The sequence below is a fragment of the Lepisma saccharinum genome, chromosome 8 (assembly GCF_977018435.1).
Source record: "Lepisma saccharinum chromosome 8, izLepSacc3.1, whole genome shotgun sequence".
NCBI lineage: Eukaryota > Metazoa > Arthropoda > Insecta > Zygentoma > Lepismatidae > Lepisma > Lepisma saccharinum.
Window position 1 is genome coordinate 77,719,853 of NC_139236.1, and position 72,089 is coordinate 77,791,941.

Below are 72,089 nucleotides of genomic sequence, written 5' to 3' on the forward strand. Positions count from 1 at the left end.
TACTTATACGCACGAACATGAAATTAGGCGGGTGGCAGAAGTTCGCGCTGTTGCCACGTCGGAGCACAACCACGTGTGTTCGGAGGTTTAAGACAATGAAAGATCTCGTTGTCGATCTTTGTAATGTGGTGCCTGTAATGAACTTTAAATTCACACGATCACCAGCTCTGTATCGAATGGGACTCGAAAGTGCCCCGGCGAGAGGTCTGTCTGACGCTCGAACTAGGCAACGCAGCCCGGTTGACGTTGCCACGCTGTGCGCGGGAACAAGCGACATTTGTCCCGCTCTCACTTTGCTTTTCCATATGTGGCAACAGCGCAATTCTGCCCAGCCGCCTATTTTCATGGCCGTGCGTTTCGAGATTTAATGCTAACAAACCTAACCTAACCACGAAAGCATTTCGTGCTTGCGTCAGAAGATGTATTACGGCACTTGTCCGAGGTGTTTGACTTACGTGCGATGAGTCATACCCGTAAAAATGCTCGGCGTTTTGACGAGACTTCAATTCTCAATTCCAAACGTTCTGAAGGCACATTAAACAAGGATATGGAAGGTGCGTAAGCTTAGCAGTATTGGAACCGTTCTTTGGGCAACACCTCGCAGAGCCAATCAGCTCACTCTGCCGTCAAGATGGTTAACTCGTCGAGAGAAAATTACCGCTGGGTGGGCCACTCCAAGACAGGTCTTCTGGGTGGTGGCATGGATGTTTTATCTCACGCACATTGACAGCTACGGAGCCAGGCACCTACGCACCAACTCCACCCATGCAGGTACCACAGAAACGCATTTTGCTACTTTTGAACGACCCTGAACACACTCACGCACTGATAGGAAGTAGAGTGGGCATGATTTAACGCACATGTCCGAATGGAAGCGTACGTTTTAGAAGGCATAACATGTGATCACGGCTTCCCCAAAATTCAACTTGTTATTTAGCGTCGCTTTTCTCCCACTTTTGGCTAATCCAGAAGGTGAGGGTGAGTGATGATGAAATTGATGAAGGAACACTCACAAAGAACCGTAGCATTCCGACCACTTCGCCACAGAGGTAGGCTAATGGGGGTATAATCGAAGAACTCTTAAAGTGGGAAGGAGAAATAAATTGTCCCATTCTGAATTTGGCAAAGGAAAAGCAACGTAACAGTTACCTACGTCTCCTTGCTCCAAAACATTGCCCAACAGCCCCAGTGCACTGCATTGTCTATTTTTCACCTTTCTTCTATCTCTCTTTCTTATCGTATTTATCTTACTTTCCCTTCTGTCCTGTATCTCTTTATCTCTAATTTCTCCTTTTTTCATTTTCTTCCTCTCTTTCTCTAATGTCCCTCGTTTCTTTTTCTCTTCCCTTTCCCTCTAATTTCCCTCTATCTTTCTCTCTAATTTCTCCTTTTTATATTTCTCCCTCTCTTTTTTTCTAATTTCCCCTTTTCTTTTCCGCCCTATCTCTTTCTAATTTCACCTTTTTCTTTATCTTCCTCTTTAATTTCTCATTTTTTCCTTCTCTCCCTCTCATCCATTCGTCGCCCTCCCTTTTTCTATTTTTCTTTCTCTCTTTTCTATGTTTCTTTTTCCTTTTTCGCTATCCTTCTTTCTTTCTTCCGGTTTCTTTCTTCACTCTTTCATACCTCTTCATCTCTGTGTACACTCTTTCGCTTTGTGTACAGTCGTACGAAGGAAAGAAAGACTGCAACCAACTTGCTAACTAAAGAGAACAGTTAACGTAACTTCCACGTGGTTTTCCCCAGTAAACTGCATTTCTAAAGGTCAACTAAAATGTTATGTCTAGGCCTACATCCACTATAAGCCTCTGTAGGGCTGTGTGCTGCCCTGTGTTTTGTCCTTATGTGTCCCTTTACAGCCTCAGCCTCTGCGTACCCCCCTCCCCCCCGCGTGACAATACAAACATCGAATAAAGGTTGTGACGATGTGTTGAAAACACCGCACATTTTAGGCAACGCAGGGGCGAGATTACAAGGCAAACAGCTGATTGCATCGCCCACTCTCTCTTCACTTGCTTACGGTGAACGACATCGCCAGAGGGTTTTCTTTTCTTGGTAGTGCAGTATGTAACTCTTGCTCTACTATAAATGATAATTGTCTCGTGTAGTTATACACTATCTTGGGAATCTTTGGAGCAAGGCCGCTCTTACGGTAGAGAAGGGGAGAGAACGAGTGAGCGGAGAGAAGCAGTACACGCTGCTGCAAAGGCTGATAGCTGTCCGTTCCCTTGCACGTGTTCATTGGTCGAGAGACTTGCATTCCATCGCTCCAGAGATTCCCGGGACAAATTATAGTTGGATAGGAGGGTGGAGTAAGAGCATTTTGCGGTGGGCTAGAGCCCCCAGGCCCTACAGTGGTATCGCCCCTGGTCTACGGCGTATCGCAGTGAGGAATCTCGACTATCCCCTTTGGGACAGGGGTCTCCCTTATCGCACAACTCTAGGACAACCCTGAGTTATGACGTCAGACGAGGAATGCCCATGTTGTTAGGTTCGGTCTGTTAGGTTTGGTTCTCTTAGCATAAATATACTGTAAATGCTTTATTTATGCTAAGAGAACTAAACATAACTAGCCTAACCTAACAATTTAGGCATTTAGCCTAACAGTAAAAGCATAGCCGTAATTTGGGACCTTACTTTGAGGGGGCAGAATCAAAGTAGGCCTAATTTTGAGGGGGCAGAATGAAACGGCCTAATTTTGAGGGTACAAAATAAAACTGGGCCTCATTTTGAAGGGGCAGAATGCAACTGGGCCTCATTTTGAAGGGGCAGAATGCAACTGGGCCTCATTTTGAAGGGGCAGAATGCAACTGGGACTCATTTTGAGGGGCGGAATTAAACTGGATCTCATTTTGAGGGGGCAGAATCCAGCTGGGCCTAATTTTGAGGGGGCAGAATCAAACTGAGCCTCATTTTGAGGGGGCAGAATCAAACTGGACCTCATTTTGAGGGGGCAGAATCAAACTGGACCTCATTTTGAGGGGGCAGAATCAAACTGGACCTCATTTTGAGAGGGCAGAATCAAACTGGACCTCATTTTGAGAGGGCAGAATCAAACTGGACCTAATTTTGAGCGGGCAGAATCAAACTGGACCTAATTTTGAGCGGGCAGAATCAAACTGGACCTAATTTTGAGTGAGCAGAATCAAACTGGACCTAATTTTGAGTGAGCAGAATCAAACTGGGCCTAATTTTGAGTGAGCAGAATCAAACTGGGCCTAATTTTGAGGGGGGCAAAATCAAACTGGACCTAATTTTGATGGAGCAGAATCAAACTGGACCTAATTTTGATGGGGCAGAATCGAACTGGACCTAATTTTGAGGGAGCAGAATCAAACTGGGCCTAATTTTGAGGGGGCAGAATTAACTAGGGCCCAATTTTGAGGGAGCAGAATTAACTTGGGCTCAATTTTAAGGGGGTAGAATCAAACTTGAGTCTAACTTGGAGGAGGTAGAATCAAACCTGGTGCTTAACTTTGGGGGAAGGAACTCGAAAAGTTTTCCATTCCAGGATTGGAACGCAATTACAAAATTACAAATATTACTCGTTATTACTGTACTCCTCAGGTTCCCTAACTTGTAAATTTTAATAAACCCCAAAATTTGGGGGTCAACTGCCCCCCCTTGCCCCCGCCAAGTTGCGCCTATGAGTAAAAAGCATTTCCTGGTGACGTGAGAACACTTTTTGCGATAAGGGAGACCCTTTGGACAGAAGCTCTCGCTGCCAGATGTCGACAGGCGCAATCGCTGCTTGCTTGTCGACAATCCCATCAGCTCAGTTGCCCCGAATTGCATTGGATTTTCGTTTGCCCCGTGCAACTGGAGCCTTCCGAAAGAGCACGAAGCGTCTTCGCTCATCTCCAATTCAAATAAGAGGCGTCTGGGCGACGGAGGGATTAGCAGCGCTTGCAGCAACACTCCATTGTCGCCTCTGGCCTCTCCATAAACAGCTGTCTCGCCAAGCTACGCGGGGCGTAAACATCGGAAGGAGTGGGTTCCTCTGCTATTACCATTTGACATGCCCGGTTGCTGCCTTGCTGGTTGTCTTCTTGCATCTCTCTCCCTCTCTCTCTTTTTCTCTATCTCCCTCTCAATGTCTCTTCGCCCTTCCCTTTCTCACTATCAGTCTCTGGTGTGCAAGCGGTGATCTTTTCTCAAGAGACCCAAATCAGGCACGTATCTAAAGTCGTTTTCACGTTCAGAAGACACAATGACCTCTTATGGACAATGCTTTTCTTATGGGAAATACGAGCGCGTTGTTGTGAAATTTCTCGATTTACAAATTTAGCTTACGTAAAATCGGTACCTGCAGTTTTGCAGGAAATTTTGTAGAGAATACGATGGTGAGTACAAAAAAGTGGTAACTTGTTTACATATTTTTAGATAAATTAAAAACGCAAATTTTCTGTGAAAACACAATTTTTACATTGTTTTCATTCCTAACGTTGAAACATGCCGTAAAATTGAAGCATTCATTATGAAAAAAATTGACACGGTTTTCTAATTATCATAGGCGATGGTGGTGCTCAGAATTTATCAATACTTTAAAGCATATTCGCATTAAAAAAATATTCAAATAAAGTATGTGGAGATTTTTTATATTCGTGCAGTAGAAAATGTCGTCGCTGGTAATTTTTTGTTCTGTAATCCCACGTAAAAACTTCCAGCGACAAAGTTGTGAAGAAAATAATGAAATTATTTTTTATAACCACTCAAAGGTTCCCAGAAATATTACTTCCATGCATTTGGAGTTTCTTTTTAACCCGAACCGCGCGCGAAGTAAGGAGACGTTGTCTGGCCATCTTGAGCCGACTCACCGCAGCATTCCGGCTAATCACCACCACGTTTTCGAGTTGTTATTTTATTTCCATTCAGTAAAAATATTAACTTCATTCAGTTTGTTATAATAGAATTGCAATTACTTTAATTTAATAATTGACAATTATTTCCAATGCTGCTGTTGTGAGCAACATTAGTGCTGTCGCAAATACACGTTGTTTTTGTTTACATTACTGTCGACATTAATACTGAAATGAAGATCACCTTTCAGTTTCCAACGTACACATAAATTCATAGACAATAATGAATTTTTATATATATATATATATATATATTTATGTAACACATTATCATATCTCAATGTTATTCTATGAAATAATTACAGAGAGAGGCGAATGAATATTAAATGTGCCTGCGTATTAAATTAAATCTAATGGGAAAATGACATGCTAATGAACTGTAATGTTCACAGTATAATATTCACTACATTGTGAAGGAAGGTCATCATTTCCCGGCGACATGAGCTAGCGCTGTATTGGCAACACTGTGCGGTTTCTCCATAAGCGCCGTTGTGTCTTCTGAACGTGAAAACGACTCTAGACATATCTTTGGGGGGGGGGGGACGGGTTCGAACCAAGTGTCTCAAAATAATAATGTTTAATTAGTATATTCAATTAATTAAAATAGTATTAATTAAAATATTCAAATTAATTAATATCATTTTTTTATTACATGAATATGTAAAAGGACTGTATAAGAATGGTCTTAGAACAGCACATATTTATTATCTAGCTTTCGTGTACTTAAGGTCGGCAAAATTTGTACCAAAAAAATTGCCCTGACAAGGAAATTAATGTCAAATAGATAAAGAATTGAATATTTATTAAATATAAAAAAGGTTGTTAGATCCTTTGACGAAATGTAAAGTTCCTGGTGATATTTTATAAATGTTACGTTATTAGCAATAATAAATCTTGCATAAATCTAATTTAACACTGTCATTCAAAGTAGTATGATTACAATATAATCCTTGCCTTCCAATAAGTTTGGCGGAAATAAATAAAAATTGATTAAAGAACAAGTATATTTTCATTATTTAATTTTGGTTATTTTATTATTTTCATTACTTAATTTTTGTAATTAGTAAGTCTTTCGGGGGGAGGGGTCCGGACCCCCTGACTCCCCCTAAATATGTCGCTGACCGTACACTGCACTTTGCTGACTAACGAGGCTCTGTTTGGGATTGTGTATGTGTATCATTTGTGTTATGAATTTTTGTATATTTTAAGTTTTGACTTAAGTTGTCGCCACAAGGTGGTAGCACCATGCAGACTCTCTTCTTCGAAGACTGTTCAGGGCGCGTTACGTATCGAGAAATACTCGCACAGTACGAGAGACATTGCTACACGGTGGTCGACTCCACTCCAATGTAGTCCAGTGTTAGTGTACATTAGGGCCTCCCCGATGGCGCAGTGGTAGCGTCGTTGCAAGAACAAAGCAAATTGGAAAGATGAAAAACAATAGAATCTACTTTAAGAAGATAAAGAATAAATATAAAAGAAATACATTAATGTATATACGCGATAAATTAAATCAGTGATCATATGTAAGTTAATATGAAAATTAAAGAAGTCAAAGCACTGATACAAGTTTGTGGCTTTGAACAGATATTGCATCTGTCTGATTGATTTACCATTCCCATAGCGGCGCGTTCCAGTCGACGCCCCACAGCACGTTTGGTTGCGCGTTTCAACCGTAGCACCTACTTGGATGTGCGTGTCAGTCGTTTGGCACCAAGTATACACTCTGTTGTACCCAGTTAGTGTTGGCGCGTTCCAATCGCAGCCGCAAGGGAGGAGATTAGTATAATCCCCAAAGCTTAAGAGAAAAGCTGGAAAAAGGATAAAGGAATTCCTAAATTGTAGAAAAGCTGAAATAGAAGGAAATCTAGAAGGAAGTCCAGATCCAGATCTGTCCATTAAGAAGGAAGTCCAGATAGAAGAATATACAAATTGAAGAAAAGAGATAAAAAAAAACATATTGAGATAAAACTTGACTGTAGATGAGAATTATAGAGAAAAGTAGCTCATCATGTAAATATTCTATTTCCATGTATCCTTGTTTATATGATATATTCGTTTAAACATCTCAATTGGAAGGCATCCTGTCTGGTTTCGTTGTCTGCAAAGAACCCTACCTTGTAGATAAGCTAGCTGAGGTTTATGATTAAGATTTATGCTCCTTGCACCAAATGGAGGTAGCAAGGATTGTTATCCAAAATTTTCTGCAAGGGGAGTGCGTTTTAGGGGTGTACCATCCCTGAACTAGGCTTGCTGAAACCATGAAGTGACTGTTGAAGTAAGAAATTCCTTGCCTCCAAGAAGAATCTCGCGACAAAGACTTAGTTGACAGGTTCGAAGTGAGAATGGAGGAGAGGCCAGAACGTTTTGTCATGAAGTCCTCTTTCCCCCATGCATTTTTTCATCCTACCACTACCCCCTCCCCGCACAAGGCGATTTGTAACTCCTTTCGCGTTGAAAAGAAGCGGGAGGTTGAAAAATGGCGGCATTTTACCCCCACTCTGAGCCTCCTCTATCTCATCTGCTTCGTAACAAAATGAAGGCAGACTAATGCGGGTTTAGGGAAGAAGCGGTGAGGGTCTGGCTACAATGATAGATGGCAGTGACGTCGGCTGAATGCATGCTGTGATTATCTGGTAACACTTTTTGCATTTTAGTGAAATTTTTCTCAAGTATAAATAATAATACTTCTTTGTACATATCCTAAGCTACTAATCAGTCTTAATTTATGTAGTAATTTATAGAATAGTTCACTTAATTCTCAATGTCTTATTGGTACTAATTTATTTTTATACATTTTGTTGTCTCAATTGAGTTATGACGGTCATACCTCTAAATTGATCATTCACATTTCCACACTTCGCAGGCAATGAACATCGAATATCGAGAATAATTCCGTAAAGGCTGAATTTTGTCAGTTGTTAGAATACTATTGGTAGTGCAAAATTACAAAATTCCCCCTCCCCATGTGCTCCCCCAGGCCCCCTCCCAACATCAATTTCACTGATGCAGTTAATGGCCTATATCTGCGTAACCAGTGGTCATAGGAAGGTAATTTTTTTTCAGTTTAAATCCTCATTAAATCGGCTACAAAAAAGGTTCGGTTTAATTGTTGGATAATGCCAGTGGCTTTGCCGTAATTTAATAATAATCTTTAAAAAGTTAATATTTTCTAATACTTTTTAAAGCTTTTGCCTTGTAATTTTTAAACGAATGACAGGAAAATGTTGGAATAAAAGTTGTAGCCTAATTTATAAGGTTTAAAACGATGTAAGTTTTAATGTATTTTAATGAATAATACACCATAAAATGTGTCTCCAAATGGAGGATAGTGCCAAAAAAATGTCTTTATCACAGTCCGGCGGTTATTGACTTTTTGATAAAAGCATACCATAGCCGAATAATCAATCGCCATCTTGAAAAGAGTCGGCCATATTGGACATATTTTTATTTGATATATATATATCTGGAGTGGTGGCACCTATCAACTTCCGTCTTTTTTCAGAGCTGCTCCAAATAGGGCAAACTTTCATAATATATCAATAAATCTATTTCTAAAAAATAAAAAAATAGTAGTTTTGTAGAATAGCTCATTATTTATAACATATATATATCTGTGAATAACTGCAAGTTGAAAGTCTTAATAATTCTCAAAGCAAACAATTTATATTTTGTTTAAGTTATGAAATGTTTGTTTGAAGACTGAACTGAAGCCTTAAAATACTATTTTCTTATATTTATAATGTTAACTAAGCATATTTAAGAGAAATACAATTTATGTACAAACCAAATTGATTTCTGAAAATAAGAGTCATTGAAATTTATACAATATTAAATTGTGTGTATCGTTGGCTATGAGTCTCGTACATGACGTCATGGAACTAGTTTGTCCTACCATTAATTCTTATGTTCACCGTTCATCCTCAACGTTGCGGTTAATTCAAGATGTAAAAAAGCGACGTAAAATAACAAAATGAAGGTTCTGATTACCACGATTTTTGTTTAGTTTCTTCGTCCATCTCTTACCCTCTTGTTCTAATCTTATCTACCCCACCCCCAGAAATACCAGTGTCCATCCGAAATGCAGGGCATAAAAAGCCCACCACTCCTCACGAAGTAGGGTAATGGTGATTGATAGAGCGTCTTAGAGGAGTTAATTCACAACCTTATCGCCAGAGGGTGCGCCCGACTCGGAGGGAAGAAAAGTTGACGATTCTGTGATGGACCATCATCTCACCACCCCTCCAGGTTATCCCTCCTAGAAGGCCATTAAGAAGGGCGATCCCGGGGATGAATAAACTTGACCAGAATGCATTGCGCATTCTTTGTGGGTCTGAAGCAAACGCATTTGGAGTTTATTGTGTGTAACTCCGGATTTATAACAACTCCAATGGGTTCAGATGTTGAGTTTATTGGCCAATCTTCTTTGCTGTTAATATAATAGTGGCACTATGAAAGAACGCCCAATCTGAATACTGTTTTTCTAGTGATAATTATACTAAATTTACACTTTTATTTAGGAACGGTGCGGAAATATAAAATGTTATGTTTAAGACAAACTTAACACTGTTTTCATGATATTTCACAATGAGTTGCCATCCCTGTCTGGAAATGAACGTTGCAGCAAGGCTATTCGCTCAGGTAGCACAAGCACCTGTATACCACATGTATATTATAGATATGCCTGCCCCTGAAATTAGACTCCACCACGTGAACCAAATAGAATGCTATTGGACCACATAAGTGCCTCACTACATAAGATAGAGTAGACTACTTGTCAAAAAATACAATTTTCCTATAATTATCATAAGACCTACAATTTGAGTATTCTTGTATTAAACATTTAATAAAAGTATATATCATATAATCCGTAAATACTCAAATATGTTAAGGTAGCCTCGTCCTCTGTATCTCCCAGGGCGCCTTGTTACTGTAAATTATTAATTGCTAATATTAAAAGATGATTTCTGAATAGAATAGAATGTTGTGTCTTTGGTCAAGGTACCTGAAAATATGTTGGAGATTTTATTCGTCTAGAGTGCCATCTTTTGAAGATATTTTAAACTATTGCAATACAGGATTTCAGTTAGAAAAAGACCTAATGCGTGCAAAGAGTACATAGTCCAAATGATAGCTATATCCAAATGCATAGTATAATCATAGTTTCAAATTTCTGTTTTGGTATAATACTGTTATTTGTAATCCCTTCATACCTTTAACTTGCAAATAGTAAAGTAAATGATATTTACATGCATTAAAGTTTTCGCCAGAACCTTGCAGGTAGGTTATTGGATATTAAGTTTGAACTTTGCAGTATAAATATGGTCAAGTTTTCAGTGTTGCTAGTGCGATAGCTCTTTTTGTTTTGAGTATGTGCCTTCTTAGAATGTAAATGTACTTAGTGTTTCCAACTTACGTGTAAATGTTATCGTAAGAGTTTGGTTAGAACCAAGGTTCTAAGGTACCTTGAACTGCAAGGCAAATAAATACTTTTATTTTGCTGACTGGTAAGGTATGTGTGATGTGACAAACTTATTCTTGATCTCAGCCATAGTTGGGATGACGTGATCAGCATCACGCCCGGCCGCCTTCACCCCCCAGAATTGCCTCTCGGTACCCATTGACACAAGGCTGGGTGGTCTTCAGAGCCGCGCAGAAGCAGGGAAATGACTGGAAAAATTCCTTGTCCAGATCAACTGCTCCGGGATTCGAACCCTGGTGTGGTGGTAGCTCTACCAACTGAGCTACTGCTGACTGACTGGTAACATATACAAATTTGCATACCCCCAAAAAACCTACCTCTCGGAATGAAAATACAAATACGCCACCGAGTGGTAATCCCTCCAAAACAAAAAGCTTCGTGCAGTGCTTAAAGCGTTCGCGGGCGCGGGCACACACACACACACACACACACACACATATGCATGTATGTATGTATATGTAAACAAACTTAGACAGGTGGACATATAAAGTAGCGCGAGCACATACACACACACACACACAGAGAGAGAGAGAGAGAGAGAGAGAGAGAGAGGGTGGAAGGAAAGGACAGATTCAGACGCAGGCTGAGAATCCTCGAGACAATTTTCCATTCTCAGTCTCTCCACTTTTCACATTCTCCGTTAAACTAAACGATCCAAAACTCTTGTACCACTTGCCTCCAAACCAGGCTCCACACGTTCACGAAAAACCAGAACAAACATGCGAATTCCTTCTCGAACAACCCCCATCAGTCGATAGCCATAAACATGCTATTGAAACATTTTAGAAGAGCAGCGGCGATTTATGGAACCCGCTGGACATGATTTGTATCTTTCTTCCACGAACATATCCCAATATTCCTTAACGTCTGAATACGGCAGAGCGTGGTTATGCGGGGAAGCCACCCCCCATGACGTTCCTAATTTCTTGCAACGTTTTATTTATCGCACCCTCAGGTTTCGCCGAGGAGGATCTATCTTCTTTACATCGCACACAAGCCCTAACTCATTTCTTTATGTGCTACGACTCCCCCTGAGCGATTTTCTATAGCTTTTTTGACTGATGGTCGTCCGCCGGGTATAAATTTCCTGCAGGAACCTCTCGTGACATTTGTTCCTGTTGTTGTCCGCACAACAGGAACATTTGAAAGCTATTGGTCAACTCGGTGCGTGTAATTGATTGAATACGTGATCGAGACTAGTGCTGTTGAAATGTTTGTCATTTTCGATTTTGACTAAAACCGGTTTATTGAACTGAAAATTAGTTTTTAAAACAGAAAATCTGCATTAAACTGATGAGTTTAAAAGATGAGTGATGATATGAAAAAATTGGTGGAGGGACACTAACAAAGAACTCTCATCCCCAGGCGGGAATTCGAACCCGGGACCCCCTGGCGGGGCAAGCAAGGCATTTTTTTCCAAGGGAGGGGGGGGGGGGTGGTGCAAACGAGACACATTTCCCCCATAACAGAATTGTCCCCTCAAAAAAACATTGCATCAGCTTGAAGTTATCATGTTCCTGCTGCACCCTCGCAATAATTAACACATATTATTGTGACAGAAAGGAAATTATATGTGTAATTTTGGTGGACTTTCATTTTCCAGTAGGGGACGGGCACACCTTAAACCGCCCTCCCCCTTTACCGACGTCCATGCCTGCTGAGCTCTCTTGAAACTTTGTGACCAAAAATACGACTTTCAAGGGAAAGATATCCAATTAAAACTGCATGCTAATTGCAAGGCAAAGTTTGCATTCGACCAACAAAAGACGATCAATTCGTTTTCTCTTGCAACTCTACACTCTTCTAGCTCATTGGCTCAACCTAATTCTAAGATGGGTCTGGAAACCTTGTTAATGTTGGGTGAACACATGCAGAAATGATAGATACGTTGGCTATTCATCCACCATAAATACTTCCTTAAGGGCTGTTTTTAATATCTTCTTTCCCCCTCTCTTATTCCCTGGCTCCTGCCGATCTGCACCCCGCAGGAGAAAAAGAAAAGAGAGAATAGCTAGCGTGTGAGGGATCATAATTAATCTTCTGGCCCCTTTTATTAAAAATTCTTGTCACACTAACGTTCACATGTTAATTGCTTGGATGGGACGGGAAATGAGAAATGTTTTTTACATATATTCTCTTCAGTTGCTTCATCTTTACCACTTCCTTCTTCTTTCTGCAATCGGCGATGTGGTGACGACTACACAACCACAGAACATCAAAGTGTTCTTTCTGTTATCGATTTTCGATTTTGAGTCACCAGAGACGTACATTTTCACATCCTTTTATCTGGTTTGAAAGAAACATTTCTGCATCACAAGCGTGGGCGTTCGGGGAAGGGGCAAGGGCATTGTTCTGAGCTGTAAAAATTATCATCAAAGTAAAATTATATCTTTCACACATATATTTTCATTTCAGTTCTACTGATTTTGTATGACTGTTAATTATAACTAGGGCTCGGAAATTAAAGACCTTAAAATAACCAAAAAAAGACCTAAAAATATCAAAAAAGGACCTTAAAACGGAAAAAAGGACGTATATATGTGATTCAAATTAATTAATAACTTCAGTTTTAATTACATATTTAATGAATAAAAAAATTTAAAAAATTTGGTGGTATGGAACACCCAGTGCGAGAAAACTGAAAGCTTCAAAACAAGAGAAAGTTGCCACTTACAGCTCGACCTTCCAGACAAGTTACTGTTAAAGGATCTTTTACCGTACCTGCTTCAGTCGTCCAAAAATATACATATATATAAAAAAAGGTAAAGTGCTCCCCTGTGCATAGCACCACGCCATGAAAGCATATAGGGGGTGTGGAGGTAACGCCCCACACTTTCTTGATCCGGTCGTGAGTGGGGGTGATGTGATCAGCATCACGCCCCTGACCGCCTTTACCCCCCAGGGTTTCCCCCAGGTACCCATGTTATTCGACGCTGGGTGGACGCCGGGGCCGCTTCCAACGTTAGAATAGTTCCCGGATTTGAACCCGGGGATCGAACCCGGGACCTTTAGCATGGTAGTCAGACGCGTTACCGACTGAGCCACCGCGGCCATATATATATATTTTTTTATTTCCTTACTGCAGAAAGGATGTTTAAGAGGTGTTGAACTGATGATGATTCGAATTGAGAATGGGCAGTAAAAACGTAGTCGAAAGAAGGTGAAGTTGCATAAAAAAAGCCGTTAAGACCTAAAAAAAGGCTAAAAAAGGACCCAAAACAAAAAAAAACGCCGAAAAGGCAAAAAAGGACAAATAAACCCCACCTTTTTCTGGCCTACAATGACCCAAAATGAAGATATACAGTGCGTCCATTTCGATCTTCAGCCGAGAGATCGGGAGAAGCGTGGCGGGCGGCGCTGGCGGAGATGCCGACATTTGCGGCCTGTAATGCCCGCTTATTTTTATGGACATATGCACACATTAAATATAAATATTGCAAAACGAGACTAACCTGTGTTATAATTTATCATCTGTAATTCATCCAAGTTCTGCCCTTATATACACAAAAAAATACGCTTTAGAAACGATGTTAAGAGCCACAGATAATAAACATTTTAATCATTGTTTTGACCAGTAACGTCCTGCTTAAGTTTATATCCTTGAAAGAGTTTTGTGCCGATGGGGATCGTTTGGAGGTTTCGAATGTGCAACACTGTATCAAGATTACGCTGTAGACGTTAAAAGTCAATGGTGTCCGTGAGCTTCCTTGCAATCCGAAATATCCGAGCTCGAGTTTTTTGTTCCTTCGCGACAGAGCTGTGAATATAGTGGCGAGGAGATGTAAACCAAGAGCGTGTTAATTTCGTACTGTGCGCAAGAGTGTTATTATTGGTTACTTGCCGTTACTTGTTTGTGTTATTGCAGTGTGTATGTGTGTTGTGTCAGTAAGAGGATTGAAATGCCAGCCGCAAGGTTCACGTTACGAGGGGGGCTGATAAGTTCTCGGCCCGACCCAGAAGGACTTTAGCTACAGGCACGAACGTTTCAGGCTATTCAACGTATTCTCCCCGAAAGTCTTTGCACTTGGTGGATATCAGTTTGAACAACTCTTATAACACAGGTTAGTGCTCGTTTTGCAATATTTGTATAAATGTCTGCATATGTCCATAAAAATAAGCGGGCATTTGCTACGCCCCTTGTGGGTACGTACTTAAATGTTATTTACCACGGCTACAGATATCTTAATCTCAGGGGGATAGGTTCTTTGTTTGAGAATTCCAAATAAGAAAGCGTTTTATAGCCAAGAGGATATAGTAAAATGCGGATCTATATTCTGAGAACTTGACAAAATACAGAGAATATATATGTATATGTATAATCGAAAAGGCTTCTTCTTCTTTTAAATGGCTTCTTCTTCTTTTAAAAGGCTTCTTCTTCTTTTAATATGGAAAAAGCTTCTTCTTTTCTTATGGAAACGGCTTCTTCTTCTTTTAAAAGGCTTCTTCTTCTTCTAAAAGGCTTCTTCTTCTTTTAATATGGAAAAAGCTTCTTCTTCTTTTATTATGAAAACGGCTTCTTCTTCTTTTAATATGGAAATGGCTTCTTCTTTTTCTTTGAATTTCTTCTTCTTTTATTAAAGCGTAATCTTATTTATGTGCTCGCTTTCCCCCCGCTTCTTTGTCAAACAATACAAGCTATACTTGTAGAAAGAGTAGGGTCGACTAAACTGACAATAGCGCCACCTCCTATTTGACGACCAAAGGGGAATAACCAGGATCGCTAATAACGAGCGCTGCCAATGGCCCAGTGCGACTAATAAAAAGCGCAACCGAAAAGTGCTTCGGGGCGTCTAATTTGACACAGCGCCACCGGGGAACGGACAAATGCAAAAGCTGACGATGTTCTCCTCGTCAGAGAATCAAAAAGAAATTGAGATACATTTCTGAATTCATTTCCTCGCTTAATAAATTTCCTAAACGTTTCATATGCGGCTATATTCTTAATTCTTTTAAATTACTATATACATCATTCTATTTACTTCTATTATAGTATTTGAACTCTTCTTTTATATATTTCTCAATTTACTATAATATATATAATCCCTCTTCTCCGCTCCAAGTTTTTACAATGAGCTCTGATCCTCTTTATATGGCGTGCTGCCATCTGTCGTCGCTCTCGGGAAACTTCTTACTTGCAACTTTCATTGTGTCATCGAAACTGGCACGTGACACAATATCCCCCTCCTTGAGGATAAAATATTTATATATTGGAAAGTTCATTTGTAAATTTATAAATTTTTCCCTCGTTCTATGTGACTTCTCTTTCTGTTTCTTTTATTCATTAACTAAGCTCTTTTTTACTTCCTCCGTGCAGTTGTACCTCCTGATATTTTCCAGGTTCTCCCTTCTCTCTATATTTGTTTCTGTATGTTTTACTACTGCTGTGTTCCGAAACAAATTCAGGACTTCGTATGGACCTTCATATATGAAGAACAATTTCTTGATTGCTTTCTCTGATGCTTTGCTCATTGGGTGTGTTTTGCAAAATACTAAGTCTCCCTTTTTTAATTTTATCTTCGTACCATTCTCTGCTTTCTTGTTCATTTTCTTCATTCTCTTAATGTATATGTCTAGTAATACTTCCTTAGTTTCTTCTTTGGATATTACTTCCCTCGGCCAATCAAATTCCTTGAATATTCCGGGTTCTTCCATATATCCCAGAAACAATTCAGCCGCACTCTTCTTTGTCTCCTCAGATATAGAGTTATTTATCCATCTTATGGCTCTGTTAACTGCTGTAGACCACTTCGTATGATTGTCCTGACATAACATTCTTAGAATTCTTACTATTTCCCCGTTATATCTCTCTATCGGGTTCGAACTTGGATGATACCTAGTAACGTTTATCATCTTAATTCCTTTAAACTTCAAGTAATCTTTAAAGTATTCCGATACAAATTGTGTACCATTATCCGTTAGAATTTTTAATGGAACTCCATAGTGTTTGACAAATCCTTCTTCTAAATATTTTACTATCTCCTTTGCTGTAGCCTTCTTGAGGTTATAACATATTACAAACTTACTGCACACGTCGACGCATGTGAGAATATATGTAAATCCTCGCGATCTTGGGAGAGGTCCAATCAGATCAATAGATATCATATCTAGAGGATTTTTTGCAGTTACGTGTAACTCTTCTCTTTCCATTTTTAATTTTGAAGGTTTAGTTTTTATACATAACATACAATTTCTTACATGATCCACCACGTCTCTCTTCATACATTTCCAGAAGAAAAACCTCCGGGCAAGCCTCAATGTTTTATCAATCCCGAAATGTCCAGACTTCTCATGCACTTCTGCGAGTACGTTTTTAATTAGTGCTCCAGGTACGCATAGTTGCACTTGATTGGATTTCTCTATGCTTACTCTAAAAATCATTCCTTCCTTAATTACATATTTTCCTTCTATCCTCGCTCTTCTCATTTTCTTTTCGTTTTCATTTCTATCTCCATTCAAGACATTTAAGATGCCGCTTAATTCTTCGTCTTTCTTCATGCTTTCTATCCATTCTTGTCTGGATATGTTCCCGAGTTCTTCATCCATGATGGCGTTTATGGATAACTTCAGCACTTCCTCTGGTTCCTGCGTGATATGTAGAGGGGATCTACTTAGGGCATCTGCAATTTTATTGTCCTTTCCTTTAATGTCCACTATTTCGAAACTGTATTCCTGGAGAAGTAATGCCCATCTTGTCAAGCGAGGATTCCATTGCCTTGCAGAGTTTAACCATATAAGGCTCTTATGGTCGCAAAGAATTTTAAATTTTCTTCCTTTTAAGTAAACTGCAAACTTTTCTATGCCGAATATGCTAGCCAAACATTCCAGTTCGCTAATGGTATACGCCCTTTCGAACGCCTTCAGTGCACGACTCGCATATTGAATTACAACATCTTCTCAATCCTCGGTTTTCTGGAAGAGATAGGCCCCTAGACCTATATTCGATGCGTCTGTTCCTATGATGAAAAGTCTTTCAAAATCTGGCTGGCCTATAGCTGGACTAGATGTCAGGTCTTCCTTTAGTACATTAAAAACCCTTTCCTCCTCTTGTGCCCATTTCCATTTCACATCCTTTCTCAAAAGATCGTATAAAGGCTTGGCTTTTGAAGCGAAATTCCTAATAAATTTGCTCCTCCAATTGCATATCCCCAGGAATCTTTGCAATTGCTTCCTGGTTGTAGGCTTTGGAAAACATTTTATAGCCTCATTTTTATCGCTGCAAAGTCTTACGTTTCCCCCAGATACTATATGCCCTAGGAACTTGATTTCTTTCTTTGCAAAAGAACATTTCTCTAACTTGACTGTAAGTCCTGCTTCTTTCAATTTACATAAAACCCAGTCTATTTTGCTTATATGATCCATCCAGTCCTTTGAATGTATACACATATCATCTACGTATATTGCTAACCATGACTTTGTTTCCAGACCAAATATTCTGTTTAGTGCCGTTGTAAACGCCGACACCGATGAATTTAGTCCGTAAGGTAGTCTCCTAAATTGGAATAACCTGGACCCATACCTAAATGCTGTGTATTTTCTAGATCTTTCTTCAATCTCCACCTGGAAGTATCCTAGCGTTAAATCAAAAGATGTGAAGTACTTACTTCCCGCAAATGAATGCAACAGCTCATTAATTTTTTCTACTTGATTTCGTGGTAGTAATACATGCTTATTTAGCTCTCTCAGGTCCAAAACAGGTCTCACGCCTCCGTTTGGCTTATCCACTACGTGCATGGGGCTTATGTGAATACTATTCGAATCTTCTATGATATCCCAGTCCAGCCATTTCTGTAGTTCTTCTTCAACAGCTTTCCTCTTGGTAAACGGTATAGAATATTGCCTAGATACTATGGGCTGATTTGTGTCGACCTCTATTTCATATGAATACACGTTCGTAAGTCCAGGTCGCTGGCTAAATAAATTCCTATGCTTGACAAGTATATCTCTCAATTCTCTTCTCTCCTTTTCAGAGATTTCTATGCATCCCCTCACTTTATCTTGTATTTCTTTAACGGACGCCACATATTCATTTTCCTTTTCCTTTATTTCTCTATGTTTATCTTCGTCGTATTCACCTTCTTTATACATAACATCCCTTTTGTTAACCACAAGAGCTTGTTTTCGAACACACATTTCTTTTGCCGACTCGTCACATATTGTCTCCATAGGAATATCAAGTCTACACGACTCTTTCAATTCCACATTTAGCCTTCTCTCTTTGACATGAATGTGCCCATCATACTTTTCTAGGAAAGACACTCCTAAAATAATCTCACACCGTAATCCTTTCACCACTAAGAAATTTACTGAGAAATTTTCACCTTGAATATTCATCATGATTTTTATTGATCCCTGTATCTTGTATTCATCCTTGCCAGCTGCCATGACCAATCTAATCCTGTCTTTTTCGCATGTATCCAATCTAGCTTGAGGGTACTTCTCTCTTATTTTCTTCCAGCATTCGTAGCTCATGACTTCCACTACGCTTCCACAATCTACCAAGCATTTAACTTCCAGTTCTATTATTTTAGCGTTAACATAAAACGTCCTTCCAGGTTTTAGTCTTCCAAAGTCTGGTTCTCCTACTAAACATAATTCTATCGTATCGCTGGGTTTCTCTATTGTTTCTCCCCTTATTTCATATTCCTTTTCACTAGCTCTCACACCTGGGGATTGCTGCAAGAGCATTACATGTTTGACGCTCGATTATTCTGGGCGTTCTCCAAATGTTCTCCTCCGTGCGATCTTTCTTGGAACCTTCTTCCATCATTACAATAGCTTCTTGTTAACTCCATTGCCTCGTTTCTCTCTTCGTCCTGAGATATATTTCTTCTCTCAGTTTCATCATTGGATGCTCGTCCATTCTGCTGTCTTTCTTCTCTTTCCTCTCTCCATCTAGGACTTCCCCTTCTGCCATATCTCTGAAACCTATTTCGGCCTCTATATGTCCTATCATATCCCTGGTACCTTCCATCTCCAACAAACTCTTGATTCCTGACGTGATCGTTCCTATTTCTCGAGTTGGTTCCTCTTCCTCTATCCTGGTCCTGACCTCTCAAATCCAGATTTCTAACCTCTAGCTCTTGTCTTCGGAACTTTTGCCTGTTGCTATTATCTTCATCATCATAACGTCTCTTTGAATAAGGTCGACCATCCCTGTCATTCCTCTCTCTATCCCAAGAGTTTTGAGTTTTCTTCAACATATCTTCTGTCCTTAGGTATTCTATTAAGTCATCCACTTTCTTTATTTTCACCGCTGCTATGGCTCTTTGGATTCGTACTGGTAGCGTTTGGATTACTTGTTTCACTAATTCCTCTTCACTGCATCCTTCTTTCAAATTCTTAAAGCTTCTCAAAGTTTCCCATGTACGTTCCTCCAGACTTTCAATTTTCGACCAGTCGATGTGTTTTCGTTTTAGGGCTTCCAATTGCCTTTCCTTGATGTCTTTGCTACAATAGTAATCTAAAAACTTTCTACTGAATTCTCGAAAGTCTTTGAATTTGTGTTGGTTTAATTGGTACCACCCGACTGCTGAAACACGTGTCAATGAGGCTAAGAGTCATGTGATCTGGGATTCTCATTAAACGTATGTTCGTGGTAAGCTCCTTCAGGAATTTCCTTGGGCATTTCTCTGATATATTTCCATTAAATTTAGGCATATGCTGTAATTCCTGTGGTCTAGGTATCCTTGATTTATATCTTTCACAGTCTTTGTATTCTTCTTCTAGCGTATCTAAAAATTTCTCATTGTTGCTACCTTCTTCGCTACTCCTCCACTTTCTCTTTCTCCTTTGGTGAGATCTGTTCCCATAATCCTTTTTCCTTTCTTCTTCTGTTGTAGACTCATCGCTAGAGCTTTCTTCTTTTATCTCTTTCTTGATATAAGTCTCTTCTTCGCTGCATCGAAAACTGGATCTAGCGTTCCTTTCTTTTACTGATATATTCCCTAATCTTCTTTCCACTTCTTCCATTCTCTTCTCTGTCTTATCCATCCTGGATACTGTTCCGTTTATTTTTCTATCCATTTCCTTTCCTCTCTTATCTGCTGCATTCATTTTGGTTCGATTTTCCACAATCTCCTTTTCTATTCTCAGAGTTTTTTCTTGAGCTTCTTGAAATCCATGCGAGTTTTCTTCTCTGAGTTTTAGAACTTCCCTTTCGATTCTATTATTCACTTCCAAACTTCTATCTTCTATCAGGAGCTTAGCTTGCTCTATCTTGCTTTCGTTTTCTTTTATTCTTGAAACGGCTAATTCTATTTGAGATTTACTTTCGACCAGCTTTCTCTCCAAATATTCGTTTCTTTGTTTATTTTCCTCTCTAAGATTCGAAACCTCCTCTTCTATTCTTCTATTTGTATCTAAACTTGTACTCTCGATTAACAACGTTGTTTCTTCTATCTTGCTTTCCAACGACTTTCTATTTCCTTCACACGTTTCATTCAATCTCAAGAACATCTCATGGGTTTCGGATCTCGATGCTTCCAATTTCCTGCTGTTTTCCTCGAGCCTTTCTTCCATCTTTTTATTACTTTCTTCTAACTTTTCTTCTAACTTTCTACTATTCTCTTTTAATTCTCTCCTACTTTCATCTATCTTTTCTTCGAGTCTTCTATTATTATCTTCCATCTGTGTTTTTAATTCTCTTTCTAATCTTCTGCTATTTTCTTCCATCTGTGCTTTTAATTCTCTGCTATTATTTTTATTACTTTCTTCTATCTGTATCGATAACTTCTGGAACATTTCCATCATGTTCACCTCTTCTGTCTTCTTTGGTTTTTCCTTCATTTTTTCTTCTTCCTTTTCCCTTTTCTTCTCTTCTTTTTCATTTATCCTTTCTTCCTTGCAATTTTTGCATACGTAATCTCCTCTTTCACTTATTCCTACGTATTTTTCTCTTCTTATCTTCTCACATAGCCAATGTTTCATTTCTTTGCATGAGCTGCATATGATAGTTTCTTCCTTATTTCCCTCTTTTCCACAGCAGTTTAATATTTCCTTTCTTTCTTCCATTTCCTCCATTATAGTTTCTCTGTCCTCGTCCTCGACTTTATTTGCTTTCTCCATCTTGGCTTTCTCTCTCTTTGCTTTCTCAGTCACAATTCTGCTAGCCGCAACGTTGGTCGCCACTAATGCTACGCCCCTTGTGGGTACGTACTTAAATGTTATTTACCACGGCTACAGATATCTTAATCTCAGGGGGATAGGTTCTTTGTTTGAGAATTCCAAATAAGAAAGCGTTTTATAGCCAAGAGGATATAGTAAAATGCGGATCTATATTCTGAGAACTTGACAAAATACAGAGAATATATATGTATATGTATAATCGAAAAGGCTTCTTCTTCTTTTAAATGGCTTCTTCTTCTTTTAAAAGGCTTCTTCTTCTTTTAATATGGAAAAAGCTTCTTCTTTTCTTATGGAAACGGCTTCTTCTTCTTTTAAAAGGCTTCTTCTTCTTCTAAAAGGCTTCTTCTTCTTTTAATATGGAAAAAGCTTCTTCTTCTTTTATTATGAAAACGGCTTCTTCTTCTTTTAATATGGAAATGGCTTCTTCTTTTTCTTTGAATTTCTTCTTCTTTTATTAAAGCGTAATCTTATTTATGTGCTCGCTTTCCCCCCGCTTCTTTGTCAAACAATACAAGCTATACTTGTAGAAAGAGTAGGGTCGACTAAACTGACAATAGCGCCACCTCCTATTTGACGACCAAAGGGGAATAACCAGGATCGCTAATAACGAGCGCTGCCAATGGCCCAGTGCGACTAATAAAAAGCGCAACCGAAAAGTGCTTCGGGGTGTCTAATTTGACACAGCGCCACCGGGGAACGGACAAATGCAAAAGCTGACGATGTTCTCCTCGTCAGAGAATCAAAAAGAAATTGAGATACATTTCTGAATTCATTTCCTCGCTTAATAAATTTCCTAAACGTTTCATATGCGGCTATATTCTTAATTCTTTTAAATTACTATATACATCATTCTATTTACTTCTATTATAGTATTTGAACTCTTCTTTTATATATTTCTCAATTTACTATAATATATATAATCCCTCTTCTCCGCTCCAAGTTTTTACAATGAGCTCTGATCCTCTTTATATGGCGTGCTGCCATCTGTCGTCGCTCTCGGGAAACTTCTTACTTGCAACTTTTATTGTGTCATCGAAACTGGCACGTGACACATTACAGGCCGCAAATGTCGGCATCTCCGTCAGCGCCGCCCGCCACGCCTCTCCCGATCTCTCGGCTGAAGATCGAAATGGACGCACGGTATTATGTTATAGCGGATTCGAGTTTTAGTTTTGTCTTTAAGTCAACTTTATGCACAGGAAGGGTACTGCACCTAAAGTTTAAAAGTAAGATCCGAACCACTTGTGGCTCAAACCGGGTATCAAATCCGCAACTCCTTGATTACAAGGCGAGGACGTTAGCACTACGCCATCGGAGAGGCCTCCAGTTTGCTGTTTGTTGTATATGAAATGCTCAGCAAATGAAATACGTAGTGTAGTGTACCTCATTCATGAGTCACACTTACCTTTGTGGAAGGCAGGAAATACGAGAGAATTCGTCTACTTCAGCAAACTGCATTTCCAGCTACAGGAGAGGAGTAGAAAGTAGGAGGAGTCTGGTTCTTGAAGGATGCAAGTTCGATCTTGGACTGGACAGTCAGTTTTTGGCTTGAAACGTGAACGTTAGTTTTGGAGAGTCATGAGAAGAGGGAGACAGGAGTACTGGGCTAGAGTTTGGGGAGAAGTTAAGAGACAATTGGAAGTGTGTGTGAGACTAAATTTTGGAACGTTATTGCTCATCACTTCGAACACGAGACAGGTAATTCCCTTTCTCTCTAATGCTAACCTTGCCGATGCAGTCTTAAGGTCATGTAATCTAATTTAAGTGTTGCCATTCATTTAAGAGTTGTATAGATTAACATTTATCTAGGTACCTTTCGACAGATGAAGATAAACGACAAGCGAGTGCCTATGAGCTAACGCCACTCACCCCTGTTCTCCCGACACCGAGTGGTGTATTACGAATATGTCAGATGCTTGCTTGAGGTCACTTGATGCTCAGATAGACAAATCGGAGCTGGACCTACGGTTTAAAGTGAACCACTGTGATCGAACCCGGGAACCCTTGATTACAAGGCAACAGAGTTACTGCTATGCCTTCGGGAAGGTCCAAGATCCGATTAGAACACAAACAGATCAGTGCAGGAACACGATGACTTCATTGTGAAACAGTTTTTTTAGGAATGTTTTGCTTTCAAATTCGCATTTCTTCCACCTATTGCTAATCCCGACGGATGATGAATGATGATTAGATGGTATTGCTGAAGGGGCACTCGTAAAGATCACCCATACCTAGAACAGGAGTGTAGCCCGAGAACTTCGGTTCCGAGGTCGAAACAGTTGACTACTTAACGCACTCTGTCACGTAATGGACTTAAAACTTTCAATGATTTCATATTGATGACTGTAATTGAACGGAATAAACGAACAGAAAAACCCACCTGGTCTTCAAACGTCATTAAAACCTCCAGCAATCTCTCTCCCTCTCTTTTACAGAATCGCTTAATTACGGGGTCGGGGAATCCCAGGACATCGTTTCCCATAATGCAACGCCGTGCCGCGACTGATGAAATATAGCCACCCCCAATAACGTTATTTAGAGCACCTTGTAGTTTAGTTCAAACATGTGGGAGTTAATTAGTAACTCCCAGCCAAAGCGCGGAAGAACGCAACGGACCGAGAGAGAGAGAGACTGCCCCCCTTTCCCCCCCACATCGGTAACATTTGGAAATAACTGCAAAGCTTTGCTGTTGAGGCGTGGTCGGATTTGGTTTTGCGGCTGCGGTCGGCATAACGGGGCTATATTGATTCTAATTTACAGTATCCTTGCAGCTTATGCTACCGGTGCTACGCGCTTTATTAGCGTGAGGTGTGTTTCTAGGATACAGGGTGTCCAAGCGCCAACAGCACACAAGGTACATTTGTCACGGACATTGCAACAGCCAGGGAATATGATGAAGAAGAAGTGTTCCGCAATGGTAAGCGGTAAATGAATGATGCTTTGAAGGATCTTATACAGACAGGGTCTCCGAGAATGAATGGTGTTGTTTCGTGAGATGAAAGATATGTTACAAGGTATACCTTGAAAGTTGTTTTATTAGGTTCAGAGGAACTCAAACAATTAATAAGGTAAGAAAACAAATGATTTAATAACTAAAATAGACTTTGCATAAACTGAATCATGCCACACAGTTGATTGAGAAAGGCCCATTTGTTGACTATGACATGGAAGCAATTTTTGTGTACTCTGGACGTGGGAGTGTAGCTGTTTTGTTTGATATCCTCCGTCTATTTGTTGATTTTTTTTCTCAACACTACCCATGTCTCAGAACTGTGACAACCATCGATACTTTTCTCCTCGTGTGCTAGATGTTTCTGATACTAACTCTCTAGCCTTCTCAAACCCGAAGATTTATTGCTGCAGCAACACAAGCCACCTTTCCCTATCCTGGGCAAGATAAATCCAATCTTTTCCATCCTTACCGCCTTTAGGTCCATCTCAACACAATTCCTCTATCTTCGTCTTGGTTCCTTCTGGTCTCTTACCATCAGGTTTTCCAACAAGAATCCTCTAACACTTCTTTCCTCTCCCATTCGTGTCACATGGCCTGCCCATATTTTTATAAGGATTTTATTTTCAAATACTCTTAATTTATGTTCCTCTTTGGATCTAAGTTTCACGTCCTTATAATACTACAGGCAAAATTACTGTTTTGTATATTTCAATTATAGTTTCTTAGATGTTAAACGAGAAGACAAAAGTTTATGAAGAGGGAAGTAACATGCATTTCCTGAATTAAGCCTTCTTTTTATTTCCTCTTTAACATAATTTTCATTTGTTAGTATTACTCCTAAGTACTTGAATTTGGAAAGTGGTTCAAACGAGTTGTTATCAATAATTAGATTTTGATTATTACCTAACACTTGGTTTCGGCCTGTAAGCATATATTTAGTTATCTCTTTGCTAACTTCCAAACCCATCTCTTTAGCTGCTTTAAAAAATATTTTAACATTATTCTTAATTGTATTTACATCATCCTTTAGTAAGTCAACATCATCTGCATATATGCTAACAACGTAGTCCTTCATTGGTTCCTTTTACCTTCCTAAGAGCATATTATAAGGCATAATTAAAGTGCAATGGAGATGATGCATCTCCTTGTTTTAACCCATCAGCTGGAAAAAGACAGCTCGAACATTTTGTTCCTCGTAATACAATTCTATCAGTAGATTTTATTATAATTAGCCATCATTGTTGAGAGGGGCACGTGCACCTTCAGATCCCGCTAAATCCATTGTTTGCACACATGGGTGAACTGTAGTGTGTAGTTTATAATTAGGGGCGCAGGACATTGCAAAGTGGACCTAAATTTCTGTGATACTTTAAAAACAACCGGGTCAAATTTAATTTATCTTATATGACGTCACTGTTCTTCGGGGGGGGGGGAGGGGGGCTTTCAATTTCAGAACGGTACTTTTTGCCGAGAGCTGGTTCAGATATCGATCTCATCGAGCAATCGAAAGTTTAACTTCCCGCCCCTGCCTTTAGTTTCTTTCCTTCATCCAATTCTACGACGTCCCTTTTTCCTTTTTACCCGAAGAAGGGGCAGTTTCTTCAGGAACTAGAAAAAAAGGGAAAGTTTCGAATGGAGGGAAGAGAAGAAAACAACTTGATGCTGAGATGTGCGATTTTCAAAGCAGCATTGGACTGTTTTAAGACAAGTTCATTGTGTTTTGGGAGTTGTGTGTAGATATTTATTTGCAGATTGTTCTTAATATGTTCAGGATACACCCTTTCAAAGACAAAGAAGTTTCGTTCTTTGTGACTCGTTCAGACTTTACAAACCCGCTAAAAAAACCCTGACATTTCCTATCCTGTTTGTCCGTATCCACGCAGCACAGGTTCTGTTTTACCGTTGCATTTCTTTTTAACGTTCAAAATGAGAAATTGTCAAAATATTTATATGATAGTACGAACCCACACAGGGGAGATGGTAAAGAGAGTGACGACCTCCCTGACAGAGTGGTTAGCACAGCACGTTACCATCCCAGGAATCCCGGATTCGAATCTCGATATGAGCATGTGTGCTGTTTGTGAATGTCTCCTCATGAAGTTCATTAAATCATCCCTCATCCTCACTGTCGCGATTAGACAAAATTGACAGAAAAACGACACTAAATAACAAATACAGATAAAGATAATAAAAGGGAAGAGGAGACAGGTGAGTGGAGAAGGTTTACATAATTTTGAACTACATAATTTGCATTAATGTCCAGATATTATTAGAATAATTAAATTAGGAAGTCTTAGGTGGTAAGGCCATGTGGCACGAATGGAAGAGGGCATTATAGTTTACAGGATTCTTGTTGGGAAACCTGACAGTAAGAGACCAGTAGGAAGGCAAAGACAAGGATGGAGGAATAACGAAAGTGTGGATAGATCTTGCGATATATTAGACGTACGGAGCTATAGAGGAGCAGACATAGACTCGTCATTACCTAGTAACCATCAGATATAGACAGCGGACCTCCATCACAAAGAAAGAACAAGGGATTAGACAGACTAAATATAATGTTAAACTGTTGATAAAAGATCTAGAGAAAAGAGAATATCAAACCAGCAGAAGAGACAATAGGATGGGAAAAGAAAACTAAAAGAATGGAATGGTTTGACGAGAGTTGCCAGAAAGCATTAGATGAAAGAAACGTAGCTAGAATTAAAGTTCTTCAAAGGAAGACCAGAACAAGTGCAGAGAATTGGATAGAGAAAAGAAGAGAAGCCAAAAGAGAATGTACACAAAAAAAAAACGGCAGTGGGAAAAAGAAAACCTAATAGAACTAAATGAACTACATAACAAGAAAGAAATAAGGAACATGTATCAAAGAATAGCAAACTATAATAAAGGATTCCAACCGGGAACAAATTTATGAGAAAAATAAGGAAATATTATTGGAGATAAAAAGAATAAGTAGAAGGGCAGAATATTTTAAGGAATTATTAGGTTTTGATGAAAATGAAAATAGGATATCAAAAGTAAGAAATGACCAACAATGGCATGAAGAACAAGACTTGCCTGAACTATAGGATGTCAAAAAAACCATACAAAGCTTTAATAATAACAAAGCACCAGGAGAAGATCAAATTACTGCTGAAATGCTCAAATATAGAGGAGTAGAAGTAAGGAAACAAAGATATGAACTTATTAAACAGATCTGGAAAGAAGCTGAAATGCCAAAGGAGTGGACAGCAGCAATAATATGTCCGATACACAAAAGAATGAGAAGACATAGTGGCATATCTCTCCTTAACGTGACATACAAAATATTTACAAAAATTTTGGCAAGAAGACCAGAACCATATGTAGAAACACTGACAGGGGACTACCAGTGCGAATTAAAAAGTAATAGGTCAACAATAGACCAAATCTTTGTGTTAAGAATGATATTAGAGAAAAGTTTTGAACACAATATTAACATACATAAATGATATGTTGACTTACAACAAGCATTTGACTGTATACAAAGAGACAAACTCTATAAGATAAGAGATATGGATATCCCAGAAAAATTATTAAAATTGACAGAAATGACCTTAAGAAATTCGAAATGCAAAATTAGAATACAAAACCAACTATCCGAAGAAATTCAAATTGCAAGAGAACTGCGACAAGGGGATAGCCTCTCCACACTGCTGTTTAACATAAGTTTGGAACATGTAATTAGAAAAATTGAAAAAAAATCCTGGAGGAACCATCTTAAATAGAACAATACAATACCTTGCATTTGCTGATGACGTTGCCTTACTAAGCAGAACACCAAAAGCACTAAAAGATGCCCTGAAAGAGTTACAACAAGGTGGACATGACATTAGACTGGAAATAAACCAGGATGAGACAAAATACATGATAACAACAAGAAACAAGATCAGGTATCAAGCTATAAATGAGTTCGAAACACACATTCAAAAATTTGAGCGAGTTGGAAACTTCAAATATCTAGGTTCAGCAATAACAGAAGATAATAACATTGCCGAAGAGGTAAAACCAAGAATAACAGCAGGCAACAGATTCTATCATGCATTTGGAAATATATTAAAATCCTCACAAGTGAACCGAAAGTTGAAACTAATGAGACTGTACAGAGCCATAATGAGACCAATAGTAACGTATGGGTCGGAAACCTGGTGTCTGACAAGAAAGGAAGAAGAAAGGCTAGATGTATGGGAGAGGAAGGTTTTACGTAAGATACATGGACCAACCAATGAACACGGCATCTGGAGAATCAGGACAAACGAAGTACTAGCTACACTTTACCAGAACCCAAGTATAACAAGTGAAATAAGATCCAAACGCCTTAGCTGGCTGGTGCACGTAGAAAGGATGCAACCAGACAGAGCGGTACATAAGATCTACCAAGGGAAACAAGAAGGCAAGAGGAGTGTTGGCAGACCCAGGAAGAGATGGCTCGACCAGGCAGAAGAAGATCTCAAACGAATGGGCATAAGAGGATGGAGAACTAGAGCAAAGAACCGAGATGAGTGGGCAGCTATCACCAATTAGACCAAGGCCCTGCATGGGCTGTAGAGCCGTGGATTAAGTAAGAGACTTAGTTAGCAAACTTACCGTTAATGTTTCTTAAATCGAACTTTTGTACATAAGGGGTACTGTTTATTGAATTTCTGAGCTCTTTTTCGACAACCACAAACAAATATATACTAAAATCGACAATGTTGACTAAGTCATTTGTGCGTGCTTTGTTCAGAATCGCCAAAGAAGAATCGATGCAGGAGAGCAGTGAATTGTTTGTCGCTTATTTCTAGAAAACTTTTGAGTCACCTGCACTTAGTTCTAAACATGTTTTGTCAATGCCGTGAATATCTTATTAATCTGCCCATGTCTCCACACAACTTACATATCTGGGATGTTACAACGCCTAACTTATGTTGCTAATAACTAATTGTTATGTGTCTGTAACTTGCCTGCTGCATAAGTTTTAGGATACACGACTTTTTTGGGCACCCTGTACCGGACATCTCCGGCATGTGAATTGATGCCGTTACACGAACTCTAGAGTTTCCTTACATTTAGGTCAGTTTTCTCGGAGTTTCTTCTCGAAGCTACTTCCAAAGGAACGAAGGGAAGCCTTGGATGGAGTTGGTTGAAAGCAGTTCCTGTCGCTCCGGACCTTTTCCAGGCTATTTCCAGCTCCAGTTTGCGGCGGAACGATGCTTGCCGACGCTGGAAAACCGTTTCAATCTCTGCCTTTTATGAGGACGTAACTTTGTTCCCAGTAGAAGGTTTATCCCCCCCTCCCCTCCGCTTGTGCCGACGTTCGCCAGTCGTATGACAAAGGAGCCTGACTTGGAAGTAGATTGTAATCTCTCGGATGGCGTTCCTGGAAGCATTTTGACTGCAAAGGAAGGAAAGGTCCTTTCTATATGATTATCTCGGGAAACTTGAGACCATTTCGATCAGGTTCACAATAGCTGATATGCTCTGAGTGGCATCAATTTTGGAGAAACGTGGTCTCAAATGGAGGTCACGGTGTAAAGACAAGCTTACTGGTACACTGAAGCTTCAAGTCCTCTACTAACCCTAACAGAAATCATTTAGGAATTACTTGGGGAAAGTCTCATTATTTAATACTTTGGTGGCCATTTTACAATATGGCGGACGAGGCGCCATGTAGGGCTTCCCAGGACTTTTAGTATGTTTGTCTAGGACACCATTCGATACTACTTTTTGCAATCTTATTTATTCGTGACTTTTTTTCTGTTATTTACCAAAATTCTGCAAAATTTATTGCTTTGAGTGTAATTTTCCAAAATGGCGGACGAAGCTTCAGTTGGACTTCGTAGCACTTTTAGTATGTTTGCCTAGGACACCATTCGACAAGTTTTTATATTATTTAAAGGAAGAAAATTATTAATATTCAATTCGATTCTTTCAATAAAATTGATCTGGTTTAAAAATATTAGTAAATTTGTGTTCGGGAACACGGGCATGTGCTTAAATAAAAATGCTATGTCATCATATGATGTTAATAACCTATATTTAAAGCATTGTTCAAAGAAATAAGGAAAACTAATTGTAAACAGCGGAAGGTCAAACAGCAATTTATAGAGAGAAATTTATTATTCTTATATATTTTAATCCAGCAAATAATTATACAATAAATTGAATTCTCGGAAATCTAATGATGATAACTTTCTCTTTCAAAATTGATATTTTGATCATTCTGACTTGTACAGCCATCTGTTAGAGTAGATTTCAATTACACAACATCAGTTGACGTGCAGCATAACATTTCATCTCTTGGTAGTGGAAAAGAAACCAAGTTTGCAACGGTGGCGTTCCATTTAGCAGTGGCACGCACACAGACTCTTGGTCGGTGCGGTTGCCCCACAGGATTTCGGATTGGGGTATGTAGAGCAAAGTTGGTATAAGATATGAACTCGTGAGATCGGCAGTGATTTAAAAGACGATTAAATATTGTTGACAGAAAGTTTTACAGCAAACAATAAAACAGAGACGTAACACCCATACTCACGAAGAACATCTTGGACTTCTGACCACTCTTCACATAGGAGTGTGACCACACAATCACGGTCACACACACCCCCTTCACAAATCAATCTACTTTGAAATTACTTAGCTTATTTAGCGCTTCAGTAATGTTATTAAGTAACGTTTTATATTAATATAGAAAATGATATCTTTATTTTCAGTACTATTCACACCAATCATATAAATATTACCATCTCTCAATGAAAGTAAGGCCAGAGTTTATATATAATTTCGCTATCTCCTACAATAAACAAGTAAGAAAGCTCACCATATTAAGCAAAACCACCCCTAATTGAATATGTTCTACACAATGAACAATCATCTACTGGGCTTTCCCCTCTTTCACGCAGTTGACTTCTTCTACATCCTATCGCAATGATTCAAATTTACCGCGCAAAGAGAATTCAGTGCTGTGATAGGTGGATAACGAAGCATGCGTCAGCCTGCAGCTCTGCCATTGGTAGATTGTGCTGGCATCATTGAAAGGAAAGGTCGGCCCTTGAAGAAGCATTGTGCACACACCACTGATACGACGCTCTAAGAATTCTAATTCAGTTTGTCTTTGCGGTATTCGGGGAAATATAATTACAAAATTATTCCAGAGATGGCGCTGTTTCGTTTCTAACAGCATCTAGTCTTGAAACATGGCGGTAAAACTGACAAATGTAAAACTAGCAGACAGAATATTACAACTGAAACGCTTTTACCCTTCTCAAATGAACAGAATTGCTCATTTTGAAGGCGGACTGAACATTCAGAAGAAGAAATGCCGTTTCTCAGAGAATCTTAGAGGGAATTTCATCCTAAAAGATTTTCATGCACGATACGAGGACTTTTAAATGGGCTCTAATGGACCCAATTCTCTCCGGGCTTTAGTCATCAGCTTCTTATAAGATTTCAAAACGAGGCCCCTACGTGTGCATAAGATTCATCTTTTTTTTCTCTCGAGATGTAAAATTAAAGTTTTGATTACTCAAAAGAAAACTCCGAGACGTCTCCTTTGATGATATCACATGAGGAGGAGGGAGAGGGAATCGTTGCCCCCACCTTCAATTTTCATACGCACTCTTTCTTTTACGTTGCAAATTTTTTGTGAAGCAAAAAATTGCGTAGATATTGCATTTTGGAATGTCCTTATCGTGGTTCTTTGATGATTCCCGCGCTCTTTTATTTCACCTTCATTTGAAAGTCAATTTCGTTTTGGCCTTCTCTCTTTTTTTTTTTTTGTTCTTTCACTCGCTTAATGATTCAAAGCTATGAGGAAAAAAATTGGTGTGATTAGATTGTGAAACGCAAATTCTAGGCTCGTTTTTGGACTAGCGACAATTTATGATTACAAAAAGTTTCCGCAACTGGTTAGCGTCCTTTTTGTTTTGGTGTCTTTCAGCAGCCACTAAAAGGTTTGCGGTTATGGTGCGACCCAAAAGTTCTTGGACTATGAACATTCACCAGTTTGAAGGCTGGTATACAATTGTATACATTTGCTGACTATAATGTACCATGTTAATAATTTTGAAGAGGCCGCACGGTGTTGGCGATGTATTTAGAAGGTATGTTTTTTGTTGATCTTACTCTCCCTAGCACGCTGGTTCACTATCACTCCATACCTCAGTTTCTACATCAGGGCATCATTTTCGGAAAGTATCTGTGTCTTGTTGTTATTACTCGGTAACTAACTCAGTCTCGTCCGCTTTCTTTCATCTTCCTTTCAAGAGTTTTCTCTGTCTTGTCCTCACTTCCACGTAGTACACCATGGACTGCATTTTGCAGACTAACGAGTCTCTGGCGTCTGAACCCATGACCAGTATAATTCTCAATGGGACTTGCGTACTGTCCATATCTCTTTGTCATTGCCCCTTCATCTATTTCATCTCATCGTCATTCATCCTCATCTTCGCAGAGCAGAGCTAAAAAGATGGACGAACGATTTGAAGAAAGTTGTAAGAGAATATCTACGCTGTTATTAAAAATTAGAAATAAAGGAAAAGTATGGGATAGTAGCCTCGAAGGAAAATATGGTAATGAAGGTGTACTCAACAAGTTTTGTAAGGAAGTGTGGTATGTATATTCATACATGAGATTCAAAGAATTCATTCATATTTTTTTCCCCAACTAAATACGCCGAACGTTTAATACACTGGTAACAACAATGCTTTTTATTATCGGCTAATCACATTTGTTGTGTACAAATCTCATCGCTTTCCATAAATTCCTAAATAGCAATGAACAGGATTGCATATCGTCTCTGTTACTTTATCTTTCATCGAGAAGCGAACAAAAGATACCAACACTCGGAAACCACAGACAAAAAAACTTTCCCTTGCCAAACTCTCACCAGAACTAAAATTGTAGTGGAGGTATAAGGGGTTACCTTCCATGTAGTACACACAAATGTCAACGTCACTTCCACGTAGTACGCCCAAATGTCAACCTCACTTCCACGTAGTACACCCTGTTGTCAACCTCACTTACACGTAGTACACCCAAATATCAACCTCACTTCCACGTAGTACACCCAAATGTCAACCTAACTTCCACGTAGTACGCCCAATTGTCAATCTCACTTCCACGTAGTACGCCCAATTGTCAACCTCACTTTCACGTAGAACGCCCAATTGTCAACCTCACTTCCACGTAGTACGCCCAATTGTCAACCTCACTTCCACGTAGTACGCCCAATTGTCAACCTCACTTCCACGTAGTACGCCCAATTGTCAATCTCACTACCACGTAGTACGCCCAATTGTCAATCTCACTTCCACGTAGTACGCCCAATTGTCAACCTCACTTCCACGTAGTACGCCCAATTGTCAACCTCACTTCCACGTAGTACGCCCAATTGTCAACCTCACTTCCACGTAGTACGCCCAATTGTCAACCTCACTTCCACGTAGTACGCCCAATTGTCAACCTCACTTCCACGTAGTACGCCCAATTGTCAACCTCACTTCCACGTAGTACGCCCAGTTGTTAACCTCACTTCCACGTAGTACGCCAAGTTTTCAACCTCACTTACGCGTAGTACGCCCAGTTGTCAACCTCACTTACGCGTAGTACGCCCAGTTGTCAACCTCACCTACGCGTAGTACGCCCAGTTGTCAACCTCACTTACGCGTAGTACGCCCAATTGTCAACCTCACACGTAGTACGCCCAATTGTCAACCTCACTTCCACGTAGTACACCAAATTGTCAACCTCACTTACACGTAGTAAACCAAATTGTCAACCTCACTTCCACCTAATACACCCAGTTGTCAACCTCACTTCCACGTAGTACGCCCAGTTGTCAACCTCACTTCCACGTAGTACGCCCAGTTGTCAACCTCACTTACACGTAGTAAACCAAATTGTCAACCTCACTTCCACCTAATACACCCAGTTGTCAACCTCACTTCCACGTAGTACACCCTGGACTGTATTTTGCAGACTAACGAAGCTCTGGCGACTGACCCTATGGCCAGTATAATTCTGTGTTGTCCTGTTTCATGTCCTTATGTGTGCTGAGTGCCCGTTTACAGCCTCAGCTTATAACGGAAGTCAGAATTTTATTTATGGAACGTTAGAGTTGTTATTTGTAACAGTAAGGGGCTGGATCCCGTATAATGTGACGGCTGAAAGATAGCCTAAGTGCTGACGCACCCAAAATTTTATAATCAAATTAAAATTAAAACTGTAGTCTTGTAGATTTCACATGTGTGGAAAATAAAACACAAGTAGGGCAGTTAGGGGGAAATCAGATCACTTCTTAAAAAAAGATATCTATGGTATGCCAGTGCCTATATTACAATTGAAATCTTATGCATAAAAACAGGCAAACCTTCAGCTAATAGACAAATATAGAAATTACTTTGATTTCGTAATATTTACCCAGATATTATACAGTAACTTTAATGCAAGTGAAGCATTGATCCGATTTCCCCCACCTCAGCGGGGTAAATCGGATCAGCTGTGGGGTAAATCGAATCACACAAATTTTGATAAACAAATACCTGAAATGAACTGCTTTTTACCAAAGGCGTTTACACAGCGTTCATGGAACCACTCATTACAAGCCTGGCACTGTATCCAATCTCCAGCCTGGTAATTGTTTTTCATGGTAGCGTGTAAAAGCCTACCGCATTTATTTACGATCATGCACACCCGCCCATCTAAACCCTCTACAATCTTTACATAAACTTACAGAGCAGCAATACTCCCCCCTTAGTCATATTTCGTGTATTATAGACCCCAAAACCGAACCCTCCATCGAATTTACCCCAATGGTTTACTTCTGTTCACTTTATATCCTGCCATCCCCGCAACATTGGTAACAGCTCTGTAGAGCGGGTCAGTATCGATACAGGAAACTTAATTATTTACTTTCTACAGTAGTGCAGGGCGCGTCTGGAATTACAAACTGCCTCCTCTTGCCATTGACTTTATCCAATCGAAGCCCAGAAGCGGAAGAAGTAATGTTGCCCAGGGCTGAGTTATTGAATGGGTCGAAAATTTCCAACGCTGCATCCAAAATATCTTATTTCTTGTCTTGGACATTTTGCTCCAATTTACGACCACCGTTAGGGTCGGTGATTTACGCTAACTATTCTTGACCCTCGGGGTCTTAACTCAGACGATAGCGCTGCTAATAATTTGTACATCGTGTTTTCCTACGTGCGGCATTCGAAATGAATTTCGGGATTTATGCCCTGTTTTTGGCCCATTGAACTAATATCCCAATCTTTCAATTGCATTTATCATTGTGAAGCAAATCCACGTCTCCATAGTGGTTAGTATCAAGAATAGTTCCGATTTGAGGGATATTGTACTATAGAATAGTTTTTTATAAAGTAAAAAAGCAAAGTGCTCCCCTGTGCTTTGTACCATGCCATGAAGGCGTATAGGGGATGTGGAGTTAGGGCCCTACACTTTCTTCATCACGGCCGAAGGTGGGGTGATGTGATCAGATCACCGCCCCTGGTCACTTTAACCCCAGAGTTTCCTTTAGGTACCCACTTTATACGATGCTGGGTGGGCGCCGGAGTCACTTGAACAGGTGAGAAGAAAACCAGTTCTCCCCGTCGGGAATGGAACCCGGGAATGCCCTTATGCGGTAGTTTCCCCGCAAACCCAAACATCCATGTCCTAACCGGGATTCGAACTCGGGACCCCTCGTCGTAGCGCGCTGAGATAACCACTCCCCCACGGAGGCCGACAATGACTGAGCTACCGCGGCTTAGAATCGCTTTTCATAGTTTCAGTATACTGTACTGGTGCTAGTACACAAGAGATTATATTGTATATAATTTTTATTTCCTACAGCAGAACTATAGTGTGTCCAAAAAGTCACGCGACCGTGACTTTGAACGTTTGTAACTTTTGTACAAAAAGCGACAGAGACATGAAAGTAATACTGGGAACTAACTTTGTTATTTTTTAAGCACTAAACCAGGAAATCATGTTCCACATGAACGTTCAGTATGCGGAGAATGTTACAAAGGTGTAAAAAAGTTTTTATTTATCGATTTTTTCGATTTGATAAAAGAATTATAATTTTTTACGCATTAAAGTCGATTTAATTTAGGCATATTCATAAAAACGTGTGTTTTTCGAAATTACGAGGTGTACAGGCAATAATTGTACGTGTCGGAGGGCAGTATGAGGTGTACACCAAGGTTATTAGAATTGTATAAGGTTGGGTCGTAAGCTTGTTTACTCAAAATGCATGCGATCTGATGACGAATCGTGGGAACAAAGTGAATCTAACCTCCGAAAGTTCATATAAAAGTGTTGCATTATCCACATATAAAAAAAGAGCACAACGTGAACATTTGAAATGGAGCACAGAAATGCTTATATCTTGATGTGACAGTTCATTTATGGTTCGGAATGTCTAAAAACACTTTAGAGGTTTTCACTTCAAGAAGGTTGAAATTGCTTGTTTTCAGATAGAAATGCAAGCTATCTAATGTGCAATCCGAGGCTACGCTTCAGCATTTCAGATCTGCAGAATGAATGTTTTGTGCCACTGTTTTACACAATAAGTGCTACACGTTAAACAAAATAACGTGCAAAGGTAAGTTTTTAAACTGAAAAGCAATTATAAGTTGTTAAAGCAGTATATTTTGATTCCTAGTTCAAACCTAAAAACAGTAGAAAGTATACATTTGATTCATAACTCAAATATCTTGTAGTGGCAAATTAGTCCAGTGGTATCGTTTTTGCTTCACAATCTGAAGGTTGTAAGATCGAATTCGGTAGCGATGTTTTTTTTATATTTGTATTTTGCTCGTTGTGATTATCTTCGTCACTTTAATTATATCGCATAACAAGATAATTTCATGATACATCGTATGATTCACTTAATTCGAAAAATTTAAATATTTGTTTATTTTAGTGGCCGCGGTGGCTCAGTCGGTAACGCGTCTGACTACCATGCTAAAGGTCCCGGGTTCGATCCCCGGCCGGTTCAAATCCGGGAACTTTTCTAACGGTGGAAGCGGCCCCGGCGCCCACCCAGCGTCGAATAACATGGGTACCTGGGGGAAACCCTTGGGGGATAAAGGCGGTCAGGGGCGTGATGCTGATCACATCACTCCCACCCACGACCGGATCAAGAAAGTGTGGGGCGTTACCCCCACACCCCCTATACGCCTTCATGGCGTGGTGCTATGCACAGGGGAACACTTTACCTTTACCTTGTTTATTTTAGTGAAAACTGGTAGAAATGACTACGTGATAATTTGTGAATAATTTGTATCATGATCAGGAAGTACAATCCATTTTAAAATGATCAATATTTATTGAATCGTGAAAAATTATTTCAGTACGTAATTGTGAAATTTAAACCTTATCATTTCTCAAAAAACAATGATGTCTCAGAACCAGTGATGTGCCGTAGACTATAAGTTTACGTCTACATGCGTTGTCTACACGTAATCTACGCGTAGATTACATTGGGTTGTAGTTTACATAGACTACGTAGACAATCTAAAGTGCATTAAAATTAATTTTCAAGGGTTTCATGAAAGGAAAATGACATTATATATATATTGGTTCCTAACGAAATGAAAAGAATCATACTTACAACAAAATTGCTCTTCTCTTCTATCATCAACTATGGAAGAACATAAATAGTATGCAAAAAAGAACAACAGATGGCAGTCCTGAGGCAAAATTAGTCTTTCTTCCATAAAACACTATAGTTCAAATCACAAATCCTGACACCTTCTGTAAACAAAACCACCTGTATGCAGAAAGCATTGCAAACTCATAGAAGTAAAATAATCCACACGAAAATCCAGCGTTGTTACAGGATTCATTACGTAAGGTAAAACAATGGCAAATTTGTAGTATGGGATACGCTGCCGCAAATGACGTCTCACTTTAAACCCAATGCTCTTTCTTTTTTTACTTATTGCTTCACCTTTATGGTTAACTCTTTGCACCAGTAATCATTTCCCAAGGTTATTAGCATTTCCCATAAATTTGGCTTCTTTCTTTGAATATATTTTACTTGCATTTTTTAGACAAAATGATATAACATGGTAATGTATATTTCTAAGGTTTGATATAGATAGGAGTGTATTTGAAATTTGTTTGTACGTTTTATGTAAATTGTATCTTATGTAAATAAAATATATAATGGGCATAAACAGCCATATGCATTGCTGTAAGTCCAATAAATATATTGATGATGCGTATCAATCCCTAAGATTGTATGTTTATTTTATTTAAGTCTCTCTGAACGCTTCATCTTGACCAGGGCATTCACTTGTTTTTTCTCAGCTGTCTCAAGCCTCTGAGGCATGTTTACTATCCATTGTGTTGTGCCATGCAAACCTCCTGAGCATTCAGGAAACAGGTAATACTTCTGGTTTTAGAGTCAGCGGTTTGCATGGTAGCAATTATTATAATCACACGATTCGGCGATTCGGCATCGAGGAAGAGCTCGATGGCCAGGGAATATAGAGGTGAGACATATGCGCAGATTTCGTTGGCAAACAGATATCAGTCTCTACTTTCCCCTATGAGGAATTAATTTATATTAACGCAGTGTTAGGGGGACAACGTCAGAGGTTTCTTGTGGATTCCGGAAGCCAAGTATCAGTTACCAGTGATCGAGGCATTCCTTCAACCGCCAAACGTTTTAAAATTCATACGGCCATAAGGGGAGTAGCAAAAGAACAAATTGAAATTAAAGAGATTGTCCTGTTAACATTTGCAATAAACGGCCGCAATTTTACCCATCCTTTTCGGATGATTCCAAATTTTGAACATGGGACAATCCTGGGAAATGATTTTTTAAGAGCTCATAAAGCAAATTTGGATTTTGATCAAAATCGACTTACATTGAGGAGATTTGGTACTCCTCCGCGGAACCAGTTAAGGGCGGAACACAGAAAAACCTTTGACGTATCCATAAAAGTTGCTAGTCTGATCAGGGATTTATATGTGCCGGAATTTGTAACTTCCAGACAATTAGAATCAAACCTAGATCTCATTTGTGCATTCCTGTCAAATTGACAAATTCTAGTATTCAGAATTTAACTTATTTAGAACCAGAGTTACAGTTTCAAATGGACACAGGCTTAATGGTGCCTTGAGCCATTGTAAATCCGGAGTCATTTTTAATTACTAATCCAAATTCTTACAAAATTAAAATTAGGAAAGGGGCACGCTTAGGTACCGCAGAGGCATGGCAAAATCCAGTACCAACTTCGCGTCATATTGCAGATGACGGAGGACCTAACGTTATGGTGACCAAGGAGACTGGCACCGTGACAAAACCAGTGCACGACATTACTAAATTTGACATTAATCCAGCATTAGAACCCGATCAGAAATTGCAACTTAGACAATTATTAGAGAAGTATGTAGATGTGTTTTCTTGGTCTGAGCAAGACATTGGTTGTGCCACTAATTTTACGCATCGTATAAAGTTAAAGGACGATTCGGAATTTCACGTCCCAGCTTACCCTATACCAGTTCACCTGCGTAAGGAAATTAATCAGCAAATTGACAACTTGCTAGAAGCAGGGGTCATCAGTCCTACAACATCACCCTACAATTCACCAGTTTTTCTTGTTAAGAAGAAATCAGGAGCTTATCGCATGGTGCAAGATTTTCGATTGCTGAATGCCAGGTCCGTTTTCGACGCAGTTTCAATTGGAAACATTTCAGAGATATTGCACAATATGGCCGGTAAGAGCTACTACTGTAGTGCTGATCTGAAACAAGGATTTTTTCAAATTCCATTAGCGGAAGAATCGAAAAAATATACTGCCTTTACTATACCAGCCAGGGGACAATTTGCCATGAATTTTACACCTATGGGACATGTGACTTCTGCGGCGATGACCCGATGTGTTCAGCTCGCTACAGCGGGTATGAATGACAATAACTTTGCCTTTTATATCGATGACATGTTTGTTTTTGCCAATACATTTAAGGATATGTTGGTGAATTTAGAGAAAATGTTTCAATGTTTACGATCTGCCGGATTGAAATTGGCTGTACCTAAATGTTCATTTGGATACTATGAGACAATTGCCTTGGGCCACAATGTGGGCAAATATGGCTATCGTATAAGCGATAGAATACTGTCATCCATTAAGAATTATAAGGTTCCCACCACCACGAAGAAGGTTAAAATGATTTTAGGTCTTTGCAGCTATGTGAGGAAATATGTCAAGAATTTTTCTGATATTGCATCACCATTACAGGGTTTAATTCGTAAGGGCAAGAAATTTACATGGGGTCCTGAACAACAATCAGCATTTGAGAAATTAAAGGAAGCTCTAATTACTGCACCTGTTTTGTTACCTTAGGATCCAGCGAAGAACACCAAGGTTTTCACCGATGCTTCATCTCATGCGGTCAGTGGCGTATTAATGCAGCCCAATGCAGAAGGAGAGTACTTGCCATGTGCGTACTGCAGTAGAACATTGACGGACACTGAAAAAAGATTGAGTGTTATTGAGCAAGAGTTAACAGCAATTTTATATGCTTTCAAATCATTTAGATTCTTTCTTGTTGGGCGCCATTTTGATTTATATATGGACAATAAAGCTATTACGTACATTAGGACATCCCGTAATTTGAGCTCAAAGCTTCTTCGATGGAGCAACCTTTTGGAGGATTTTTCATTCACTCCTATCCATGTTAAAACTACGGAGAACATCGCCGATCCCCTCAGCAGAGAATGTGGAGAAAACGTAGAGGATGGCAACACTGAAGAGGACATTCCCGAACCCAGGCCACTTACTTTATTTGATGCAACCACAGATGTCGCGGAACATCAGAGACAGGATTCATTTTTTGGCCCAATTATTAAAGTTTTGGAGGACCCAGACAGGGACGATGGAACATTACCTTTATACATCCAGAGGCAGGTCTATCATCATGTGTTGGAAAATGGATTATTATATAGACAGCAGAAATTAGGAGCTACTACCAAGAAATTATTATGCATTCCAATGACGTTACGTGATTCTGTCATTGAGACACTCCACGCTTCACCCATAGGAGGTTCTCATCTTGGATTTACCAAATGTTACAACGTTGCATTACCACGAATTTATTTTCCAAATATGAAGTTATTTATACAACGGAAAATTAAGGAATGTATTACATGCCAGCAGAATAAACGCCGTCCAGGTCTACCAGCAGGAGAACTGTGCACTTTTCCCGCACAGAAGCCATTTCAGCGGATTTGCCAGGACTTTTCAGGTCCATATCCTCCTTCATCCAATCTTCGTCATCGATACATAATCGCTGCAACAGATTTTGGGACGCGCTATTTAATAGCCAAACCAGTTGCAGATTGCACGGCCAGTACAGCAGCAGAATTTGTGTATGAAGAGATAGTGTTACGCTACGGAACCCCACAGGATATTTACACCGATCGCGGATCACTCGTAGCTCCCGAATTTCCTCACGATGGTGGGTTGCCACCGGTCTATACGAGGGTCACTATTTATATTTTGAGCCTTGGCAACACTGATTGAAGTTAGGCGCGATTTGACGTTTGCACGGAATCGTCTGGCATTATTGACCATAACGTACTTCAAATGTTTTGTCAATAGCTTCATTTGTGTTGTTTATGTTGCCTTGGAGATTGCGCGACAACAATAAAATGGAATTAACTCGTGAACATTTTCGTGCGATGATTTTTTACGATTTTCGACGTGGATTATCAAGACAAGAGTGCATCGATCAACTTACTTCCACATTTGGCGATGAAGCCCCATCCTTTGCCACTGTGAAACGCTGGTGTAACGAATTTAATTGTGGCGGCCATTCGCTCACCGACGAGATTCGCGAAGGTCGTCCAAAATCAGTTGTTCAAGAAAACATTGATGCTGTGCAAAACCTAATAATGCAAGATCGTCATGTGACATACTGTGAGATTGAGGCAACCATAGACATTAGTTCCACCAGCATATATAAAATATTACATGATCATTTAGCTGTGAGAAAGGTATGTTCTCGTTTGATCCCACACAATTTGACAAAAACTGAAAAAGACGCTCACGTCAATTGGTGCAAACAAATACTCAATAAATACAATCGTAGTGCTTCAAAAGACGTATATAAGATTGTAACAGGTGACGAATCATGGATATATGCATATGAGCCGGAACGTAAACAGCAGTCGACTGTATGGGTGTTTCAAGATGAACCCAATCCAACAAAAGTTGTTCGCGCTCGAAGCACATCGAAACAAATGGTCGCCTGTTTTTTTCTGTGGCAACTGTGCCTTTAGAGGAACGTAGAACGGTCAACTCTGAATAGTACACAACAATATGTTTGCCAGAGGTATTCGGTGAAATACGGAAAACAAACAAACGCCGTCGGGACATTCTTCATCAAGACAATACCAGCTGTCACACATCTCGTCTAACAACCGACTTTATGAACAGTCAGAAAGTCGAATTGATGGGTCATCCGCCGTACAATCCTGATTTGGCACCCAATGACTTCTTCTTGTTCCCGAATGTCAAGAATAAATAGCGTGGACAACGATTTTCGTCGGCGGAAGACGCCGTTGATGCGTTCAAAAACCATACTATGGAGGTGTCTCAAGAAGATTGGAAAAACTGCTTTGACAAATGGTTCGAACAAATGCAAAAGTGTATTGACCATAAAGGAGAATACTTCGTAAAACAATAAAGCAGTTTTCAATGCCAAATTCCTCTTTATTCATTGTTAGGCTCAAAATATAAATAGTGACTCTCGTACACAGGCGGAAAACCCAGAGACTGAAACCATGCCGTCCCGCAGTCGATTCCAAACCACAGCTACAGCCCTTAGACCGCACGGCCACGGGGGAGGACCTAGCATCCTAAATGCGTATAGTTTATATTTCAATACAGAAGACTATGTGGGGCGTCCACTAGCATACGCAGAATTTTGTCGGAAGGGTCGGAATTGTAAAGGTGTAATTCTAGGAGGCAGGATACAACAATACAATATTTAATTTTAAAAGTTGTTCCAAGACAAGAATGGTTGGTTATCTCGTGTCATTTTAAGGGTACTTTGCATTTATTATTTAATTTTCTCAAAATTTTGGAGCCGGCTCCCTTGACGGAGTGGTTAGCCCATCGCACTAAGACGGCAGGGGTCCAAGGTCCCTAGGCATGGTTGTTTGTGAGTGTCCATTCATCAATTTCATCATATCATGACTCGTCTCCATCTTCGCAATTAGCCAAAAAGTGGCAGAAAAGCGAAGTAAAATAAACTAAACCAATCAAAATTTCGGAGGGGACTATAGCCCCATCAGTTCCCCTCTGCGTGCACCAGTGGCGGAATCTAAACGTCCTAGCGCCTAAGATGATTTTAAAATCGAATGCATGGTAGAGAAACGGCTTCTTTAAATAAGACTTGTTCACCTTTCATTATGTCCGTATATATGTGTTCACAGGAAATGCGAACACTACACTACTCTACGTAGCTACGAATTACTGATATTAATTATTTTGATTTTCTTAGAGGGAGCGGGGGCCTCTCTTCGATCTCTCAAAAACTCCCAAAAGTTTGGTCACATTCTCGTCTTAAGCTTCTGAAAATTGGAGACGGGACTGAGATTAAGCAGAGGTTTCTCTCATCTCTAATTTCAACAAAATCTCCATCTGCCTATAAGTATAGTTTTCGAACACTTTTTAGGGCCTCCCCGATGACGCAGTGGTAGCGTTATTGCCTTGTAATCAAGGGGTCCCGGGTTCGATACCCGGTAGAGGCACAAATGGTTCGGATCCACTTTAAACTGTAGGTGCAGTCCAGATTAGCCTTACTGTGCATAAAGTGGACTTAAAATAGCAACTCAAACCAAACCGAACACCTTTTGACAAAGTTAATAGCTTTAAGTTATGGCGGAAAATGGGTGATAATTAAAGAAGCACTTAAGGCTAAGCTCAAAATTTCCTCTCCTTATAAAAACCGCTATGATATCCCAAAATCTGATCTCCTTCTTTTCTAGATATTTGCAAGAGTTTCTTGCCTATATAAGCCTATTAACTATTTCGAATATCTAAACTAGATAAACAAAGATTCACCTGAATGGGCTAGAAGAAATTCTAAGCAGATGTAATTTTTGGGAATTTTTTTTAAAGTTTTTTTTTCGAAACTAGAAGAAATTTAGAAAAATGCTTTGCTGGCGTCGCCAAAGCCCCAGCTAAACCTTAACGATACATGCCGTTTTCTTTATTCCAAGTCAAATAAGGAGTAGCCTGTGTAGGATAAATGAAATACTTATATGCAAAAAAATTATCAGTGATTTCTTGGCGTTTGTATGATGGGTCTATTAGCAAATCATAACAAGATCATTGTGCATTAAACCAATTTTAAATAAAGCATGTAAGTGAACCCAGTCACTTCCCAATTGATTCCGCATTTTTTAATAACAAAGTTCATGTTTTTCGTCGATAGTACGGTACTCAACGTGCAGCTTAAATTAGGATATTAACCTTTGAATCGAATTCAGGACACCTTGATTGAAAGGTAATAACACACCTAAGCCATCGAAACTTTTCATTCGAATACAAGACATCCATTTGGATTAACGTCTTAAAAGCAACTACTGTATATTAGCTTCCGAGCAGTCATGCACAAGAATGAAATAAATAAAATAAAACATAGATATAAATCGTGCAGTTATTGGGAATTATCATTTTGAATACCTCTAGAATGCACAACTGCTTAAATGCAACAGATTAATAAATAATATTACACCTAAATAAGAACTTTCGTTTCGTATAAGCCTTTACTGTTTAATTTATTAACATTTCAATATATTATACGTACAGTAATATTCTTCAAGAGCTAAGAATACATTAAAATATAATATGTTACAAAATATATGTACATCTGCAAAGCAAAAATTTGATTCTCACTCGACCCAAAAGAGCAACAGTTTTTTCAAACTATTTTGAACGTCTACCATTCTCCGTAAATCCGTTTGTCAGCATGTTTATAATCCAGTTACATTAATCTGAATCTGTGAAAATGTATCAGGTCTGGTGAAACTAGGTTATTACTTCTTTCTATTAACATTAAGTACGTACGTGCATGAACTCCTTGCTATTTGCCTCTTTCTCTTTCGAGTATCTGTGCATATTGCAACACCGTTCTTGCACATCTTGTAGGTAAGTTCACATACATGTAGAAATGCATGCTTCAATGCAAAAGCGTGGTTTTGTGAAGTAGAGTGCACAAGGGATCAGGCATCGTGCATTTCTTTTCTGTCTGTTGTCAATTAATCTATACATGCTGTGAAATACGAAACGTTCCCACAAAATGCACCACTACAAATATTCACAATTTTCAGTCTCAAATACCAAACAAATTAATCGTGCGAAGGAAAATTTGTCGAAGTTCAACTTCGATTTCAATGTTCGTTACGAGCAATTAACACAGAATGAACTTTTTCATTCATGAATCTTCGTTTAAGCAGAGCATTACACACTTCTCGTATGTGCGATTTGAAGATTTGCTCCCACGATACGTCAGAGCAAGGAAAAGAAACAAAAAACAATTGAAGCACTCCTTAGCTAACGACCGGGGTTGGTGTGCACGACATCTGGCTATGTTATTCAATCAGTATCCAGACTAAGCAAAAGAATTGAAATTTATCTGCAAGCAGATAATTTAGTTTCTGTATGACAAATTTTACGATTTCTTTCATCTGAGCATTGATTGAGCAATATATCCATATGTCGGCCTCTGGCACGACCAATGTTGCCAGTGCAGCTCGTAATTTCAAAAAAACACTTCACAGCTGTATTTTATTTGTTTTATTTTACTTCGTACTTTACACCGTATTAACGTATTCCGCATACTCAACATTCACATAGAACATGATTTTATTGTTTCATACTTCAAAAATATCCGCATAGACAAAGCTAGTACGCAGTGTAAGTTCCATAGTTGAAAGTCTTAGTTACGTTCTTTTTGGCTGTAGGAAATAAAAATTGTACAACGTAATACTTTACTAGCTTTTCCTTAATTTTTGTTAGTGTGGAACACTGAGCGATTCTATTTTGTTTCTAATGTAGGAACTACATAAAGGCATATGTTCTGACTTTTAACTATTTACAGAAATAGTAATGTGCCCAGTTATTTTACGATCAAGTTATTGCAGATTTTACATAATTAACCACTATTATGTTCATATTTTTTATTGGCACACGCTTGCCATCTGTAGGCTGAAAATAGAACTTTAATCTCTATGACGTAAGTGCATTTTAAATGTAAATATTTGGCGCATTTGTTTTATCGTTCATAGCCATAAGTACCAGTAACTGACGGTGTTAACTTTAAAAATTGTGTAGCTGTTACAGTAACTCGGATACTTTTTTAATGAAGCAACCGCAGCTCTCGTCTCATTTACTTGTAAATAGTAACATCTCGAAGACTGCCATCGGGATGTAGATTAGCAGATATGCAGGGTGTGTGAAAATATCTAATTGAAAATTTGCTGTAGTTTTTGTAATATTCAAGCAATCTCAATGAAACTTTCTGTGCATATAGGCCTACATTATGGAATAGGATTAAATATGTGCATACGAATTTCACAATATGACAGTCGATAGGCTCGTAGGTCCATATTTTCTGCATGACACCATGAATGTCGAACGCTACCTGACAATGTTGCAAGGGTATGTCTGGCCCATCGTATCTCTCTGGGAAACATTGGTGAGCTTGTTTTCACACAAGACGGTCTCCGCACTTTTCAGTTACCTACGGGCCTGGTCGGACCACAATTTTCCAGGATGTTGGGTGTGACGACGAGGACGTCACGAATGGCACAAAAGCACTAACAATAATGAGAACACTCTACAGGAGAAGACTTTTTCACTAGAGAAAAAATTATATCTCATCGAAACTCTAATATATCCTATTTTTGATTACTGTGATGAGGTGTACGGCACGAATTTACAACGTAAAGTATCGAACAGAATACAAAAAATACAGAACTCTTGCATTCGTTACGCTCTCTCGATCAGAAGAAATCAGCACATCCTACCCTTGCTCAATACATACAAAATTCTTAACATGTCTACGCGACGTCTTCTGCATCAATGTTCTACAATATATAAGGTATTAAAATTGCAAACACCTAGCTATCTCCACGAGAAACTGGCATTTAGAAGTTCCATACATCCATACAAGACTAGAGGTCGGCGAAAAATCGACATTCCCCGCCACTCTGCTGACAGTTTCGAAGGCTCCTCCCTCTAGTCTGCAAAGGCTTTGAATGCTCTTCCCGATTATGTTTCTGTTGCTACAACACGCTTAAACTTCAAAAAACAAGTCGTATTATTTTTATTGCAAAGACAACAATTGAGCATTAGCTCGCACGGCTAAGCAACAGGAATCAATTAAAGTAAAAACATGTATTTTGCAAACATTTATCTGCCACAACGAATACGAGTTCAATCTGTGTGCATGCTATTTTAGCCTCCATTTGGAAATTGCGTATGTACACGTATGTATGTGTGTGCGTGTGTGTGTTAATATATCTGTCATTGCATTCTCTTAAAATGTTGTTATTTTTAATTTAGGGTAAAAGAAGGGATGTTCGCCATGCTGGGAATTTCGCCGTACTTGTAGTTTTTGTAATCGTAGATAGAAACTATAGGTTGGAAACACTTACTGATGCCTGTAAAAAATCAAGTAACATGTGCCTTGTTTCCACTAAAAACTACAGTGTGGTGAGCGAACTAGCAAGCAAGCAGTACAGTTTGGAATGCGCAGTTGCGTCTACACAGAAGACAAAGAAAGGTGCCGAATTTCAATACTACGTTGGAAATTGTCATTTCGTGACAGATAAGAATTATTTTTCTTCCTTTTAATTATTGATATCGTAACCTCAAACTGTAAGAATGTCGTGAAAAGATTTGCTTTGGAAAGCGTGCATGTACAAGTAAACATAAGTTGTTTTCTTTCGACTATGTATTTGCTGGTAAATTCGCCAGAGTAACAGAAAATGTGTCGAATTTCCCTTCTTACAGGCGATCTTTCACACACAACTTGTTCACAATGCATATGAACATTTAGGCCTGTGTTTCTTAAACATGTTTGTATTGTATCTTTTTTTAAGCAGTTTTGTATTGTCATTTGTAGGTCTTTTACACTTTGTTGTCGTTGGCAACAACTTGGTATTTCATACACTTAAACTGACGATAAAATGATAAATAAGTTATATGGCGAATTTCCCAGCATGTGGCGGGAATTTCGCCACTTTTTCTCATTTTAGTATTCATTCATGTTGTGTTATATATTTGATTTCAATATTATAAATATATGTAGTGTAACTTTTATTAATCACCAGAGTTAGGTGGTAGAGCAGCCCAAGGCTGAATCTCGCTCTGTAGTAAATAAAAATACTTTTCAATTCAATTCAATTCAATGGCCTGCCAGAAGTCCAGACCTCGCGCCCTGCGACTCTTTCGTGTGGGACTGTGCAAAGGAGGAAATGTAAAAGACAAAACCCTGCACTGTGGAGCAATTGGAGGCACGGATTCAGGATGTTATCACAAACGTCCCGAAGAAATTCCTACAGAAGATTTCATTGGAGGAAGCTGGTGGATGCCGCACTTATGTAATCCTCTTCTATAATGTATAGCTATGTACAAAAAAAATCATTGAGATTGCTTAAATATTACAGAAACCACAGCAAATTTCCAATGTCTAGTTACTTCTCATCCACCCTGTATATCAACCTGTGAGCTCCTTGTAAGCAATTCTGCTGCTTCCTGGTTACTCAGCGTTTCGTTCACAGTTGGTTCTCTCTGGATGCTACCCAGAGCCTTGGAAATGTAATAATCAGGCCTTCTCACTGTCAGGTAGAGGGAAGGGCGATGAAGGGTTCTGGCAGGAACAGAAACAAGACTGAAGATTATTTCATAATTACAGGATTCAGCAGAATGCTCCGTTTAATGGGCCCTTTGCGGCTGTCCTCGTGCTCTGTCATTACTGCTGCTCAGTGTTACCAACTATGGTATTTTTCACCAAAAATGGTGACTTTTTAAACTCGGATGCACGTCTCGACTTGGTAGCTGACACAGTGGCAGTGTCTGAATGGTCTCGTGATTTTTATTTTGTAACAACTTTCTGAACTGCTCTACAACAGTGAATATTTAGAAGAGGCACAAAATATGCTGCATCCAGGCAAGAGTACTGCGTAGAACCACTTTCGCTCGCTAGTACTCATTCGAATATCATTTTAATGTGACAATAATCGTAGACACATGTAAGTAAAATATCCGTCGTGGCGGTTTCAGCCCACAATCATTTGTTTCATTTTCAGATATCACTGTTAAGATAGACTAAACTACATTTTAACATGAAGATGATGCCGGCTCCCGTGACGGAGTGGTTAGCACATCGCGCTACGATGTCAGGGGCCCCTTGTTCGAATCCCGGCCTTGGCATGGATGTTCGTGAGTGTCCATTCATCAATTTCATCATGTCATCACCCATCCCCATCTTCGCAAATTAGCCAAAAGTGGCACAAGAAGCGAAGTAAAATAAAGCAAATCAATGAAATTACAATGTTCACTTTTCGAGCGTTATTCGCTCGAGCGAAGAAGTCTTGATTCCGTACGTTATCTAGCGTCATCCGTGCGAAGTATTTGGCGTTCGAGCGTATGAGGCGTTGCCAGTGGCGGCGATTAGGGAGGCGAGGGGGGCAACTGCCCCCCTACTTTTTGCCACTTTTACCCCTGCACTATGCTAAATCTTGTCTAGAAGGGGAAATAAACTATCCTTGCACCCCCCAGTTTTGGCAGCTTCCCCCCCGGTTTTGGAACCCAATCGCCGCCACTGGGCGTTGCGGATACGAAGGGCGAACTCAATACACGTACATTTTGAGGGAAATGCATTTGAAGTTGTCAGGCACAGTGCGAACTTCACAAAAAACTTTGGAAATCACGCATGAAACATTCCGATCCACTGTTACCATGTTTTTGTGGAGCTCGAACTGTGCCTGACAACTTGAAACGCATTTCCCCTCACAATGTACGTTTATTGAGTTCGCTCTTTGTATCCGCAACGCCTCATATCTTTTTAGATATCAAAGCACACTCACGCACGCGCGCGTTGCATATCGTACAGGATTTTTGGTCCTCGTTTGTTATGCTCTCCTCATATGTGGAAGCCAATGCATGTCTATCGTAACACCTGAGTTCGTCGCTTCTGGTAGTGATAAAGCCAGCAACATCTAACACTTAGAGTTGAAATATATGAGGCTTTCCTTATAACTGTTAACATAATACCAAGTCAGTTATCATGTAGGAGTTTCTATAACAAATGCTAAAGAAAAGAGCCACCAGACGAACAAATATTTATTGCACGTTGTTGAAACCATTTATCTCGAGGTACACAATATTCTACTTACATTTAATGAAGCTTATATTTAATTCTAGACACGTTTTGAGCTTTCAAACTCGATTTATGGAACTATTTCAAATTATATTGAAGAATTTATTATAATGAAAATTAAAGCTTTAAAGATAACGGATTTATATACCCAGTGTTGTCGTGTAACTCCGATGAGGTTTCACACTGGGTAAGTGACATCTAGCGAACAACTTTTTAAAATATAATTTTCCTAGTTGAGGCTATCTTTTCGACGGTACGAACCCTCAAAAATTTGTCATGTATGCAACGACGTGACACAGGCTCAGAATTCGTAAATATCTGTGTACTTATTTAATTTGCGAATTTTGCGTAATTAATAAAGAGCTGTAACATAAAAGGTGGTCGAATTACGATCTCGCCTCTGACGTTCCCGGGTTTGACTCCCGGCCTGGACATCCATTCATCAATTTTATCTGACCATAACTCATCATCGAACTCAAAAGAGGCAGAAAACAAAGAAAAATACATATTCTAGTTGTAGCACAATTGCTTTACTACCTCTTGAGTTAATCGCGACGATGAGGATAAATGTTGGTACTGATGAAATATGTTAAAAACGAAGGAAGCCCTTTATACCGCTCGAACTCTGCCCGGAGTGTGTGCTTCTGTCCTTGTGCTTTAAATTTAAACCAGGAGGTCTTTTCCTCAAAATTTTAGGGTTTCCCCGGTTTATTTGGGTCTTGTTATTTACACTTGTATATAGCCTAAGTTTTATCAAGTACGAAGCTAGGGCGAGGGTTCGGGGGCTGCAGCTCCCCACCAGAAATCATACAAATATCAAATTTAAATTGTGTATAGTGGTTACTAATCTTTCTTCCTTAGCAGGTATATGCAGAGCATTCCCTGACATTCGCTACGAGACTCGGCTGCAAGCGGCCCGGCATCAGGGCTTGTCTTTCCCGGTGAACGGGTCCGCCACAGTCGCTTATGTTTAACCTCGTAAAAAAGTTTAGAGTAACAGGGTCAGTTCTGAATAAAAGTGGAAAGAAAAATGGGGAAATAAAGTATACAAAGGCAATCCGCACACCATCCGTGAGTTAAAAGAGAGTATTGTACGAGAAATCGGGAGAATTACAGTAGACGAACTTGCACGTGTAAATGCCAATTTCCTTCGGAGATGCCAGGAATGTGTTGCAGAAGAGGGACATCATTTTCAACACCTTCTGTAGTCAAGATTAGTACACAATATGAAAACTGTAATTTTAATAGCCGACTCTAGCGACTGTTGCTGACCCGTTCACCGGGAAACACAAGCGCTGATGCCGGGCCGCTTGCCCCCGAGTCTCGTAGCGAATATCAGGGAATGCTCTGTAACCAGTTTAATACACTGAGAAATTCATCTTCAGGGCTTCTACCCCTCCCCCCCCGCCACCTTTGGATGGCGGCTGCTTACAAGAAACTAGGCTCCCGAAATACAATTCTGGCTACGGGCTTGTTATTTTATCTTTAACAATTGGCTATGTCTCAGTTATCATAACTGTTCTGGGATCCAGCACCTGCGATGAAAGAAATGGTTAGTAGTGGGATACTAGTGTTAAAAGGTTATTGATTTATTGGATGAAGGAAGACGATGGAAGAAACACAATCATGTCTTTTGTAGGATTCGAACCTGCGGCCTCTGGCTTCGTAACACTCCATGTTGACCTTTTCATCATGGAGGCTGGCTGTGTTAAAAATCTTGAAAAATAATATTTCCATGCAAATGTCACATTAAGAATTCGAAATCGTCACAGGACAATTAATCTCATTGTCACCAGTCTATCTCACCGTTCGTCCAACTCTTTTGGCGACAGAGCGGACAGAACCCGAACTGAAAGCGACGGATGCGATTTGAAATTTAGATGTTCCCGCCAATTTTACATACAGAGCAGTGTTTGACCCCAGGTGACACCTCGGGGTACCATGAAATTGCAACTTTGATGGCGAATTCACAATTGCGCACTGCAAAAGTGTGTAAATTCGCACTTTTTTCTTTTCGCGTTAATCTGAATATCAAAGGGACTGATGACATTAACATGCGTAGGAATTTGCAACAGGGTCACCGTATCACAGCTTTAGAACTCCGCGCTGCAGGAACATGTATTGAAGCAGCGAAAATACAGCGATGTACTCTCGGTGTTTTTGTGTGTGTGGTTCAGAAAGTACTGTATTCAAGCTTGCAGAAATTTGAATTTGTAATTAATTAACTTTATTGTCAATGCACAAGCAAAAATATTCGATCTGTACTCAATATGGGCGGTAAGAAAGGGAAGAAAGAGAGTGGGCGCAGCGAGGCAGTACGCACTGGTAACTGCAGTCGCTTTTCCCCTCCACGCAATCCCGTTCCCTCTCACGCGTTCATTGGTCGAGCCCTCTCGAGTCACTATTTGCGCGCAGATTTGTTTTCCTTCAATCACAATATCAAAGTTCTATTTTTATAGTTGAATGCTTTGTTCCAATCGAACAATGATTTTCTTCATGTATTTTGTAACAGTAATTTTGTTTTTCATTTTTTCATGAAGAAGCAAGGAAAATAAAGTGAACTACTACAATGATACAGCGTTACAATAATAGTAACAAGTTAGTACGCTAAAACATAATGCAAGAAGTTCTTGAATCAAGTTATGATGCTCTCAAAAAATGTGTCGTTTCTCTTTATGTCCCCTTTTACACCATACCATTTTTTGAGGCATCTGAAAGTTTAGTTTCAGAACTGAAATGTTATTTCTGTAGTAATAGTTTAAAAATGTGTGAAAACGTTTAAAATGCTCCCCTAAAGAATTGCAAAAAATGAGATACGACATTTTGAAAGTAATTGAGCTATCTATAGCTCCGAAAATGCCGTACACATAAATTTGAAATGTACAACATAATTATATCATCCGCGACATGAAGCGTACCAACTTTTTTCTTCTCTGTTGTGAAACGCACTGACGAGTGTGGCTCAAATGCAGTACCGGGCTTATCATTCAGCATTTCTTCACTTAGTTGCAACATTTATAGTTCAGTAGTAGAATTTTACAGTTATTTTATTGGTATCAGATTTCGGGCGCCATCTTGTAGGAGAATCATACACTAAATTACAAGATATTTACAGAAGTGTGAAAAGGGTAATCATATGGTCCGCATAGTATGCATTTTGCACATTTATACGTTTTTTGATAAATGCATATTGCATATACAAATGCATATATGAATCATATACATACATTTGTTGTATATTTTCCTTTTTGATAGAGAAACGACAACAATGTAATAAACAGTCTATGGTCTGCAACATGATGTGTCAGACGCTGCAACTGGTACTAGCATAGCTGCTGCATGTTCAGCGCTATCTTGGCTAATGTCGTAAGCTCTGGCGTGAAAATGAAGTTTCAAGTTTAATATACTATTCAGCATTTCTTTATGGAAACAGGAGTTTCCATCTGGTAACCTTTTAAACAATGCAGATGACAACACTGTTTAAGGCAAGGCTTAAAGTGCGCCGTTTACCTCGACGTACTTGCAGAACGTAATATTGCATTATAAATTAAGGCAGAGTACACCTCAAGCACCCTCCAGGAAACAAGCTGCTGCTGGCGTCTCGGGGAAGGAAGGGGTCTGACTGCAAGGCAACGAGTTCCCTCGGAAGTGTTGCCAACTATGTATCCTACACTTAATTTCAGTGGCAACACTGTATGGTTAGAATTCAAGTCAAGTATGATATGTAACTTTTTGATAGGCGAGTGAAAGTCACGCACGCTCAGTGTTGCCAGTATGTTTTTTCGATAGCATAGAGGACAGGGCGATGCAACTGTTCCCACGCTACAAACAGGTCAAGATATAACTTCTTTTGATTTTTGTAAATTAGTATGCTAACCTCCGTGGCGGAGTGGTTATCATAGAGCGCTATGGCGCCAAGGGTCCCGGGATCGAATCCGCACATGTGCTTTGGTGTTCTTTGTGAGTATCCGTTCACAAATTTCATCAAATGTGCACTCATTTCAATGCGTGCATATTTAGTTTGTAGTAGTAACACGGTTCCTGTATTGTTCCGCTGAGAAAGTGCTTGTTGGGAAAAGTAGAGGATATTTTATATATTATATGTATTTTACAATAATATTTACTCTCGTGAATCGCAATTTAATTTAATTCCGGCAACTCTGTCGCCTTCTAGTCATAGGGTCCCGGGTTCGTTCCCCGCTGGAGGCACATAGTGATTCGGGTTCCACTTTAAACTGTAGGTCTCAATATTTAGTTTCTAGTGTTACCACGTGGAACAGATATTTTGTGTACTTGACGAAAAGGCGCTTCAGTCAATTGGGAAATAACATGTTCACATAGGTCTATAATTTGACTTCTACGACTCAAGAACGACCACGCAAGTTCCTGAGAAGAGTTCTTCTAAAGATTTCTGCCAACGTAACGATTTGCATACGTTTCAGCAAAAATCTCCAGAACTTCCTCGTTTGACATCTCGGGAGCACAGTCTTGCAAATTGGCTCTCGGCAGGAGATGGCTGCGTGCCAGGATAGGAAGCATTTCGAGACAGATTTATGAAGAACAGGCGAAAATCGCTGATCCCACTTCGGTTATACGTCCTGTCGGGACGTAATATACAAATTGTGTCTTTATGACGTCATTTCTTTACCCGGCATCCCTAGCGTCGTCTTCGTTGCCAGATCCTGACGACTTATTGCTCTAATCTTCCACCTGACAGTCCCAACGTTTCAGGATTTGAGCTCCCCAAATGGACGAAGAGGCAGAAAAGGAGGTGGCGCTAATGAAAGAAGAAAACATGTGGTTGTTAGCGCGAATGCCTTAGGCAAAAGAGGGAGAGACGCTCATTAATAAAAATTTTCTTTGCTTTCGTATCAACGGGGGAGACGTGCTGTTAGGATTAGTTGTAAGCAGATTACACTGTTTTAATGGGGCAGATTGTTCCGCATCAAATTCACTTTCTTTCTTGGAGCCATATTACTTTTAGAATTTAATTTTCATGGTAGAGGGCGCGGAACGGTTGTCTTCTCTCGGCCACCATGCGGAAAATAGCCATCTGAACATATATTATGAATCTTGCACATCGAATTTTGTTTTTGTTTTCATCTTTATATTCACGGTTGTAGAAACAAACATTTGCTTTCACGGAAATGAGTACATTTTGTTTAATAGTCAAAACCTCTAGTAACGTTATCGTTTTTTTACAATCTGTACTATCAGAACCAATAAGTCTGAGCTGGAATTAACTGACTTTGTGGCAATAGTAAATCCGATGGTTTATTTCTGCAACAATATACGTTTTCCACTGCCCCTATCCTGATCAAGATCAACCCAATCTTCACCATCCTTACCACTTGCCCTCAGTAACATCATAATATTATCATTCCATCTTCGTCTTGGCTTTCCCACAGGTCTCTTATCACCAGGTTTCCCAACAAGACCCTGTGTTTTATCCTCATACATGGCCTGCCCACCGAATTCGTCTTGATTTAATTATTCCAAGTTATTAGGAGTCGTCGATTTTCACGATCCAAGTTATTTGAGTCGCCGATTTTCACGATCCAAGTTATTTGAATCGCCAATTTTCACGATCCAAATTATTTGAATCGCCAATTTTCACGATCCAAATTATTTTTGATCGCCAATTTTCACGATCCAAGTTATTTTTGATCGCCCATTTTCACAATCCAAGTTATTTGAATCGTCGATTTTCACAATTCAAGTTATTTAAGTCGTCGATTTTCACAATCCAAGTTATTTGAGTCGCCGATTTTCACAATCCAAGTTATTTGAGTCGCCCATTTTCACAATCCAAGTTATTTGAGTCGCCCATTTTCACAATCCAAGTTATTTGAGTCGCCCATTTTCACAATCCAAGTTATTTGAGTCGCCCATTTTCACAATCCAAGTTATTTGAGTCGCCGATTTTCACAATCCAAGTTATTTGAGTCGCCGATTTTCACAATCCATGTCATCATTCACCAATTTTCACAATCCACATATTTTTAAAATTCCTGCAATCAGTTAGTTACTAATTCTGTCAATCCTTAATCGAGTCCTTTGAGAGTAGGTCTATCGGGCGGGGGAATTGAACCCAAAGCTGCCAGTAAAATATTTGATGGTGAGCTTCAGAACAATTAAAATCTTCAGCCTGCCATCAGTCTCTTAATAACTTAATTATGATACCGACTGGAAGTCAAAACATTGACAAAACGCTATCAGCGAAAGGAATTATGGATACCGCGCAAGGGAATCTCCATGACAATGAGGCAGGGTGCGTTCATTCATACGGCCATTGTTAGCCTTTGGGATTCAGGTAAACAAGCATATTTCACTCGCTTGATCAATAGGAACGTAATGAAAGTGGAGATTACCAGTAAATCACTAGCAAAGGAGAAAGCAGGTTGCTCCGTAAACGCTGCAACATTCGTTTTCGTTAGCTGCCAGATAACATCGACTGCAGCGCCGCCGGAACGCCATTTTGGTTTCGTGTTGCACGTCACTGGCTCATGCAGATTGCTATAAACACTTTCACATGCTTTCGCTCCAAGCGTAATGTTACCTTGTTCGGTGTGGAGCAGGGGCGTGCCGTGACCTTTCGTGATAGGCAAGCGATGGGTGAATTTTTCGTTTCGGTTAATTATAACAATTTCAAATATAATATAGGCCTATACACATCCCCATTTACAATAATGTGCGTAATGGTGACGTATCGGGCTTGAGTGTGTGATGTGCATACATACCGTAAAACCAAATCTTCGTTGCACGGTTTTTAAAGAAGGAAAACAGCCTTTCGATATAACTAATTCCAACCATGAAGAAAATTATGATTTACCTGATATTTGAGGGCAACTATAAATTAAATTACGTTCTTCTTTAACCCTGAAAATAAGAAACATCCTATTAGCATAAAGTTTTGATATTAAATAAACGGACGGGTTTCGGTTTCTTACTTGGCTAGAATTATGAATCATGACTTGTCTTCAGTTACTGAATGAAAGCGCAGATGTGATTCTGCGAACGTTCATGTCTTTGCACTGCATTATAAAAATTGCTCAAGTCACTCACCGTAGCCTGTATAGTTCCATCAGTGGCGTGCTCAGGATTTTCGAAATGGAGGGGTTATGTATACTTTTTCTTGGTAGTCAGCCCTCATTTTGTCATATTTTCCTACTTTTGACGTTCTTTTTTAGGAATTCTTGGCGAAAGGGGGGTTATAACTCACATCAACCCCCCTTGGGCACGCCACTGAGTTCCATGGTCCTACATTTGTATTGAATGAAACGCATGGCCAGCAAAATAATTTGTTAAGATCATTGCTGCCACATAACCAGATAATATTGTTGTACTGAGATGTTTTAAACTGCCTAATGAAAACTTTCCCATCTTTCTTAGTTGGTTTGGTTATGAACAATTCAGGACACGGTCGCTCGTGGTTCACAAGCTCCAACCTTATGTTCTCGAACTGAATGGTTTTGAAAGAAGGCCCCTAATAATGAAGTCCTTACCTGCAACACTGCAAATCGATGGCTCGTCTGGTATGTCAACCATGGCGGAAATTTTCAATGTAGAATCATACTTTTACATCAGGTATAAAAACACCACACAAAGAACAGAAAAACACAGCACAATATCACAGTAAAAAACAACACCCACGCTTCTTCCGTTTCACCCTACCTGCAGTTGCAGTGTTACATATCCTCCATATTTCCGAGTAACTGACTACATGACGGATATGTTCAAGTACCGGCTGTGATTTCATTTCTTATAAATAGCATACGACTGGTGATCACTGGCTAACTTCATAATGTAATTTGTTGATTACTATAGAATTTCAAACATGAAAATCGTACCGCGTGGGGTGGTGCTACGGACGCACAGAAAATTCTGGAAGTTAGCAACACTTGTGGCCCGTGTGGACGAATTCTTTCCAACACCCTTACCAAAGACAGATGCGGTCTTGGTGTTGCTTGCCTTCGACCTTTTTTCTTCGTAAACGGGGATGCACAGTGTCCATGCAGAAACTGCATAAGTCACTCGAAAAGCGGGGAGAAAGGCGAGCAGTCCTCTTCCTCTAACGCGGTCAATCCTGCCGCATCGCCTAGTGTCGTCAAGGGTGCAGCCGGTTATGTTTCAAGCCAATAGAACAGGAAATAGGGGAAATGAAAATTCTGTAATGTAAATATCTTATAGTAAATAAATTCCATTCTAAGGTATATAAAGGCATTGAAAAACACGTACTTAAGATATCAAAAGTGTTTTAAAAAACAACGCAAGCGGCGCTTGCCCCGCCTTTCCTTACCGCACGCTTCTGGTGTGGAGTGTGATTTGTGGGAACTAATTTGTGCCTCGGAACGTTATTCAGTGTTTGTTCTTCCAGGTGGGTCATAAATGTAAACTGGGTGGTTGAATTTGTTACAAGTCAATGCTCTTCCTTTTTAAATTGGTGTGGAGTAGCTGTTTCTAAAGTCAGTCTATTCACGAGATTGATATGGCCTTTTAATTTATGGGATGGTTTGTTTCTTTGCTTGAATTGTTTTAAGCCCACTTTATGCACAGATATGCCAATCGGGATGCAGTTTAGACTGGGATCCGAACCACTGCGCAATGTGCCTCCACCGGCTATCGAACCCGGGAACCATTTGTGGGATGGTACCGTTGTGAGACATGGTCCCATTTTTCATTTCGTGAAAGGGACAAACAGTTCTTCTTGTTCTGGCTTGGAGTTGCCAATGTCTTGTTCACGGCCGCCAAAACCGGGGGGCGAAGAACCCCAAATTTCATTTAGGCTCTCTTTATAAGAAGCGTAATGTATACCGTCAAACGGGGTAACTTCTACAGATTTTGGCATCTTCTAATATACCCTGCAAAATTCGTCGCGAGTGACAACACGAAAATTATACGCGAGGAACATTTTGTCCTTTATAAATGTACTGAAGGAATACAAAAGGAATTCCAAGATATTAGGGGGGCAAATAAGTCAGCATTTTCGTGACGAAGTTACCCCAGCAAATTGGGTAACTTCGTCATCTCTGCTTAAGTTCCTAGCAGGTCAAAATTACCCACATGAAGAGGTAAGATCGTCACGCTTCCGCGATCGTTTTTCCCTTTCCGATTAGTCGTGGAGCCTCCTGCACCTGATCGGAGATATAGTTCTGATATTTCCGACCACGAAGTACCTTCTGATATGTCCTTGACATCGTGCATGAGAAAATGATGCAAACAGCGCCAAAGCACAATGCACTTGCACACAACACACTTCCTCCCTTGATGTCCGCTCCACAACTGCACGTGTGTGGCTTCACACTCCCTTTGTTCCACCAGCACGTGACTCCTACCGACATCTATCAGTCTGATGACGAAGTACTTTCCACATTTTTTCATTTTGCAACAAAATATTATTTCTGTGATGAAAATTTAATGTGCAAGAACATATTAGGTCCTTAATTTCTCAGATATCTAATTTGAATTATTCATTTAGCATTACAACATTTTGCACACAGGAACGTTGCATTAAATAACGCAGGATTCTCTTCTGAAATGGGAAAGAAGGTCAGGAGGCTTCGTCGGTTGCGTTCGTGCCAAGGGGAACTCTCTCCAAGTATGGCAGAGGAAACAGGTCGTGGTTTCGTAAAAATTATGGTACCTCTCTCCCCCACCCTTGATCCTTGTGGTGCAGCGTGCAGGCGAGAAGCCCGAACCTCACGGAAAGTTCCCTTAACTCCACAAGTGCAAACGAGTTGATTTACTTTAATTTTTCTTATTTAGTGTCGCATTTCCGCCACTCTCTGCTAATCGCGACGATGAGGATGAATGATGATATGATGGAATTGATGAAGGGACACTCACACCCATGCCCAGGCCGGGATTCGAACCGGGAATCCCTGGCGACGTAGCGCGCTGTGCTAACCACTCCGACGCGGAGGTTATCGCGAGTTGCTCAAGCCTAAGCCTGGTGTAGCGATTTCATCTATCTAATCATTGCCATCATCGTCACGATTAGCATAAAGAGACAGAAAAGCGACGAAACTAAGAAATATACAAATATATTATTATCTGCTATTATAATTTATTTAATGGCCGCGGTGGCTCAGTCGGTAACGCGTCTGACTACCATGCTAAAGGTCCTGGGTTCGATCCTCGGCCTGTTCAAATCCGGGAACTTTTCTAACGTTGGAAGCGGCCCCGCCCATAGGTACCTGGGGGAAACCCTGGCGGGTAAAGGCGGTCAGGGGTGTGATGCTGATCACATTCTCCACGTCCTCTCACGTGAGCATCTACCAGCTTAGCACAGGGTAGAAACAATGAGATACCTCTGCGCACAGATCAGGGTGACTAACACTACGAATATATGGAAAGAAACAATGGATTTAACCCACTACGGAGGGTACAATTCGTAATATATTCTTGAATAGTCATGTACAAATATTAGATAACCTTGGAAATCTTTTCATACAATATTTTTCTTCTATTTTTGTTTCTTATTAATTGTATCCAATCTTTTTCTTGTAATCCCTAAGGCTTCTTCTTCTTATAATTACTAAATCATCTTCTTCTTATAATCGCTAAGGCTTCTTCTTCTTATAATTACTAAGTCTTCTTCTTCTTATAATTGCTAAGGCTTCTTCTTCTTATAATTGCTAAGGCTTCTTCTTATAATTAATAAGGCATCTTCTTCTTATTACTACTAAGGTTTCTTCTTCTTGTAATTACTAAGGCTTCTTCTTCTTGTAATTACTAAGGCTTCTTCTTCTTGTAATTACTAATGCTTCTTTTTCTTGTAATTATAACATATTGTGTACTTTTTCTTCTTTGGGCTTCTTTGTCGATCTTATCCAAATTGACGGAAATATTAAGAAAATCGATCTCCCAGACAAACAAAGAGAAAGGGGTTAGTTAAAGATCGCCGCCTGGCCAGCGCTAACCTTAACTTGGAGCTGCAATAGATTCGCCTACCAAAAGTGCTTGGGTGCCTGCCGTGAAATGGCGCTACACCTGGGAAAACAACCCAAAAGCCGCACGAAACTCTCTGTTCGTGGGAACCGAAATAGACCCAGAATCGTAATTACAATTCGACTTCTTTACTTTTATATAATGATCACTTATGCTATTACTGAATATTAATTACCCTTTCCACCTTATTTATGTCCTATTATTGTCCTAAGTTCATTTATTTCTTTCATTATAATTAGTATTAATATCTACAATCAGCCTGATCACCACATCATCGCTTTCCTCCTCCTTTCACAAAGGCAGACGTCTTCGTGAGTGCTGCCATCTCTGGCCCACTTTCTAAACTGATTTATGCATCATCAAATATATGCGTCGTTCTTTTTGCATGCTGCCATCTATAATCCTCTACCTCAAACAACAACAATGCAGTTTGTGTACGTGACAACCCCCACTCACGACCGGATCTAAAGTAAGAATCACGAACCTTCCGACCTTCTGTAAACAACCGTCTCACTTCGAGTAACGTATCACTCCGCGCCAGCTGTTCGTGAATGGTGCGGCCATCATATGCTGCTCACTCGCAACCTTTAATTTTACGTAACATGGAAAAACGTATTCTTATTTTAACTGATAATCTACACATTGAAGTATAATAAATTTTCTACAACTGATTAAATACTTGTTCTTGTTCAAGAATGAACATATTTTTCTACGCCAAAAGTTCAATTTATCTGACACTGGGTTAACAGATCCCCCTTCCCCCCTCCTCTCTCAGTATGACAGCGCCAAAGTTATACAAGAGAGAGAGAGAGAGAGAGAGAGATTCGTTTCAGTAATTCAAGCCTTTTGGTTAAATTTCCACCAAATTATTGCCCAACATTCTTGACATGTGGAGTATTGTTTTCTCCTTTGTGCAACAAATATACCGCCAGTTTTAGCAGAAGCTAAACAAAGATAAGCCGGGGAATAAAAAGAGATTGTTTATCTTTCTCTCGGTTTCTCGTGCACTAAAATAAGAATCACGAACCTTCCGACCTTCTGTAAACAACCGTCTCACTTCGAGTAACGTATCACTCCGCGCCAGCTGTTCGTGAATGGTGCGGCCATCATATGCTGCTCACTCGCAACCTTTAATTTTACGTAACATGGAAAAACGTATTCTTATTTTAACTGATAATCTACACATTGAAGGATAATACATTTTCTACAAGTGATTATATACGTGTTCTTGTTCAAGAATGAACATATTTCTCTACGCCAAAAGTTCAATTTATCTGTCACTGGGTTAACAGATCCCCCTTCCCCTCTCCTCTCTCAGTATGACAGCGCCAAAGTTATACAAGAGAGAGAGAGAGAGATTCGTTTCAGTAATTCAAGCCTTTTGGTTTTATTTCTACCAAATTATTGCCCAACATTGTTGACATGTGGAGTATTGTTTTCTCCTTTGTGCAACAAATATACCGCCAGTTTTAGCAGAAGCTAAACAAAGATAAGCCGGGGAATAAAAAGAGATTGTTTATGTTTCTCTCGCTTTATCGTGCACTACAAGACAAGAAGACGATAATAAGTACATTATTTACGCACGTCTCATGCAAGTAATGTATTTTCTTACCTTGATTCAGCAGTTCCTTTTTGAATTTGAGGTATTTTCGGCGCTAGACATCATCCTGTCAGAGTACGATCTGTCAAATTTGCTTCCCAAAAAGGAACTAACTCAACGTGGCACAAGAGGAAAATTTAACGTCGACTGCTAAAATTGGGGAGATCGTCATCAATCATCACTATCAACATCTTCTCCACAGTGGACAGGACGGCTCTTTGATTGAAAGAATACGAAAGCACCTCGCATTGTATTGCGCTTATCTCAAAATCGGTGTACTTGTGTATACGAGCAACAACGTGTTTTTTTTCGCGGGACTCACAACTTGACCGGTCGTTTTCCTTTCTTTCACCACACCTAAAACACAAAGACGCAGACATACCATTACACTTGGACACCAGCTTCACTGCTTGCTCAGGATAGCACCGACACAACGTCACATAAACGTTAAGAACAACCTGCTTCTTGCCACTTTTCAACCGGCTTTATTTCCGAAAGACTACTCTAAAAAGACGGGGAGACCTTCCTGCACACATGGAAGTCGCCATGTTCGAAACTGGCGCTATTTTCTTGCTGTTCACGTGATCGATTGTAATTTATACAATAATCACGTATTATTATTATAAACAGAAACCTTTAATGAAAATATATTTTAAAATGTATAATCCAACGTAATTTACACGTTTTTCTTCCATTAGCGTACTTTCATAGAACGGACTACATGATGCTGAAGAAATCCGTTATTAGGCTGTTGCCAACCACAAATACTTCTCACTAAGTCAAGTACAGAAACGGAAGTGGTATGTCGATTGTCGGCATATGATAGTGTGATTTCACATTGTCAGTGACAATCCTCCGGGGATGGGGAGGGGGTGGGACGCAGGAGTCGATCTATAATCCAGAGGTGTTCACCATCAGGATGGTGACATCCTCACACTCCGGAATACTTTTGCGGGTGAAGGAGGGCAGGCCGTAGGGTGAGGGAGGTTGATTTAAAATGAACACCTCACAACAAGAGAGAAGAAAAATGTGGCAATATTTGAAAATTCACCCCCTAATATGCATTTTATTTTATATGTTGCGTACAATAAAATGTGACTGCCTCAAAATATTTCTGTATTCTACAGTCTTCTTTCCCCACTTTTATGCTTCTCTAAGTTGCCGTTTTAGTTTCCCTTGGTGTCTTTGCTGCATAATTATTAATTTAGTCAATCAAATCATATATATTAGCTTACTTTCATTATTTATTTATTTATTTATTTATTAACCAATCGCCTATAACAGAGCGAATGCTCCAATTACAATAGGCATTACAATTTGCTATATACAATATAATTTACATAAATATATAATACATGATACAAACACATAGTAATTATTACACAAAACATTAGATAAATATGAATACAAAAAGTTATACAAATACAAAAGTTACACAAATACAAAAAATTACATACATATACATATTACAAATTTTGAACAGAGGAGAAAACTAAAGGACAGAAGAAACAAAACATAAACAAGTAACAAACTATAAAAGCTTAAGAAGAATAAAGAAATTATACGAATAGCACTATTTAAATAGGAAACAGGAATAATCAATACAAAGCAAAAGTTCAAATTTGAATTCGTTTATATGTATACAAAATTTAGAAAGCTATAAATTGTATTTGAGACTATAAATAAATCACTCTAGAATTAGATCTGTTTTATTGTATATTATATCTAATATGTTGTTTAAACTATATAGATAGTTTTTAATATTTAAAGCAAAATCCAAATCAATTCCATTCGGGACAATATTATTATGTTTACTTAATAATCTAATGATTGGAGAATTTTGATGGAATTTTGTGTTTGATTTATTGCAGTAAAATGGTTGTCTTACTCTTAATACCTTATAATTGACGTTAAAGTTTATCAACTGTATAAGATTTTCACACTCAAGTATACCATTGACAAGTTTGTATAGGAATATATGGTCAGCCGTTTCGCGTCTTCGTTGAATTGTATCACATGAGAATTCATTTAGTAATTTAACATAGGAGATGCGATCTGCATATGAAGATCTCTTGTATTTTTTGTAGTAAATATGTCGTAAAAATTTATTCTGAATTTTTTCAATTTTATTGATATGGCATGAGATATATGGGTTCCATACCGTACTCCCGTATTCTAATTTTGTTCGTACAAGATTATTAAATAAATATACTAAAGAGTTGATATTAAATAAATCTTTGGAGTTTCTTAAAACAAAGCCAAGCATTTTATAAGAGTCGTTAACTATTTTTTCAATATGAGTATCAAAGTTGAGTTTGTTGTTGAACCATATTCCTAAATCCTTGGTAATGCTTTTTCTACTTAAAGAATTACTGTTAATTATATATTTGTGAGTGTATCTCATATGTCGTCGAGCAAAAGAAAGTACAAAGCATTTATTGACATTAAAAGAAAGCTTATTTGTTTGTGACCAAACGCAACATTTATTTAAATCGGATTGGAGAGCTAGACAGTCAGTCTCATGATTTACTCTCTTGTATATTTTTACATCATCGGCAAACAATAAGCACTTGGAGTATTTAATTGTTCGTGGTAAGTCATTAATATATAATAGAAAAAATAAAGGGCCCAAATTTGAACCCTGTGGTACGCCAGAGTGCACAATAAACGGAAATTATATGTTACAAATTGGGTTCGATTACTTAAATAGGAAGCTACTAGTTTTAATAAACTTATGGAAAAGCCAAAGTTTGATAATTTCTGAAGCAAAATTGAGTGGTCTAATTTGTCAAAAGCTTTGGCAAAATCAATATATATTACATCTACTGCGGATCCCTCATTAAATGAGTCAGAAACAAATTGGGTTAATGTGATCAAGTTAGTTGTAGTACTTCTGTTCGGGTAAAACCCATGTTGCTCTGTAGTTATAAATGGTTTGACATGGTTAAATATTTTTTTATAAATAATTTGTTCAAATATCTTAGACGGAGCGGATATAAGAGATATAGGTCGATAGTTTTTTACATCACAAGCATTACCAGATTTAAAAATGGGGACTACTTTACTAATTTTCCAAATATCGGGAAATATTTGGGTTTTTAATATCTGATTAAATATATGACAAAGTGGTATGCGTAATACGTCAGCGCAAGCTTTAAATATATAAGTAGGAATTTGATCCGCACCACTAGATTTACTCGATTTTAATTTTTTTACAGATTCGTTATAATCATCATTAGTTACTGAGTGAATGTTAAGACAATGAGTTACTTCAGTATAGGAAGGTTCAGGAATTGAATATGATGAGGGAGAAGAGGAATACACACTGTTAAAATACTTAGCATAGGAATCGGCAATTTCCTTGCTGGACTCAAGATTTTGGGCTTCATAAGTCATTTGTTTCTGTTTACTTAAATTTCTCTTTTTGTTTTTAATGAAATTCCAAAACATCTTTGAGTTATCAGTGATATTTTCTTCAACATTTCTCAAATAAGACTTGTATGCTTTACTTATCATACTTTTTAAATTCCTACGTGTCTCTATAAACATAATGTTGTTATAATAGGATAAGTTCTTCCTTTTCCTATAATATTCTTTGTTCTTTAAAGTTCTTATTATTTCAGATGTGAACCAGCTTGGATATGATCTTTTATATCTTTTCCTTTTAGGAACATACCTACTTATAACTGCGTCTAGTAATGAGTAGAATTGTGATAATGCAATATTTGGATTATGATGTTTAATTATTTGATCCCAATTTACTTTCTCCAGGTCCTTATATAGGCCAAGAAAATTCGCTTTTGAATAATTATAAGTGGGTACTCCACTGATCTTTTCTCTGAATTTTATAAAAGAATTTACAATTTCGACAATCAATGCAGGGTGATGGTAATCTTCAGGTACAATCTTATCAGTAGATCTAATGACATTAATATTAGTTAAATTAGTTAATACTAAATCTAAGGTTCTTCCATTGCCATTCCTAATACTATTCGAAGAATGGAGATTAAACATAGAAAGAAAATTTGCTAATGCTAAACAAATACGATCGCCTTCCAATAGATCATAATCTGGACCAGTTACAAGAGGTAGATTAAAATCACCAATAAGTATAATATTATAAGGGTTGAAGTTAATGACATCTTCAAATTTTACAAAAAAATCATGATATGTTTCAATTTTTGAATTTGGTGGAAAATATACTGAGACAATAATGTGAACATTTCCGTCTATTACAACCTTAATACAAACCACTTGTACGTTGTCAATGTTAAATTCAATTTGTTGAGTACGGAAGCAATTTAAGATAGCTATTAATGAACCACCCCCATTTCTATAATTTCTGTCTTGACGAAAGACAAGGTATCTATCATCTATAAATTCACTGTCAAAAATACTATTATTTAACCAAGTTTCAGTTAACAATATAAAGTCATAATTGGCGGTTAATATACTCCTGTATACTTGATCTAATTTAGTTCTAATTCCTCTTACATTTTGATAATATATTGAAAAATAGTTATCGGTTTCGGTCATACCTTTACTTCAAGTTGAGGACATCATTTATTGAGTTTAGTATAAGAACCACCGAATCATTTGTTTTCTTTCTTAACTTAACATTACCAGATATTGTTATGAATACGCCTCCTCCTCTCTTATTTTCTAACCTGTCATGTCGAAACACATTATAGTTATCATCAAACAATTCATTACTGTATACACCACTATTTAACCAAGTTTCAGTAATAACAATTATATCGTAGCTATTCACAATATTAATTACATAAAACTCTTGTGTTTTTGGATTTAGACCTCTAACATTTTGATAGTAAATGGAAATATCATTTGGGGAAGCCATTTAAAGTCATGCCAATTTAGTAATATCTTCAATTGTCTTTAAAACAAAAACATTTCTGTCGCCTTCTCTTTTTCTTAGTTTAATCGTACCTGAACTGTCAACCCACAAGAATAATTTTTCTCTCGTTTTATTTTTCTTGCTTGACCATATATGGTCTTACGAAGTGGTGTTAAGCTTTCGTTAATATATACACTGTCATTACCAGAAAATCCTACATGGGTTCAATTAAGTTTCCTTTTAACCTTTCGTTTTTGTACAATTTTCTCTTTGTCTGCCCGCCTTACAAACTTGACAATAATACCTGCTGATTTTTGATAGGAAAGTTTCCTTAACCTATGGCAAGTGTCTATCATTTCATTTTCTACTTGCATATCTAGAGCCCGTCCTACATTTTTCACAAATATATATTAGCTTACTTTCATTATCTATAATAATAAATCATAACACTTTCCAACATCAAATAAATTTAATGAAGAAACCCCGGTTTCAAAACGTAATTTATCTCATGTGTAACATTCTTCTAGCAAGGTTTTTTTTAGTAAAATATGAGAGAAAATTATTCCTTTGGTACGGAACCGTCTTACTTCTGGGGGATAAGATGTAAATTTTGTATTTGATTTTTTAATTTAGCGTTGCTTTTCTTACACTTTTGGCTAATCCCGACGATGAAATTCATCATTAAATGAAATTGATGATGGGACACTCACAAATAACACCCATGCCGGGATTCGAGCCAAGGAACTTCGGTAATGAGTCTGAAAGTCGGCCACCAGGCAAGATGTACATTTTTTAAACTTTTTTTTTAACATACATTCAATAACTTTCAACAACAGGTCTTCACTCAGTGATACACTGCTTATTCCGCATCTGTTGACAAATGGAATGTTTTTACACCTTGTAGGCTATGTGGATTATTTTTTTCATAAGTTTGCAACACTGTTAGGGTACACGTGCTTTTGTTTACAGAAGGTCTTAAGTTCTATGATTCTCACTTTAGAAAGTGTGGGGTGTTACCCCCACACCCCCTATACGCCTTCATGGCGTGGTGCTAAGCACAGGAGAGCACTTTACCTTTTTTTTTTTACCTTTTATTATAATTTATTTTCGGGTTACGCTCTGCTTTGTGGCCTGCCATGATACCTCAACGACTTTTATGTGCGTTTTTCTTTCTCCCCCTCCCCACGAAAAGGTTGCAGTCGTAATATTATTTCTATCTTGAAACATATTGGCCTAGAGCGGTTAAGAGGGTAACCACAGTTCCACTCTCAAAAGTCTTGTACATTTTTCCCCGCCCTCACAACACTAGACTACTTTCAGGAGGGAATTAAAGTAAGAATTCCTTTCGAAGCAATACTGGACAAACCACTCTACCGTATTTTATTGAATAACGAAAATATTGAAAAATGCAAACCTGAAGTGGTCTGAGCATATAGGTTGCCTTCCCCACAAAATCCATTCTTGGTATACAAGAGGATATAAGAAATAACCACGGTCTGGTCTTTGACTAAAAACGCAGCTAAGTTCGAAAAGGTTCTTATGCGTCAATAGTCAAAGGTGAACTTTTCCCCCTTTCTTACAGCGCGCTGAGCAACTGGTCACTGTCTTTTGAAGGCAGATGAGAGGATCTTGTGCCCCCCCCCCCCCCCCATAGTCTGTGGACGTCAAAGAAACATTATAGATGGCGGTTATGGGGAAATTGGATTTTCAAACCTTGTTATCGTGCATGAGATGAGATGGGACCGCAGGATGTTATTGAACTGTATGGAAAATGGTGATTGGGGTTCGGTGGGACGACGTACAGAGCCTTACCCTGATTGGACGACTTGCCGCGGTGATATAAGGTCAAGATTCCGGTAAAATAAGTTTAGGGTGATGTCACCGTAGACGGAACGTTCTAGTTTCAGATGCCTCACGTATCTGATCCTGAAATTTAGAGATTAACGAAGCTTTATCTAAAATAAAGAACGAACTTTTAATGTTGAATTGTTCTCTGTCGTTATAGTATATCTCTGTCTATCTCTCTATCTCTGTCTTACCTAAGAATCAAACTTTCTGTGTCTTCGCTCAAGTAGGAACCTACTTTTTTGTCTCTATCCCAAGTAGGAACCAGACTTTTCCTCTCTAAACAACAGGTGGAAACAATTCTGTCTTCACTCTTCCAAGTAAGAATCAGGCTTTCTATTTCTTGGCTGAAGTAGGAACAAGACTTTTCCTCTCTAAAGAACAGGTGAAAACCAGTCTGTCTCCATTCTTCAAGTAGAAACCAGGCTTTCTGTCTCTTGGCTCAAGTAGGAACAAGAATTTTCCTCTCTCAAGAACAGGTGAAAACCAGTCTGTCTCCATTCTTCAAGTAGGAACCAGGCATTCTGTCTCTTGGCTCAAGTAGGAACAAGACTTTTCCTCTCTCAAGAACAGGTGAAAACCAGTCTCTCTCTCCATTCTTCAAGTAGAAACCAGGCTTTCTGTCTCTTGGCTCAAGTAGGAACAAGAATTTTCCTCTCTCAAGAACAGGTGGAAACCAGTCTGTCTTTATTCTTCAAGTAGGAACCAGGCTTTCTGTCTCTTGGCTCAAGTAGGAACAAGACTTTTCCTCTCTAAAGAACAGGTGAAAACCAGTCTGTCTCCATTCTTCAAGTAGGAACCAGGCATTCTGTCTCTTGGCTCAAGCAGGAACAAGACTTTTCCTCTCTCAAGAACAGGTGAAAACCAGTCTCTCTCTCCATTCTTCAAGTAGAAACCAGGCTTTCTGTCTCTTGGCTCAAGTAGGAACAAGAATTTTCCTCTCTCAAGAACAGGTGGAAACCAGTCTGTCTTTATTCTTCAAGTAGGAACCAGGCTTTCTGTCTCTTGGCTCAAGTAGGAACAAGACTTTTCCTCTCTAAAGAACAGGTGAAAACCAGTCTGTCTCCATTCTTCAAGTAGGAACCAGGCATTCTGTCTCTTGATTCAAGTAGGAATCAGACTTTTCCTCTCTAAGCAACAGGTGGAAACCAGTCTGTGTCCATTCTTCAAGTAGGGACCAGGCATTCTAGCTCTTGGCTCAAGTAGGAACAAGACTTTTCCTCTCTGAAGAACAGGTGAAAACCAGTCTGTGTCCATTCTTCAAGTAGGAACCAGGCTTTCTGTCTCTTGACTCAAGTAGGAACAAGAATTTTCCTCTCTCAAGAACAGGTGAAAACCAGTCTGTGTCCATTCTTTAAATAGGAACCAGGCTGTCTTCATTCCTTCAAGTAGGAACCAGGCTTTCTATCTCTTCGCTCAAGATGGAACCTACGTTATTGTCTCTATCCCAAGTATTATCCAGACTTTTCCTCTCTAAAGAACAGGTGGAAACCAGTCTGTGTCCATTCTTCAAGTAGCAACCAGGCTTTCTCTCTCTTGGCTCAAGTAGGAACAAGACTTTTCCTCTCTAAAGAACAGGTGAAAACCAGTCTGTCTCCATTCTTCAAGTAGGAACCAGGCATTCTGTCTCTTGGCTCAAGCAGGAACAAGACTTTTCCTCTCTCAAGAACAGGTGAAAACCAGTCTCTCTCTCCATTCTTCAAGTAGAAACCAGGCTTTCTGTCTCTTGGCTCAAGTAGGAACAAGAATTTTCCTCTCTCAAGAACAGGTGAAAACCAGTCTGTCTCCATTCTTCAAGTAGGAACCAGGCATTCTGTCTCTTGGCTCAAGTAGGAACAAGACTTTTCCTCTCTCAAGAACAGGTGAAAACCAGTCTCTCTCTCCATTCTTCAAGTAGAAACCAGGCTTTCTGTCTCTTGGCTCAAGTAGGAACAAGAATTTTCCTCTCTCAAGAACAGGTGGAAACCAGTCTGTCTTTATTCTTCAAGTAGGAACCAGGCTTTCTGTCT